The 72,089-nt window shown below is 36.1% G+C and overlaps 4 protein-coding genes across 6 annotated transcripts; all 4 read right to left on the reverse strand.

The window, feature by feature from the left end:
- Positions 1–9,406: 9,406 nt before the first annotated feature.
- Positions 9,407–19,424, reverse strand: LOC113331990 (isoamylase 3, chloroplastic-like). Its single transcript, XM_026578643.1, has 24 exons — positions 19,203–19,424; positions 19,057–19,117; positions 18,907–18,975; positions 18,323–18,480; positions 17,893–17,986; positions 17,358–17,594; positions 17,006–17,110; positions 16,379–16,483; positions 15,313–15,447; positions 15,096–15,182; positions 14,514–14,565; positions 14,189–14,252; positions 13,976–14,075; positions 12,999–13,099; positions 12,778–12,829; positions 12,339–12,401; positions 11,726–11,815; positions 11,548–11,620; positions 11,277–11,356; positions 10,838–10,942; positions 10,662–10,760; positions 10,482–10,543; positions 10,028–10,139; positions 9,407–9,941 (listed from the first exon to the last, which is right to left on the reverse strand). The coding sequence occupies exons 1-24, from the start codon at positions 19,328–19,330 to the stop codon at positions 9,828–9,830; spliced, it is 2,346 nt and encodes a 781-aa protein (XP_026434428.1). The 5' UTR covers positions 19,331–19,424; the 3' UTR covers positions 9,407–9,827.
- A 6,330-nt stretch (positions 19,425–25,754) lies between these two features.
- On the reverse strand, positions 25,755–27,464 carry LOC113332063 (isoamylase 3, chloroplastic-like). The gene is made up of 6 exons (XM_026578739.1): positions 27,437–27,464; positions 26,998–27,102; positions 26,822–26,920; positions 26,642–26,703; positions 26,188–26,299; positions 25,755–26,101 (listed from the first exon to the last, which is right to left on the reverse strand). The coding sequence occupies exons 1-6, from the start codon at positions 27,446–27,448 to the stop codon at positions 25,988–25,990; spliced, it is 504 nt and encodes a 167-aa protein (XP_026434524.1). The 5' UTR covers positions 27,449–27,464; the 3' UTR covers positions 25,755–25,987.
- Positions 27,465–32,482: 5,018 nt separating this feature from the next.
- On the reverse strand, positions 32,483–33,986 carry LOC113332103 (isoamylase 3, chloroplastic-like). The gene is made up of 6 exons (XM_026578776.1): positions 33,959–33,986; positions 33,520–33,624; positions 33,344–33,442; positions 33,164–33,225; positions 32,714–32,825; positions 32,483–32,624 (listed from the first exon to the last, which is right to left on the reverse strand). Exons 1-6 carry the CDS (start codon positions 33,968–33,970, stop codon positions 32,511–32,513), a joined length of 504 nt encoding a protein of 167 aa, XP_026434561.1. The 5' UTR covers positions 33,971–33,986; the 3' UTR covers positions 32,483–32,510.
- Positions 33,987–41,717: 7,731 nt separating this feature from the next.
- Positions 41,718–49,795, reverse strand: LOC113331942. Of its 3 annotated transcripts, XM_026578576.1 has the most exons (13): positions 49,554–49,795; positions 48,540–48,692; positions 47,757–47,874; positions 47,308–47,404; positions 46,782–46,888; positions 46,130–46,252; positions 45,855–46,008; positions 45,395–45,455; positions 44,917–45,293; positions 42,870–44,547; positions 42,319–42,625; positions 42,194–42,240; positions 41,718–41,996 (listed from the first exon to the last, which is right to left on the reverse strand). In XM_026578576.1, the coding sequence occupies exons 2-11, from the start codon at positions 48,665–48,667 to the stop codon at positions 42,364–42,366; spliced, it is 3,105 nt and encodes a 1,034-aa protein (XP_026434361.1). In that variant the 5' UTR covers positions 48,668–48,692; positions 49,554–49,795; the 3' UTR covers positions 41,718–41,996; positions 42,194–42,240; positions 42,319–42,363. The 3 variants fall into 3 exon arrangements, with proteins under 3 accessions (XP_026434361.1, XP_026434359.1, XP_026434360.1); XM_026578574.1 differs by having other exon boundaries at positions 42,194–42,625; positions 49,554–49,794; XM_026578575.1 differs by lacking the exon at positions 49,554–49,795 and adding an exon at positions 48,817–48,892 and having other exon boundaries at positions 42,194–42,625.
- Between the last annotated feature and the right edge of the window lie 22,294 nt (positions 49,796–72,089).

A 72,089-nucleotide genomic window follows, 5' to 3' on the forward strand; every position in this document is an offset into this window, starting at 1 on the left:
AATATCATGCACAGATGGATTGAGTGGAATAGATTCAAGAAGTGCAATGATTATGTCAAACGAATAGGATAAGGAAGCTACAGTATCTGACACAAGTATAGAATAGGGATAAATGTGTTCACGAAATGTAACATGTCTAGAAACAAAAGTCTTACTAGTAGAAGGATTGGGACATATGTAAGCTTTTTGAGATGAACTTATATCCTATAAAACACACTTGGAACTTCTTGGTTTCAATTTGTTAGAAGTATAAGGTCTAAGCCTAGGAAAACATAGACAACCAAATCTAAGAAAAGAATAATCAGGTTCTTGCTTAAAATTTTGTTCAAATGGTGACAAGAAATGAATGGATTTTATAGGAGCCTATTGATAGCAGTGTTTTAAGACCCGGACCGGACGATTGGACGAAAAACCGGTGAACCAGTAACGAAAACGGTCTTGTTCAATACTGACCCAATAACATGTTAAAAAAACCAGTAAAAAGGGTAACCCTGTTTTACCGGTGAACCAGCTGACCCAGCTGGGTTTTTGACGGTTCCATAAAAAAAAATCCTTTTGAAGCATTCACCAAAATTTTTAAAACAGATCTTCATCAATTCCACTGAATGTAAATATCGATTTATTTTACTCGGGATGTTTATAGCAATTGAAAGATGGATTTTTCTTTAAAGAATCAGATTTATAATACATCAAATCCATCCATGGAAATAGAAGAAAAAAAGTCTTCTCATAAAGAAAAGGTGGATCCACGAAATAAAACCCATACTTAAGATAATATAAGTCGTTGGACATATTTATAAAAGGAAAGAAATAAATTTAGAGATGAACTTCTCATGTGTATGTAATAGAAGAAAGAAAGAATCGAGCCAACCAAAATGAAAAAACAGAGAAAAAGAAAGAGGTAGACATCTGGCAGGAGAAGGAAAAGTATATGAGATTATGAGGGGGTAATTTAGATTATGGGTATGTTAATATTTATTTTATTTTATTTTTTTCCGATAGGGATGTTAATATTTATTTCACGTCCTTGATTTTCCATAAGCATGTTAACCGGTCAACGGTGGTTCACTACCACGATACCACCACGTTTTAATGTTTTAATGTTAATATATTTCATAAGATCAGGGTTGTTGTTGAAGTTCTTATGTACCTGATGACCCACTAAACCAGTGGTTGAACCACTGGTTAACCTAGTGAACCTTGACCCAGTAGTTTTACTGGTTTGATGTCCAGTCTGGTTATTAAAACATTGATTGATAGTATAATTGGTTGTACTGAGAGCTTCAAACCAGAAAGTAATGGGAAGAGAGTATTGAATTAAGTAGGTTCCGATGACATCCAAAAGGCGTCTGTGTTTAGACTCAACAACACCATTTTGTTCAGGTGTGTGACGACATGTTACTTCATGTGTAATGCTAAAAATAGAGAGAAAAGTGTTACGTTCATGATTTACAAACTCACCACCTCCATCAGTTCTAATAGTTTTGATAATAGTGGATAGTAAATTCTCAGCATAAACTTTGAAATGAATAAAAATAGACTTGAAATTAGATTTAGATGTTAAAGGATAAAACCCGAAATTTTTTGGAATAGTCATCAATAACATTGACATAAAATTTGACATTAGTGACAGACACAGCAGGAACAGAACCCCATACATCCACATGTAACAATTGAAGTGGACATGTAGATGAAGAAGTAGATATACTAAAATGAAGTTTATGAATCTTGTCATTTGACAAACACTACACAGTAAGGGATTTGACAAGACACTGTCAAGTTTTATTGACTTAAAAACTCTTCTAAAAGACTCAAAAGATGGATGAGCTGACCTCCCATGCTATACTTCGGATGAAGATTTAACACATGACAGGGCAGTGGTAGGTGTTGATGTTGATTGGATTGTGAAAGGATATAGACCATTTTCACTGGGTCCCTGGAAAATAATCTTCCCTGAGTAGAGATCCTTGATACAGAAATGGGTGGAAGTGAAAGTTAGAGAGCAATGATTATCTTTAGCAAATTTATGGACGTAAATCAAATTATGAGAAGCTTTAGGAACATAAAGTATATTATGCGGACATAGTTAGTGTTAGCTAAAGAAACTGTAGTTGGACCATGATTAAAAATAGGCATACCTTCACCACTAGCAGAAGTTATTGAAAAAACGGGGATCTAACAACCTCACCCAATATTTCGTTTAACAATCTGTATGGACAAACTCCAATATAATTCCAAGAGAATCAACTAGACAGTCAGACTCAATCAATGGAAATATATCCAAGAGTTGTATCTCTGTTTCACAATGTAATCAGCAAATCAAACAGATAGAAATCTGTGATCCTGATTATTATGTGAAATAACTTGAACGGTACCAAAGACCAATGTTCAAGTGTCGATCAATTTATATCAACAACCAAAGGTTTGATTATCTAATTGATTGAAATACGCACAACCTGTGATATTTCAATTATATAAACAAATATAATGTGGAAAAGAAATAACACAGACACCAGAAGTTTTGTTAACGAGGAAACCGAAAATGCATAAAAACCCCAGGACCTCGTCCATATTTGAACATCACACTGTATTAAGCCGCTACAGACACTAGCCTACTCCAAGTTAACTTCGGACTGGAATGTAGTTGAACCCTAACCAATCTCACACTGATCAAGGTACAGTCGCGTTCCTTACGCCTCAAGAACCACGCCGGATTCTGCGCACTTGATTCCCTTAGCTGATTTCACCCACAACTAAGAGTTGCTATGACCCAAAGTCGAAGACTTGATAACACAGAAAAGTCTATTGAATAGATAAATCTGTCTCCCATAGATATACCTATTAGTTTTGTTCCGTATTTTGATAAATCAAGGTGCACAGGAACCAATTGATATACCGGACTTATATTCCCGAAGAACATCCTAGAAATATCAATCACCTCACAATAATCTTAATCGTATGGTAGCGAAACAAGATATTGTGGAATCACAAACGATGAGACGAAGATGTTTGTGACTACTTTTTATCTTTCCTATCGGAGATTATATCTCGAGAAAATCTTAGAGAAGATAGTACTCAATACGATAGAAAACAACAAGATTGGAACACTCAACTATAGAGAAATAGTTGGGTATGGCTTCACAATCCCAATGAAGTCTTCAAGTCGTTAACCTACAGGGTTTTGGAAAAGCCTAAGGTTAAAGGAGAATCGACTCTAGTCGCAACTAATATCACACAAGAGGTGTGGGGATTAGGTTTCCCAGTTGCTAGAGTTCTCCCTTATATAGTCTTCAAATCAGGGTTTACAATCAATGTTACCTTGGTAACAAAGCATTCAATATTCACCGTTAGATGAAAACATGATTAGACTCAATATAATATCTTTCAACCATTAGATCGAACTTAGCTTGTTACACACAAATGAAAAGTGACTTCACTTAGATATGAGTAACCGTACCTAAACGTGTACACCTTGTTGGCTCAACAATAGTTAACCGAAGTTAGCCATATGAACACTTTCATATCAACCTTATTCATCTTAACCATAACTAGTTCAAATGACTCAAATGAAACTAGCTCTAGAGTTGTTCAATTGTTTATGTTCTCATAGAAGTATACAAGACAAAATTGAAGCAAAATCGATTTTGATTCACTCGAATCAATTCATGAAAATTATAGCCACGGTTTGCAAAAGATTGCATTCCTTAATTTATAATGTATTAGTTCATGAACAAACCGATTTTAGAACATAACCTACTCAAGTATGAAAAGGGGTACGCATACCTAAGTGGTCGGACTAAGTTTGGGTTCGCTGGTATGCTAACGGGTACGCATACCCTCCAAACTCAGTTGAATTTTCCGGACATGAACTTTACGCCAGTAAGCATACAGGTATGCATACTAAGTTCCCGGATTTTCATTAGCCAACCAATACGCATACGGGTATGCATACTATGGTTCCCGGACTTAGAATAACTTGCAACAGTTAGCATACAAGTACGCATACTGTGCTATATCTAATCATGGTTATTTGTTGTAAACTCCCATTTCAATCATTGAAACATTCTTAGAAGACGAGAATAGCTGTCTCACACAAACTATTAGCTTCGAAGCAATTTTCAAGTGATCGAATGATCAATACGAAACATTCTGAGTCCACATTAAATGACTGCCTCACACAAATCATGTAAGATGTTACCAGGAGATTTTCACATGATCATCTTTTGACTTTCGTCAAGAATATAAGATGAACTTGGTTAAAGCGAAAGCTTACCGACAAGTTAAACTCATCTCGAAATATCAAATGTGTATAATCGAAGTCTATATAGCTATACGACTTTTGTATCAAATAGGAGATAGAGTAGATAAACTTTTGAGTGATAGATGAGTTCAATTCTCCACATACCTTTTGTTGATGAAGTTCCACAATCTCCTCGTAGTAGTTCTTCGTCTTCAATCGATGAACGACGTGAAGTCTAATGCTCAACTACACTTTCTATCCTAATCCGAGACTTAGATATAAGTACACTAGAAATCAATACTTATAGTTTTGGAAACTAAACTTGACAAACAAGCTTGAGATAGCAACGCTTGCGAGTTCGACCGAGCAGTTGTCTAAAAGTTATGTTCTCAGAACCAACATAAGGACTAGAAGTAGACTCATCAAAATTAGTACCATCTGTAGTAAGATGTTGATTTGCACCAGATTCCATGAACCAAGGATTTTCACCAAAAATATTAGCTTAGTTGAGGCTAGCATTGCTTGAAGATTTCTTGGAGGCTTTCTACCTTGTTATGAGAAGTTCATCATATTCCAACATTCATCAGCAACATGACCAAATTTGTGACATACATGGTGGTAGGGGTGTAAATAATACCCGAAAATACTCGGCCTGCCTGTATCCGCCCGAGCCCGCCTGTACCCGAAGTAGCCCGAAGCCTGTTATGGCCCGTCATGGACCATCCGGCCTGGCATGGATTAATTTATTAGGCGGTCTCGGGCTTTGCGATTAATTATGATGCCCGTCCTGATACCCGGCCTGGTGCCCGGCCTGAAAGCCTTCTATGTGCCATTAATCATTTAATATCCTCTTAAAAAGACTTAAAAGTTACAATTTTATAATTGTCAATTTTGTGTCAAGAAAAATAAAATATATAATTGTTTTTTTACTTATAATTAACATTTTCAAAACATTAATGGTAATATATTTTCTTATTAGAAAGTTTATTGTACTCTAATTAATTATTTATTATAGGCTAAAATTTAAAATTTGTCAGTGTAATTTAAATATAAAATAATACTATCACTTACGATATGTGATGTTGGAAAGGAAAGGATATTGTATTTAATACCGTTCATTTGAAAATTTAAACTTAAAAAAAAAAAAATTCAAAATAGTGGCCTGTCCGGCCCGATCTGGCCTGCCCGTATAAAAAGCGGGCTTTGGGCGGTCTTTGGGTAGCAAATTATCTACTTGTGCCCGGCCTGTCCGGCCTGAATTTTTTTACGGGCTCACAAATATTAAGCCTGGCCTGCCCGGCCTGTCTTAGTTTTTGGGTCGGGCGGCCCGGCCTGCCCGAATTTACACCCCTACATGGTGGTCTGTCATTTGAAAAAAAAATGTTGTAGAGGTCTTGTTGAAGTAGGAGATGGTAAGATTAGGGCTGCACATGTGACGGGACGGTACGGGTTTTTGCCTAGCTCAGTACCTGTACCTCCCTATGGCCGGTACCTGTGCAGTACGGGACGGGACGGGACCTGTACCTGTGTAACTCGGTACGGGACGGGACGGTACCAGTTCTTTACCCGTTGCGTATGTAAAATTATAAAAAAGAAAATAAAGCAAAAAATCTTGTAAGTTCTAAGTTCAAATGAAGTTGTGAACCACACCAAAAATTCCAAAACCCTAAAATCAAAAACCAAAAAATTACAATGAGTTTCAAAGATCTAAATAAATCCACAAAAACTAAATAGAAATGAACAAAAACTAATTAGTTTTCAAAAACCCTAACTACTATTAAACGTTATTACTTGTTGCTCGGTACTACGGGACGGGAATAGCCTAGAACCGTTACTTGTACCTACTCTAGGAAAGGTACCAGTTTTTGGTACTTGTACCTGTCCCGTCTGGCCGCGGTTCCGGGACGGTACCGGTACGGTTACGGTACGGTTCCACAGGACGGAACGGTTCCTGTGCAGCCCTAGGTAAGATGCCTGAACCTCTACTAGTCTGAGTGTTGGTGTTGAAACCTTTACCATTTGAATGAAAAACACCTCTACCAGCTGAAGTAATACCAGATCCTCTACTAGAAAAACCAGAACACCAAATCGTCTACCACCTCTAGAAAAATTAGGATTAATATATCTGACATGATGGTCATCCATTTGAAAAAATATGTTGTGGAGGTCTTGTTGAAGTAGGAGATAGTAAGATGCCCGAACCTCTACTAGTATGAGTGTTGGTGTTGAAACCTCTACCATTTGAATGAAAAACACCTCTACCAGCTGAAGTAAAACCAGATACCCTACTAGAATAACCAGAAACACCAAATCACCCACCACCTCTAGAAAAATTAGGATTATATCCTCTTCCTCCTCCTCTACCAAGGTCTATATTATGCAATTCAATACTAGATACTGGTGGATTTCTTATTCTTATAGCAGTTGCAAAAGGTGTATAATCCGAGTTCAAAGCAGATAGAGTAATTGATCAGAAACAAGTTCATTATCAGAAAAAACTTCACCGTTTGCGGCTTATTGATCAGTAAGATTCTTAATCTCAGTAATCAAAGAAGGAATAGATTTGTCACCTTGTTTACTTTTTTTTGCTAAACAATTTTAATATTAATCACAAAAATTTACAGAAAGTTATTTAGTTCAGATGAACTATCACAAAGACACTAAATAGAAAAACAAATACATCTTCAAAGAAAGCAGGGATCTAACGGAATCTAAAATAGTGTTGATCTGGACTTTCTAGAGTTCCTAAGAAACTTGGCCTTGTTCATTGATAATTTTCTCTCCTCTGCAAAGGCTAGCTCCCTTCTTTGCTAGTTTATCAGCAGAGTGATTCACTTTCTGTAGCTATGGGTGAATTCTCAAGTAAGAATACTGGAGCAAATCTTCTGCCATCTAGGTTGTGCAAATCATGGGATTTTCTTGGTCTGGAAATCTTATATTACTGAATTTGAATCAGTTCTAAAACAAAAATGAGGGAATCCTTGACTAACTGCCCATTCACCTGCATTTATCACTGCAAAGACTTCTGCATAATAATTAGTTGACACCCCCAAGCCACCTGAGACTACTACTATGAATTCACCTGTATTTCTTCTTCCAATGAAACCATAACCTGAATTCCCAGGATTACCTCTAGATGCTCCATCACAGCACAACAGGACTTGATTTGGTTTAGGGAGAGTAAAGAATACTTCCTTGATTCTGACATTTCTAACTAGTCTACTTTTGAGTCCAAAGATTTCAGCACCTGCAAGTCAAATGAAGTATTCCACATTGGAGATTTCATCCTTACTTGACTTTCTTCAGTAAGCTTTAAAACTTTTTTCTTAATACTTTCTGCACAGCAGGAGGCATCTTCAAATACACATCTGTTTCTCATGTGCCACAACTCTCTCAATGTTATGAAAGAAGCTACTTTCCAAATCTCTTTGACTGCAGGACTCTTATTTTTTTCCAAGTCTAGGAGATCTTCAAAAGATTTTAGGTTGATAAAATTGAAAACTCCTCCCAACCAACTCCATATAATTTCACTGAAATTGCAGTACCACAGCAAGTGTTCTTTATTCTTTTCCTCCTTCTTACACAGTATACATCTTGATGCTAATTGGATTTTTCTTTTCTTCAAGTTTTCATCAGTAGCACAAATGTTTCTTGCAAGTTTCCATACATTAGCTGATATATTTGGATGTACAGATGGGTGTCATACCTTTTTTGCGCATTGCATAGTAGGAAATCTTTCTCTGATTTTGTACATTGCAGATGCCACTGTGAATTCACCTGTGTTTGTTCCTTTCCATATCCTTTTATCAGCACCTCCACTTATTACTGGCAAATTATTTATATCTATCATTCTCAGAATCTCATTTGGGAAAACCCATTCACCATCAAGAATTAGATCAGCAACTTTCATTTGTGGAAATTGTATAAGAAAAGTATTATCTGGGTATAGTTCTTTTAAATACTTATCCAAGAACCATTTATCATTCCACACTGATATGTCAGCTCCATTGCCCACTAGCCATTTTGTATTTTCTTGCATATCTTCTTTACCCATTTCATACCAGGTCAAATGAAACATTTCTTGTAATAAGAGATCCATTCACCATCTTTATTTGAAATTTGGCTTGAAAGAATTTGCCCATTCATCTGTACAGTTGTGCATTTTCCAAAATAGCTTCATTAGAAGACCTTTATTAATAATTTCCAATCTCCTCACTCCCAGACCTCCTTCAGCAATTGGAGAGCATACTTTATTCCATTTCAATGTAACACTTTTCCTAGTAGCAGGATCTCCTGACCATAGGAAATTCCTGATTATTCTTTCACATTCATTCAATACTCTTTTACTTGACATAAGCTTTGTTCGTAATTGAATCGAGTGAGTAGAAGATGCTCAAGTAAATCTTTCATAGAGATGATAGGAAGTAGTTGAGTTTGCGAAGTAAGAAATCACTGATTCAGAAATTGTTGATTGAATCTACATGATACTCTTTTACTTGACATAAGCTTTGTTCGTAATTGAATCGAGTGAGTAGAAGATGCTCAAGTAAATCTTTCATAGAGATGATAGGAAGTAGTTGAGTTTGCGAAGTAAGAAATCACTGATTCAGAAATTGTTGATTGAATCTACATGATAATTGTTGAGTCTTCATCGATCCAGTCAAGATACAGAGGACTTTCAATTTCATTTGTTTGACTCTTAATACTTTTGTATTGAGCGGGACAAGGATAAGATCCATCCAGAAACTTCATCAATTTGTACTTACGAATCACGGGAAGCATGAGAGATTTCCATATAAAGAAATTATCTCCATTCCATTTTAGATTAACAAAGCTGGTTAGATGATGAATATGAATCTTCCAAATTGAATTTGAAGTAGGATTTTCCGTTAAAACGATTAAAGAATTAGGTTCTTGAATTGTTAGAAGAGAAAAAGAAAATTATGGTTTATTTGGATCAGAAAAACTCTGATACCATAGTGGAAATCATTCTCATTAACCAACAAGAGAATTAAAGAGGAGGCAACAGAAAAGTAACAGGAGGTAAAAAATTCTGTTACAAATAACAGATATAAACAAACCGTTATACTAGACAGTTACACTAGACAGTAAGAGAAAAAGGCACAGATATTAACTGTCATTAAAGAAAACGTAAAACCTAGACAGTAAGAGAAAAAGGCACAGATATTAACTGTCATTAGGGAAAACCTCTTGACAACAAGAATCAACCACAACCTGGATTTTTTTTTTTAAACATAATAAATCATAACCAATTACTAACATGAACCAAGCGAAAGTAAATCTCTGAAACAAACGGGGAGGGGAATATAGAGGCAGATGCATGCAGAAACTGGTAACAGTAGGACCATAGCATCTTTGCTTTCTCAGATGACAGAAAAAGGAAAATCCGAGTTTAATGATAAAAATAACATGTTAGTAAAGCTTATCTATTGAAATTTTCATATTCAACTAAACATGTTAATAAATTAACTAGTCGATCTAGTAGTACTACGTTAAAATTCTGATCTTACTGAAGCACTGATATTGGAGCGAATCTCAAACAGACATCCACCTGGTAACTTGGGATTCACGGCTTGGCTTCAAAAAGAATTGATGAATAGGGTGCAACATTATAGGTATCTCCAGTAAATGGAATTCCTTCAGGAACGAAGTCATCTGGAGATTCAAGATTGGTGTCCACCTGTCATTTAGGACCAGGATATAACTCGTCAGTTCAGTACCAAACATATCAAAAACGACATAAAAATATGGATGCAGAAAGAATACCACTCTGAGCCATCGCCTATTAGGAGGAGGTGAAGGTATAAGAGCTTTAACAAAATAATCATGTGCATTAAATGCTACGTAAATATCAGCCCCATGATCCCTTTCATGGATCCTGCAAAATCCATGTTTCAATAATTAGAAACATGCCTGAGTGATGGGACTACATTGTTCCCAAATCAGATTTGGACAAGAAAAAGACCAATAATAATGTTAGCCAAAGAGGTCACAAATTATTAAAAGCTAAGGTCCAGGAACTAGCAAAGGACACAAACAATAACCAAACAGAGAAATAAATTTTGCATAGTGCAAGGACATTTTTGTTTAGAGATGTAATTCAAGTTTGGACAGAACTTTTAGTTTCAAAATAACAAATCAAAGTTTTTATTTATCTCTTCTTTCAGTGGTCTTTTACCGAGTCAACATAAAAATAAAGCAGAAGGCTACTACTTCTTACGTAAATGCGAGGAACTTGCTCTCATGGTTGTCCCAGTTATCCTCATGCCAGGTAACATCATTCTGCGCGAATTGGATATTAAATTTAGTAACACATGGAAAATACTTCAACAAATAAAAGAAACGAAGAAGCTGTAAGAGGTTAGAATCGAATAAAAACGAGAGTCAATGAATCTTTTACCTTTTCAAGAAATTGGTCGCGTCCCAATACAGAATGTTTTCGGCGAAACTTTATCGACTCTGCAAAGAACCTAAAGTGATTCTTTTTCCTGGCATCAAGCTGTTCACAAATAATCTACCATTTCTTAGGCATTTCTCAAAGTAGACAACAAAAAAGAATTAAATATCCTTACTAACCTGGTGCCACTGAAAATTATTCATTGCATTATCATGTCCATAACTGTTGTTATTGCCCTCCCGTGTGTGGCCGTATTCATCTCCCATCAGCATCATTGGAGTCCCCTGCATACATGGAATTTTGCACATAAATCAAGTCGACCTTTGGTAGTTACGGAACTGATTACATAAACTTGTGAATGTGTAACTAAACTCATCTCACTCCAAGAATAAAAGAACTGGGATGGAATAGCAAGAATCTTATGATCAAGGTAGACAACCATTGTTGAGTTCTATGAATCTTGACATCTTGAGATGCATGCAAGAACTTGTACCAGTGCAAGCGAATTTAAAATCAACGACATAGAAAACATGACTTAATTGAGCTTTAACCCAGAAAACAAGAATCCAACTTTACATGCTAAAGACTAAAGGTAAAAATGATTATCGAACAGTCTACCTGTGAGATCATTAGAGCCAAATGGAAGTTTTTCATTTGTCGGGACCGCAGAGCTTTAATGTTCACATCAGCAGTTTCTCCTGTACAATTTGCAAATAAATTAACAACCTCTTAGCAAAAAAGCAAGTAGGTGAAAGATGCATATATGTAAGAAAAGAAGGGGAATCAGTGGATGGTGGTGCAGCGCCACTATTACATAATGTTATATTCTTTTACCAGAATTAGTCAACTATTCAACTCTCTTTCAAGAAGTTTGAGCTACATATATTACCTTCATATCCACAATTCCAACTAACATTATCATTGCATCCATCATTCCCACCTTCTCCATTAGCATCATTGTGCTACCAAAATAAAGAAAAGAAGAGAAATATCTTAATAACAAAGAGCATAAGAAAATAATAAAAGAACATATGAAGTTATGAACTTGTTCGGAACTAGAAAAATACCTTGTTATTGTAGGATACAAGATCATACAGAGTGAAACCATCATGTGCAATGATGAAATTAATACCATGGTAAGGTTTGCGCTTGTTTACCTGCGCTATCAGATTGTACTAATCAAACAACATATCAAGGAACTGATGTAACAAACAAGTTAAACTCTAACAACGTTACCTTAATACGGAGTAAAACAAACGCGTGCATCAAAGTAAAGAACAAAATATTTACTAATAGTAATTGTATATGGCGCAATATTCTTTGAGACATGTCCCCTTCCAGCTCAGTTTTTTATGGCAACAAGAGAGAGCTCGACTAGAAAATCATAATAAACACCAAGAAGAAGTTTCAAAAGGAATGAGTAACCACAGAGTTTCAAGAGATGCACATAACCTCATGGAAGGATGAGATTTGTCATGTTTAGCAAGAAATTAGATTGATGGAAATTTGTTTGGAAGTGATCCATTTGCTTGTTTAGAATCGCTCTTCATCCTTTTCAAGTTTCGAAGTTAAATGGTTACTAAAAGTAGTAACTGTGTAATAGTAAATGTTCAACTACAGACAGTTAATAAGAGCAAAGTTAAATAGTTACCAAAAGTATTGTCATTATATAACGCTTACTCTGTATAAATCAGCAGATCCAGACACTCGAGTAGCAAAACTCCCCTTCATTCCGGAGTCACCCTAAAGACAGATAAATCACTTGATCATCACAAAAATGTTGTTCGAATAAACACGATAACTTGATACAACTTAATCAAATTATCATACTCTGAGGTATAGTCCCGTGGTTTTAAAATAAAATAAATTGCTTCAAAACTACACAGCGGTCAAGGTTCTCAGTCATTGCAAATGGATTTAAGATACGACCATATATTATGTTGCGTTTATAAGACTGAAATCACTGTATCCATGAATATAATTGACTTCATTATTGTTCTACATGCATGTTATGCTGAAACGCCAAGATGATATATTTTTCCCAGGCTTGGAACTCAAGAACAAGAATCTACAATTAAACCTATTAATCATTAGGAAGGTTTCCCCTGGGAGTTGCTACCTTTATAAATCTTCGAAGATCATCTCGATATTTTCCGTTCCATTCAGCCCACCTAGAAGGTCAACACAAGATATTAACTTCATAGGAAGCACAATTTCTGTGACAAGAAATGAGAACCATCATTTACTATAACTGAACTCCTTGTAGCTCTGATGAACAGCATGAAAGATGCTTTACAACAAAAAAGATGGAACCATAAAAACCAAGAGAAATATGAATACCTATCCCAGTTGGGGAAGCTGCCAACAAGATACAGACCGCCACAATCCCAGGGCTCTGCAATAATTTTGCTCCTAGATAAAATAGCATCTTTGGCAATAGCCTGCTTAGAAAAAGAAATATTTGAGAAACCTGGAAACTACTTGAGAAAAGTTCTTATAAAATCTGTCAATACGTGCATGTTCGGCACCCAATATGGAATACCATATAAAGTCCATATCAGTACATAAAGAATATAATATTGTGCATAAAAACACTGTTGAAACTTTGATTTTTTACAATTCAGTTAGGGTAGCACTAATCTATGGACTGACCAGTACTACACCTGCATAGGTAACCCACTTTTAAAATGTTCTCGGAGTGGATCAATTTTTCATTAACCAAGATATCAGCTCAGAATGAAAATTTAAACCCTCCATACAAACACAAGTACACAGATATGGACTATTGTAGCACATAAACTTTGCAGGTTAGCATATAAACCCGTGTTCATATTGCTCGGCTAGGTATTTTTCTTAGCATAAGAGAGAAGGGAATATTTTGGCAGTGTCTACAAAGACCTATTTTTTAAAGGGATGAGTACAGATGTTGCACAAGGAGGCAATGGCCAGAGAAACCAGAGTGGATTGCAACCAATCATGAATTGAGCATACCATTGTTCCTTGCTAAGTAACAGAGGCGCAACTTTTATTCAAAAATAAGTAAAACTCTGTTCAGCACTAATAATGTCTGTTTCACAATTTTGGGAAGGAAAACTTCAGCATACTTTTGAAATGACATATCATAGATTTATTTGCAATGGTGCTTCCATTATCTAGACTCAATCTTTACCATAAATGATTTTTTTTCTATCCATTAAAGTCGGAAATAACTGCTTTTGCAAGATATTACTACATCATGCTTCCAGTGCAATAAATTTCAAGAAACTAAATATTTGATAATTATAGCTAGAAGATAAACCGTAAGGTAATGTCGTTACCCTAATAAGAGGAGGAGCGTTAAGTGGAGAACCATCAGTATCTCGGCAAAGCACACTTGCAAGGTCAAAGCGAAATCCATCAATGTGATACTCGGTGACCCTTTTGTTTACATACAGGGAAAAAAAAAGAGAGATATGAAACTGGTGTGCCATTCATGAATCTACATCAACACAACAGGAGATAATGAAATTAAAAAACAAAAGTTTCCATACCAGTGCCTCAGACTATCAAGTACAAGATCCATAACCACAGGATGGTTGCAGTTTAAGGTATTTCCTGGTGCCAAAAATTAAATAAAGCATGACATCATTATAGTGACCGTATCATATATGAGTTGAATTGTAAACTAAAGATCGGACATATCTTTACTTGGATAGCACAAGGAAGAAATTCTAAATATCTGTAAGCAAAAGCCATTTTATGTATAAAAATGAAGAAGGTGGTGATGTAGGATAGTAGGTAATGACTAATGAGTAAGACTTGTAAGGGTAAAAAAAAATTGAACGAAGATAACCAGCTTAAGAAAGATGAAGTTACCACATCCAGAGAAATTGAGCAGCTGACCGTTGCCATCTAACATGTAATATACCTGTAATAATTAATTAGTACAAACATCTATTAGTAAAGCCACAAACTTGTACATCATATATGTAGGAATTTCGACCAGAGCAATAAAATTGGAATAACAGATTCCAGATGTCCTGGTTTGATCTTTTTTCTGCTTGCAAGATGTGGAAAACAAACAAAGGTTACATTTTCCATCATGCAACACATGCAAAACAATAAATATACAGAAATTATCTGCACCTCAAAGCAATTGGAACTCATACCCTCGCGAACTGCGAGAGAGGTTTCTGAAGAGGTTTTTTACCCACAAAGACCGGATAGATAGGTGCACATAGGATCGAGGCCCAGACCTCAATGTACAACTACCAAATGCCTGACCAACTCAACACTTGCATATTTGGGGAGTAACTAATGAAATGGTATGTCGAAATCATTACCAATCATATCATGAGAAATTTGAGAAAAACACAGGAGAACTGTTTCAATCATCACACATGGTGTTCAACTTATCAATTAGCAAGAACTTTGAATCAGTGAACACGGATAATACACCTTATTGTCTATGCCGCGAAAAGATGTAGTGTAAGGGTAGGTATCATCAGCTTCGTTAGTATGGTTATAGACAACATCCAATATAACCTGTAACAGGGATATACCAGTAAATCAGTCTAGAGAGAGATATTAGGGAGTTTTCTACAGTATATAAATGCAGTTTTCTTAGAATTCACTTAAAAGCCAAAACAATGAAAGATAGGAAAATATAATCTACCTCAATTCCTGCATCATGCAAGGCTTTCACCATTTGTTTGAACTCCTGAGAAGCAGCAGTAGGTCCCCCACCAGCACTGGCATAGCGGCTCATGGGAGCAAAAAAGTTTATAGTAGAGTAACCCCACGTGTTGATCTAGAATATCAAGAAAATTTGCACAAGTTTCACTAGTAAGGTCTACAATAACTTCACGAAATGAAAGGCTCGACCCAATAAAACCACAATTCTCACGAGTAACAAACAATGAAACATGTCAAGCTCTTGTTGACCACAAGCATATGAATAAATGACCACAATGCTTATACACTGTAGGACAAAGCGTACCCCGGACCATATATCGAGCAAGTAAAAACAACTTATGCAGACAAATCATTTTTCTGGCAGTGGTGAACAGCTAATTCCGTAGTTAATTTCTTATGGTTATGATTCATCAGCATTAAAAATCACATTTTGATGATATTCTAGTTTATTTCACATGTGATGTTGGTCTATGCTTTTCAGATAATACTGACCCCAGAACACTTTCTTTCCTTTGCCTAGTGAGAAGGAACATGTCTGAGTTGAATGACACACTACATTTACAATTATGGAACTTTATTCAGAGGCATACCTTCTTACTAGGGAAAGAAAGTGTTCTGGCGTCAGTATTATCAGGAAAGCTTAGTCCAACAACATATGTGGAATAAAATAGTATATCATCAGAATGTAATTTTTATGAGGAGCCAACATTTCAGGAATACAAAATAAACTCCAACCTAACTTTAGTCACGTACTACTTGATTCTGAATTCTACCCAACTTCTTTAACAGAAACATATAAGAATCCTCAAAAGAACTGTGCCAACATTTCAGGAATAAATAATAAACTCCAGCCTGAACTTTAGTCACGCACTACTTGATTCTGAATTCTACCCAACTTCTTTAACAGAAACATATAGGAATCCTCAAAAGAACTGAAGATAATGCCCAAAAAAAGTGACATTACTTTGCACGTCGTTCGTGATTTGCAATCTTAAGAGTATAATTTCATTAAGCAAAACGTGTAACATTAAAAGGTGAACAGTTACCATATGATCTCGTGGGTTCGAACGCCTCTGAAGCTCAAACTCATCAAACTCAAATACAGGCAACAATTCCACAGCGTTGACTCCAAGATCCAGAAGATGTGGAATCTAAAAAAGTAAATATGTCAGAGGCTTGAATAAATTAACAGCCATCTCAGTATTAGGTCACCCTAACAATGAGTTACAAGCTTCCTTCCAAGTGACAAGACAATGCAGACGCAATGTTATAGAAAAATTAATGCAAGCTTATAAGAAATATTAAAATTCAAAGAAAAATGTTTACTAGTAATGGAGTTAGCATCTGTAATAATGATAAGGCGAATTAGTTGTAGCAATCATCTCTTGAATGAAACCATGAAAACTGGCCAACATTGTAAGAGGGAAATATTTCTTCTTGTGCCCAACACTTGAAGCCACATTTATGCCAACTTCTTAATTACTATTACTAGTTACCAGTCCATTTTATCACTTTCCTTCAAGGGAATTCTCTTGCTTTGTAGAAGTAGTATTACTTTAAAGCAATCTTCTAGTATTAGCTTAACATTTTACTGAAAACAGTCTTCAACACAATTGAGAACTATCATTCAGTTTCATTAAAGAAGTCGCTAGTTTCATTAAAGAAGTCGCTACCTTCTTGATCAAACCAAGGTAACTACCACGGATGTTTGGCTCAAGACCACTTGATTCATCAGCAGTAAATGCACGGACATTCATTACGTATATAACAAGATCTTTCTGCAGTTGAGAGAGAGAGAGAGATGAATTTAGCAAGAAGCCACGAACATTGATCTATTAATGGGTGATTATAACTAACTGAAGCGGGAATAAAATAAAGAACGATATACATATTGAATCTTATTACTAGTCATTCTAAATTCAAGTCTAGTCTTTTTCCTAGTTATCCTTGGTCTTCTTTATTGCCCATTTTGAAACAAGTCTCGCATGAAAAACATTACTAAGAGGAAAAACTTATTAGATTTACCTCTAGTGTATTTGGCAGCTGGTAGTTGTTTCCCCAGTCAAAAGGTAAGCTTGTAAAATCATATGTTCCAAGAAATTTAGATAGCTTATGACTACCATCTCCAAACACCCTCCGACCCTCAACTAGCTTTGTGTAAGGATCTACAAGAACAATACTGTTGTCAAACCGATGCCCCTGCTGCCACTCTCGTGGTCCATCGACGCGATAACCATAAAGAACTCCAGATTGAGGAAGATCCTACAAGAGAATATAAGTTGTAGAAAAATGGACATTAAGTTCAAGAAAAGTAAGTGAAGGGTCGCGAAATCATACATTCTGCATAAAAGAATTAAAGAAACAAAAAGGCATTTGAAAATATAAGCATTTGATAATATGTTGACTGAAGGAGAAATGCTATCAAAGACAGCAAAATGCTAGAGCTAGTGAAATGGTCTGTTGTACCATAAAATTAAAAAGATATGTGTGATGGCATCTTCAAAACTGATAAGTAATCTATATAATTACTCAATTAAAAGTGAATCAAAATCAAAGCTACCTCCACACATATGTGCCATATATCTCCTGTCTTGTTGAGGTGAGGGTCCAATGTTATCTCCACCAGACCAGTATCTAGATCACCAAGCTTACCCCTAAGAGTACAAATACTTGTGTAAATCCCAAAACAGAAAGAAAAATATCGAATGTAATACTGATGTAATTAAAGAAAGAACCGACCACAAAGTTCCTACATGGAGGCCAGAGATATAGAAACAAAAGAATCTGTAGACTAAGTCGTCATCAAATTACTCAAAGCAAGTGGAAAATAAGTGAAAGAGACTAGAAAGTGGTTCAATACTCGTGAAAGGTTGAGCTATTTTAGGAGAATCATCTTAACTAGGATAAATGTAGAACAGAGATTTCATTTTTCGTGTAAACTAACAATTTAGAAAGCAAAGAGTGGAAACAAAGAAGATAGATGCAGTTACCTCTCTAAAACCAATAAGCAAAGAGTGACAGCAGATGCATGTTCTGAAAAGAGGGAAAAGTTGATCCCCTTTTCCACTTCTGATGCTCCCAAAGGATATGCCTCGCCTGACGAGACTTTATATGATGGGTTGATATCAGACATTTGAGGAGCTTCTTCCTAAAATTACAAACCACGAAAGTTCGATCTAAGTGATAAGTAACCACTGGAGCACACTATAAAAAAAGCTAATCTTCAAGTAAAAACAAAATGTTACAATAGAAATGTCCTCAGTACAACAACAAAAAATTACTCCCTTCTTAGTTATGATATCCAGGTACCACGGACATATACCAGTAACATGATAAAAGGGACATCCACATAGAAAGGCCTGGTTAAAAAAATCTCTATCGTTTCAAAATCATTAGAAACCTACTCTAAGATGACAAGTTCATCAATGGCTTTAAAATTCTCCTAGAATGATAACAACATGTGTATAGTTGATAACAACCACAAAAATTCATTTGGAAGACAATGGCACGAACACATCCAGGTAGTATGCTTCAAACAAAAAAAAACAAAAAAATCCAGGTAGTAAGAAAATACCTGGATTACGGTTTCTTGAAAACGGCGATCGTAAACGCTTGCAACCTTATGTTTGATCCGGTCAGTAACCTAACCTATGCCAAGAAGATAATTACATTGTCAAACATATACAATTACGAAGAAGTATAATTAAGGGATAACGAACCATGCCTCACTACTACTGTTGAGTTTGTCTCTCTTGATACCAAACAAAGATTTACTTGATCTCAATCTGTATAATAATTTAACAACAAAATCAAGTTCAGAAAATCACATTCTCAAAATATTTCGTACTACACGTAAATTTTAAAACTTACCCCATTGAGAGCAAGCCGAAACTCCCGGCTGATAAAGTAACGGAATGGTGGAATTTGGTGTGTGTAGGTGACTGAACAAGTAGAATCTTACTTCCATGCTGTTGATGTGAGTAAAGCAAAGCATCCATGAAAAATCAAAAATAAAAACCCTTAAAAGGAGACTTTCTTTTTCTTACAATGAAAAGAAATTCAGCTAAAAGGAACTTTTCGAGATCCGTTAAGTTTTACCTTCTTTTTCTTCTTCTTCCGATTCTCATTTTTGATTCTCTGAATTCGAGAGAGAGGGACATTGGAATGCGCCCTTTGTTAGACACGTGAACGGTACGTTTGTTTTCGGCTTCAGGTTGCGACACGTGTCCTGGAGTTTTATCATCAGTACAAGGAAAAAAGGTATCTGTGAAGTGGAGTAGAAAAACCTCGCGTCTTTAGGGGCCACTCAAAAGGATTTAGGGGCCAACAATAAAACAAAAAAGGTCATCCAAAAGGAAAATGTAGCCAGTCCTTATCTCGCGTAATTCGTAATGGCGAAATTACCCTTATATATTCGGAGGATATGATAATATTGTTATCCTCCGATTGTAATCGGAAGCCAAAATATTACCCAGACTCCCGATTGTAGTCGGTGCAGTATTAGAATGCTTTCTGTTTCATTTTTTCCATTTCTTTTTCATTTTTGAGTTGTTAGAGTTATAGAGAAGAATGTGAAGGAAAAAAGGGAAAACCCATTTTATCACTACAAAAATGGATGGATATGAAGAAGAATGTGAGAATCATGGCGAAGAACAAAATGTTGAGGGTTCACGACCGTTTAGAGAAGACGATTTAGGGTATATGTTGAATGATCCAAACTTTTGTGGAGAGGAAAACCTAGACGACGCTTTCATGGAAGAAAATGGAGAATCGCCTGATATTGAAACACAGGTATTGTGTTAAGAAACTCAAATACTCGATTTTCATGCGTTTGTGTGCTTTTGTAAACAAGAAAAACCGATTATTGCATGCATTGAATGCCATGAACTACCCAGATTCGGTAGATAATTTCTCGAATAAACTTACGAATATAACACACTGAGTACCAAATATGTATATACGGTAGTTCCAAGATAGTAGTTTACTGCCGAATATGAGAAAAAACCCCAAACTGGTTTTCCAAAAAAATCTACATTCGGTAGTTATGTAGAGTTATTTACCCCCGAATGGCCCCAAAAACGAATTCCTCAAAAAATTTCAAAACTCAGTATTCTTATCCTTTACAATCGGTAATAGTTTAACATTATTTGACTGCCGAATATAACAGTGGCCTCAAAATAAAATTTTCCGAAAACTTGAAAATCGGATGTTTATCGATTAAAGTTATCTCTCGGTTATTTATATTCGGCTGTGTTACTATATATTTTAGCTTCCGATTATATCATTTTTTGCACTCAGTAAACTGTGTACATTCATTTGCATAAATCGGGTGTTTTGGATAACCGATAGGATTCCGAATATAGTATATTCGGCAGTTTGACTTATTTAATAACCTCTGATTATTGTATAATAATTTGTTGCTTTCATATGCAGGCCATTGAAGAGTTTGTTGATGATTTCTATTTGAGGCCCGACACTTCCCTATACTATGCAAACGATTTGGTATACTCATTACTACCTTTTTTTTTTCAAAATTTATATGTTAAATGGTTATGCTTATTAGATTTGTTTTGTTTTATGCACGTTTAGACATTTGGAAGTAAGAAGGAGGCAAAGGAATGGCTTATGAACAAGGCAAAAGATAACATGTGCGTGGTAGTTCAAAATAATCATGTTGGTGACACTCGATTTGAAATGATTTGCGAGCGAGGTGGGACGCGAAAGAGTCACGAGGGAAAGAATAGTAAGTACGTACGGAAGACGAATAGGAAATACCGAAGCAATACCAAGAAGATAGGATGCCCATTTAAGATTGTCTTCTATAAGCCCGATGGTATTAAAGGTAAAGAGTATAAAATGTATAAAGTTGATAACGGTTGTCACAACCATGATGATCCGTTGGATTTAACTGGACATGTAATGGTTGCCAAGTTAAAACCACATCAAATGCAGACGGTGAGGTCTATGCGGATCCAAAAAGCGAGTGCGATCTTAAGTAAAATAAAGGCGGACGACCCCGACAACTTGTCTTCTTTGTCTACAATTAAGTCGTCCCTAGATATGATGAAAAGGACTGAATGGGATGGTAGAACGGTCATGCAACAATCGGAGTGGTTAGCGGAGTTACACGGCTACACCTTGAGAAGGGAAGAAAAGGAGGGTATAGTGGTTCGTATTTTCCTGGCACATCCCGAAATGATCCAATTGGCTCAATGCTTTCATCAAATTTTGTTGATAGATGCTACTTATAAGACAAACAAGTATAACATGCCGTTGTTGAACATTGCTTGCCATACTTCGGACAAAAACGCGTTTACGATTGCATGGGGTTTAATGGATCATGAGAACAATGTGAGTTTCATTTGGATGTTGGAGACGTTGAGGTCCATTTATAACGATGATAATTTTCCAAGGGTTATTGTAACGGATAACGATCAAGCCTTAATGCATGCAATAGCGGTAGTGTTTCCGGAAGCCCAAAACTTGCAATGTACGTGGCACATTCAATGCAATCTCAAAACCAATTGCCATCATCATTTCCAAGCTAAAAGACCAAGGAAGGGTACCAAGAGGTCAAAGGAAGAGGATGAGCGCATTAGTAAATTAACCGTGGAAGAACGTAAGGAAGAGGATAGGCTATTTGAAGAAAAGTGGAAGGAGTATGGAATTATTTGGAAAATGTTCATGAAAGCATGGGACAAAATCGTTTGGTCGATGACCGAGGAAATTTACGAATGTAACTTGAAGAAATTTGAGGATGAATACGGCACGGACTACCCAAAATCGGTTGAGTATTGTAAAAAACAATGGTTAACGATTAAGGAGAGGTTTGTGTTTGCATGGACATATGAATATCGTAACTTCAAGAACGAGGCGACAAGCATTGCGGAGGGGTCTCATGGTCGACTAAAGAAAATACTAATTGGTAGTCAAAATGGAGTTGTGTCGATCCAAGAAGCAATCCATGAATTCACCAATCGTGATCTCGTAAAGATTAGGAAATGTATGCAATTTAGTGTACACCAATTCCCGATGGAACATATTAAGGAAAAATTGCTTCTAAGGGGAGTTGTTCATAAAGTTTCAAGATGGGCAATAAATCGCATGGTTCATAATTGTGGCGTGGCTTCTTGTACTTACCAACAAAAGGACCCAATGAAACGTTAATCCAAAATATACGATCGTCCTGCTGTTCTTTGGGTAGATCTTTGACAATGTAATAATTTTTTATCCATTCGGTCTCTTCCTCAACTTGTTTTAATCTTTCTCTATGATGGAATTGTTCTTCACCTCGCTTCTTAGCCTTGATTTCCTCTTCCTCCTCCTTCGTTGCCACTAACGATGGTTTTTTTTTTTGGGTTGTTTGTTCCTTTTTTGTATTTCTTCTTCCATTGCTGCAATTGATGTAGTTGTTCGCTTGCATCTTCGAAGTATGTTGTCGATTGATGATGGACTTGCCATTGAAAATGTTTTTCATTCTGATTTTTTACTCAATAATAACTGAGAGGGTTACTCCTTATATAGATTAGAGTTCCAACGGCTCTAATTTTTGAAAAGGTTTCTGAAAATATGGCCGTTGAGGTTTCGTACCAATGATGCACTACAATCGGTTGCTAACGATACACGTATTCCCTCCGAATAAAACATTCGGAGGATAATTTTTTTTGTAAAGTTCCGAATGAACGATGGCCCAAAATCAGAATTTGGGAAAAATTGATACTTTTCAAATTTTGAACTTCAAATAATCGGAAGTTAACTCAGTTACCAGAACTTCCGAATATGCGGTGTCTAACCTTCTATATTGTCCCTTGGAACCACCTAGAGTCATGGCATGGTTTGTTTTGAACTTGTAATATTCAGAGGATAATTTTTTTTGTAAAGTTCCGAATGAATGATGGCCCAAAAATCAGAATTTGGGAAAAACTGATACTTTTCAAGTTTTGAACTTCAAATAATCGGAAGGTAACTCAGTTACCAGAACTTCTGAATATGGGGTGTCTAACCTTCTATATTGGCCCTTGGAACCACCTAGAGCCATGGCATGGTTTGTTTTGAACTTGTAATATCCGGAGGATAATTTTTTTGTAAAGTTCCGAATGAACGATGGCCCAAAAATCAGAATTTGGGAAAAACTGATACTTTTCAAATTTTGAACTTCAAATAATCGGAAGTTAACTCAGTTACCAGAACTTCCGAATATGGGGTGTCTAACCTTCTATATTGGCCCTTGGAACCACCTAGAGTCATGGCATGGTTTGTTTTGAACTTGTAATATTCGGAGGATAATTTTTTTTGTAAAGTTCCGAATAAACGATGGCCCAAAAATCAGAATTTGGGAAAAACTGATACTTTTCAAATTTTGAACTTCAAATAATTGGAAGTTAACTCAGTTACCAAAATTTTCGAATGTACCACACAAATCATTGTCATTTGAACTTGTCTAACTTAGTTACCAAAATTTTTGAATGTACCACACAAATCATTGTCATTTGAACTTGTCTAACTTAGTTACCAAAATTTTCGAATGTACCACACAAATCATTGTTATTTATCTGCTCTTTTTTACTTTACGACCGTGACTACCTCCCAGTCCTGCACGACCACGGGTTTGAGCAACTTCAGTTGGAGCAGCTTTAGTTGGAGCAGCTTCAGCGCTCGATGAAGCTCGAGTTCTTTTACCCGTCTTTGATACTGCCACCTTGGGCTGATGCCTCTTCGTGACTTTCTCCCCAAACTGGGCAGCATAGTCTTCGTTATCCATATTATCAACTAGATCTCTAGCCTCTTTGATATTCTCAGCTGGCATGGGATCTCCGCTCTTCAGGCATGCAGTTAACATTTTGGAAACACGCTTGAACCTATTCACCTGTTTTTTATACGTAATGACATAACATCAAACGGTAATTACCTAAGATTTATAGGAATAATATAAAATGAACAAAAATATAAGAACACGCACCAGTCTATCATAACCAGCTGGTTTGTCTTTGATGATACAATTATAACTTGAACCCGCCGCAGTAGTGTTGGATTTGATTTCACGGATAACCAAAGGATGTGATACCTTGTTATACCAACTCATATAGTCTGGAGAATTTTCATCACCTCGGGTGGTTCGTCTACCAGTGTCGATAATGAAGTCATTCCTCTTATCCCAGTTATCAAGAACAATAGGTGGGCCAATGTGAACAATCGTGAGATTATCACCACTAGAAGAGCACAACTCCAACTCCAGTTTGTAGTAATCTCCATTTTCTCCACAGGTTGCTGTTGTATATACCTGTGTTGTCGCATCACCCTAGAAGGGTTATACATCACATATCCTGTGGGGTGCCATAACGGTCCAAAATAAAGGGACAAGTCCTGTAGGAAATTCCTGATTATTCTTTCACATTCATTCAATACTCTTTTACTTGACATAAGCTTTGTTCGTAATTGAATCGAGTGAGTAGAAGATGCTCAAGTAAATCTTTCATAGAGATGATAGGAAGTAGTTGAGTTTGCGAAGTAAGAAATCACTGATTCAGAAATTGTTGATTGAATCTACATGATACTCTTTTACTTGACATAAGCTTTGTTCGTAATTGAATCGAGTGAGTAGAAGATGATCAAGTAAATCTTTCATAGAGATGATAGGAAGTAGTTGAGTTTGCGAAGTAAGAAATCACTGATTCAGAAATTGTTGATTGAATCTACATGATAATTGTTGAGTCTTCATCGATCCAGTCAAGATACAGAGGACTTTCAATTTCATTTGTTTGACTCTTAATACTTTTGTATTGAGCGGGACAAGGATAAGATCCATCCAGAAACTTCATCAATTTGTACTTACGAATCACGGGAAGCATGAGAGATTTCCATATAAAGAAATTATCTCCATTCCATTTTAGATTAACAAAGCTGGTTAGATGATGAATATGAATCTTCCAAATTGAATTTGAAGTAGGATTTTCCGTTAAAACGATTAAAGAATTAGGTTCTTGAATTGTTAGAAGAGAAAAAGAAAATTATGGTTTATTTGGATCAGAAAAACTCTGATACCATAGTGGAAATCATTCTCATTAACCAACAAGAGAATTACAGAGGAGGCAACAGAAAAGTAACAGGAGGTAAAAAATTCTGTTACAAATAACAGATATAAACAAACCGTTATACTAGACAGTTACACTAGACAGTAAGAGAAAAAGGCACAGATATTAACTGTCATTAAAGAAAACGTAAAACCTAGACAGTAAGAGAAAAAGGCACAGATATTAACTGTCATTAGGGAAAACCTCTTGACAACAAGAATCAACCACAACCTGGATTTTTTTTTTTTTAAACATAATAAATCATAACCAATTACTAACATGAACCAAGCGAAAGTAAATCTCTGAAACAAACGGGGAGGGGAATATAGAGGCAGATGCATGCAGAAACTGGTAACAGTAGGACCATAGCATCTTTGCTTTCTCAGATGACAGAAAAAGGAAAATCCGAGTTTAATGATAAAAATAACATGTTAGTAAAGCTTATCTATTGAAATTTTCATATTCAACTAAACATGTTAATAAATTAACTAGTCGATCTAGTAGTACTACGTTAAAATTCTGATCTTACTGAAGCACTGATATTGGAGCGAATCTCAAACAGACATCCACCTGGTAACTTGGGATTCACGGCTTGGCTTCAAAAAGAATTGATGAATAGGGTGCAACATTATAGGTATCTCCAGTAAATGGAATTCCTTCAGGAACGAAGTCATCTGGAGATTCAAGATTGGTGTCCACCTGTCATTTAGGACCAGGATATAACTCGTCTGTTCAGTACCAAACATATCAAAAACGACATAAAAATATGGATGCAGAAAGAATACCACTCTGAGCCATCGCCTATTAGGAGGAGGTGAAGGTATAAGAGCTTTAACAAAATAATCATGTGCATTAAATGCTACGTAAATATCAGCCCCATGATCCCTTTCATGGATCCTGCAAAATCCATGTTTCAATAATTAGAAACATGCCTGAGTGATGGGACTACATTGTTCCCAAATCAGATTTGGACAAGAAAAAGACCAATAATAATGTCAGCCAAAGAGGTCACAAATTATTAAAAGCTAAGGTCCAGGAACTAGCAAAGGACACAAACAATAACCAAACAGAGAAATAAATTTTGCATAGTGCAAGGACATTTTTGTTTAGAGATGTAATTCAAGTTTGGACAGAACTTTTAGTTTCAAAATAACAAATCAAAGTTTTTATTTATCTCTTCTTTCAGTGGTCTTTTACCGAGTCAACATAAAAATAAAGCAGAAGGCTACTACTTCTTACGTAAATGCGAGGAACTTGCTCTCATGGTTGTCCCAGTTATCCTCATGCCAGGTAACATCATTCTGCGCGAATTGGATATTAAATTTAGTAACACATGGAAAATACTTCAACAAATAAAAGAAACGAAGAAGCTGTAAGAGGTTAGAATCGAATAAAAACGAGAGTCAATGAATCTTTTACCTTTTCAAGAAATTGGTCGCGTCCCAATACAGAATGTTTTCGGCGAAACTTTATCGACTCTGCAAAGAACCTAAAGTGATTCTTTTTCCTGGCATCAAGCTGTTCACAAATAATCTACCATTTCTTAGGCATTTCTCAAAGTAGACAACAAAAAAGAATTAAATATCCTTACTAACCTGGTGCCACTGAAAATTATTCATTGCATTATCATGTCCATAACTGTTGTTATTGCCCTCCCGTGTGTGGCCGTATTCATCTCCCATCAGCATCATTGGAGTCCCCTGCATACATGGAATTTTGCACATAAATCAAGTCGACCTTTGGTAGTTACGGAACTGATTACATAAACTTGTGAATGTGTAACTAAACTCATCTCACTCCAAGAATAAAAGAACTGGGATGGAATAGCAAGAATCTTATGATCAAGGTAGACAACCATTGTTGAGTTCTATGAATCTTGACATCTTGAGATGCATGCAAGAACTTGTACTAGTGCAAGCGAATTTAAAATCAACGACATAGAAAACATGACTTAATTGAGCTTTAACCCAGAAAACAAGAATCCAACTTTACATGCTAAAGACTAAAGGTAAAAATGATTATCGAACAGTCTACCTGTGAGATCATTAGAGCCAAATGGAAGTTTTTCGATTACATGCTAAAGACTAAAGGTAAAAATGGTATACTCATTACTACCTTTTTTTTTTCAAAATTTATATGTTAAATGGTTATGCTTATTAGATTTGTTTTGTTTTATGCACGTTTAGACATTTGGAAGTAAGAAGGAGGCAAAGGAATGGCTTATGAACAAGGCAAAAGATAACATGTGCGTGGTAGTTCAAAATATTCATGTTGGTGACACTCGATTTGAAATGATTTGCGAGCGAGGTGGGACGCGAAAGAGTCACGAGGGAAAGAATAGTAAGTACGTACGGAAGACGAATAGGAAATACCGAAGCAATACCAAGAAGATAGGATGCCCATTTAAGATTGTCTTCTATAAGCCCGATGGTATTAAAGGTAAAGAGTATAAAATGTATAAAGTTGATAACGGTTGTCACAACCATGATGATCCGTTGGATTTAACTGGACATGTAATGGTTGCCAAGTTAAAACCACATCAAATGCAGACGGTGAGGTCTATGCGGATCCAAAAAGCGAGTGCGATCTTAAGTAAAATAAAGGCGGACGACCCCGACAACTTGTCTTCTTTGTCTACAATTAAGTCGTCCCTAGATATGATGAAAAGGACTGAATGGGATGGTAGAACGGTCATGCAACAATCGGAGTGGTTAGCGGAGTTACACGGCTACACCTTGAGAAGGGAAGAAAAGGATGGTATAGTGGTTCGTATTTTCCTGGCACATCCCGAAATGATCCAATTGGCTCAATGCTTTCATCAAATTTTGTTGGTAGATGCTACTTATAAGACAAACAAGTATAACATGCCGTTGTTGAACATTGCTTGCCATACTTCGGACAAAAACGCGTTTACGATTGCATGGGGTTTAATGGATCATGAGAACAATGTGAGTTTCATTTGGATGTTGGAGACGTTGAGGTCCATTTATAACGATGATAATTTTCCAAGGGTTATTGTAACGGATAACGATCAAGCCTTAATGCATGCAATAGCGGTAGTGTTTCCCGAAGCCCAAAACTTGCAATGTACGTGGCACATTCAATGCAATCTCAAAACCAATTGCCATCATCATTTCCAAGCTAAAAGACCAAGGAAGGGTACCAAGAGGTCAAAGGAAGAGGATGAGCGCATTAGTAAATTAACCGTGGAAGAACGTAAGGAAGAGGATAGGCTATTTGAAGAAAAGTGGAAGGAGTATGGAATTATTTGGAAAATGTTCATGAAAGCATGGGACAAAATCACCGAGGAAATTTACGAATGTAACTTGAAGAAATTTGAGGATGAATACGGCACGGACTACCCAAAATCGGTTGAGTATTGTAAAAAACAATGGTTAACGATTAAGGAGAGGTTTGTGTTTGCATGGACATATGAATATCGTAACTTCAAGAACGAGGCGACAAGCATTGCGGAGGGGTCTCATGGTCGACTAAAGAAAATACTAATTGGTAGTCAAAATGGAGTTGTGTCGATCCAAGAAGCAATCCATGAATTCACCAATCGTGATCTCGTAAAGATTAGGAAATGTATGCAATTTAGTGTACACCAATTCCCGATGGAACATATTAAGGAAAAATTGCTTCTAAGGGGAGTTGTTCATAAAGTTTCAAGATGGGCAATAAATCGCATGGTTCATAATTGTGGCGTGGCTTCTTGTACTTACCAACAAAAGGACCCAATGAAACGTTAATCCAAAATATACGATCGTCCTGCTGTTCTTTGGGTAGATCTTTGACAATGTAATAATTTTTTATCCATTCGGTCTCTTCCTCAACTTGTTTTAATCTTTCTCTATGATGGAATTGTTCTTCACCTCGCTTCTTAGCCTTGATTTCCTCTTCCTCCTCCTTCGTTGCCACTAACGATGGTTTTTAATTTTTTGGGTTGTTTGTTCCTTTTTTGTATTTCTTCTTCCATTGCTGCAATTGATGTAGTTGTTCGCTTGCATCTTCGAAGTATGTTGTCGATTGATGATGGACTTGCCATTGAAAATGTTTTTCATTCTGATTTTTTACTCAATAATAACTGAGAGGGGTTACCCTCCTTATATAGATTAGAGTTCCAACGGCTCTAATTTTTGAAAATATGGCCGTTGAGGTTTCTGAAAATATGGCCGTTGAGGTTTCGTACCAATGATGCACTACAATCGGTTGCTAACGATACACGTATTCCCTCCGAATAAAACATTCGGAGGATAATTTTTTTTGTAAAGTTCCGAATGAACGATGGCCCAAAAATCAGAATTTGGGAAAAATTGATACTTTTCAAATTTTGAACTTCAAATAATCGGAAGTTAACTCAGTTACCAGAACTTCCGAATATGTGGTGTCTAACCTTCTATATTGTCCCTTGGAACCACCTAGAGTCATGGCATGGTTTGTTTTGAACTTGTAATATTCAGAGGATAATTTTTTTTGTAAAGTTCCGAATGAATGATGGCCCAAAAATCAGAATTTGGGAAAAACTGATACTTTTCAAGTTTTGAACTTCAAATAATCGGAAGGTAACTCAGTTACCAGAACTTCTGAATATGGGGTGTCTAACCTTCTATATTGGCCCTTGGAACCACCTAGAGCCATGGCATGGTTTGTTTTGAACTTGTAATATCCGGAGGATAATTTTTTTGTAAAGTTCCGAATGAACGATGGCCCAAAAATCAGAATTTGGGAAAAACTGATACTTTTCAAATTTTGAACTTCAAATAATCGGAAGTTAACTCAGTTACCAGAACTTCCGAATATGGGGTGTCTAACCTTCTATATTGGCCCTTGGAACCACCTAGAGTCATGGCATGGTTTGTTTTGAACTTGTAATATTCGGAGGATAATTTTTTTTGTAAAGTTCCGAATAAACGATGGCCCAAAAATCAGAATTTGGGAAAAACTGATACTTTTCAAATTTTGAACTTCAAATAATTGGAAGTTAACTCAGTTACCAAAATTTTCGAATGTACCACACAAATCATTGTCATTTGAACTTGTCTAACTTAGTTACCAAAATTTTTGAATGTACCACACAAATCATTGTCATTTGAACTTGTCTAACTTAGTTACCAAAATTTTCGAATGTACCACACAAATCATTGTTATTTATCTGCTCTTTTTTACTTTACGACCGTGACTACCTCCCAGTCCTGCACGACCACGGGTTTGAGCAACTTCAGTTGGAGCAGCTTTAGTTGGAGCAGCTTCAGCGCTCGATGAAGCTCGAGTTCTTTTACCCGTCTTTGATACTTCCACCTTGGGCTGATGCCTCTTCGTGACTTTCTCCCCAAACTGGGCAGCATAGTCTTCGTTATCCATATTATCAACTAGATCTCTAGCCTCTTTGATATTCTCAGCTGGCATGGGATCTCCGCTCTTCAGGCATGCAGTTAACATTTTGGAAACACGCTTGAACCTATTCACCTGTTTTTTATACGTAATGACATAACATCAAACGGTAATTACCTAAGATTTATAGGAATAATATAAAATGAACAAAAATATAAGAACACGCACCAGTCTATCATAACCAGCTGGTTTGTCTTTGATGATACAATTATAACTTGAACCCGCCGCAGTAGTGTTGGATTTGATTTCACGGATAACCAAAGGATGTGATACCTTGTTATACCAACTCATATAGTCTGGAGAATTTTCATCACCTCGGGTGGTTCGTCTACCAGTGTCGATAATGAAGTCATTCCTCTTATCCCAGTTATCAAGAACAATAGGTGGGCCAATGTGAACAATCGTGAGATTATCACCACTAGAAGAGCACAACTCCAACTCCAGTTTGTAGTAATCTCCATTTTCTCCACAGGTTGCTGTTGTATATACCTGTGTTGTCGCATCACCCTAGAAGGGTTATACATCACATATCCTGTGGGGTGCCACAACGGTCCAAAATAAAGGGACAAGTCCTGTAGGAAATTCCTGATTATTCTTTCACATTCATTCAATACTCTTTTACTTGACATAAGCTTTGTTCGTAATTGAATCGAGTGAGTAGAAGATGCTCAAGTAAATCTTTCATAGAGATGATAGGAAGTAGTTGAGTTTGCGAAGTAAGAAATCACTGATTCAGAAATTGTTGATTGAATCTACATGATAATTGTTGAGTCTTCATCGATCCAGTCAAGATACAGAGGACTTTCAATTTCATTTGTTTGACTCTTAATACTTTTGTATTGAGCGGGACAAGGATAAGATCCATCCAGAAACTTCATCAATTTGTACTTACGAATCACGGGAAGCATGAGAGATTTCCATATAAAGAAATTATCTCCATTCCATTTTAGATTAACAAAGCTGGTTAGATGATGAATATGAATCTTCCAAATTGAATTTGAAGTAGGATTTTCCGTTAAAACGATTAAAGAATTAGGTTCTTGAATTGTTAGAAGAGAAAAAGAAAATTATGGTTTATTTGGATCAGAAAAACTCTGATACCATAGTGGAAATCATTCTCATTAACCAACAAGAGAATTACAGAGGAGGCAACAGAAAAGTAACAGGAGGTAAAAAATTCTGTTACAAATAACAGATATAAACAAACCGTTATACTAGACAGTTACACTAGACAGTAAGAGAAAAAGGCACAGATATTAACTGTCTTTAAAGAAAATGTAAAACCTAGACAGTAAGAGAAAAAGGCACAGATATTAACTGTCATTAGGGAAAACCTCTTGACAACAAGAATCAACCACAACCTGGATTTTTTTTTTTTAAACATAATAAATCATAACCAATTACTAACATGAACCAAGCGAAAGTAAATCTCTGAAACAAACGGGGAGGGGAATATAGAGGCAGATGCATGCAGAAACTGGTAACAGTAGGACCATAGCATCTTTGCTTTCTCAGATGACAGAAAAAGGAAAATCCGAGTTTAATGATAAAAATAACATGTTAGTAAAGCTTATCTATTGAAATTTTCATATTCAACTAAACATGTTAATAAATTAACTAGTCGATCTAGTAGTACTACGTTAAAATTCTGATCTTACTGAAGCACTGATATTGGAGAGAATCTAAAACAGACATCCACCTGGTAACTTGGGATTCACGGCTTGGCTTCAAAAAGAATTGATGAATAGGGTGCAACATTATAGGTATCTCCAGTAAATGGAATTCCTTCAGGAACGAAGTCATCTGGAGATTCAAGATTGGTGTCCACCTGTCATTTAGGACCAGGATATAACTCGTCAGTTCAGTACCAAACATATCAAAAACGACATAAAAATATGGATGGAGCAGAAAGAATACCACTCTGAGCCATCGCCTATTAGGAGGAGGTGAAGGTATAAGAGCTTTAACAAAATAATCATGTGCATTAAATGCTACGTAAATATCAGCCCCATGATCCCTTTCATGGATCCTGCAAAATCCATGTTTCAATAATTAGAAACATGCCTGAGTGATGGGACTACATTGTTCCCAAATCAGATTTGGACAAGAAAAAGACCAATAATGTCAGCCAAAGAGGTCACAAATTATTAAAAGCTAAGGTCCAGGAACTAGCAAAGGACACAAACAATAACCAAACAGAGAAATAAATTTTGCATAGTGCAAGGACATTTTGTTTAGAGATGTAATTCAAGTTTGGACAGAACTTTTAGTTTCAAAATAACAAATCAAAGTTTTTATTTATCTCTTCTTTCAGTGGTCTTTTACCGAGTCAACATAAAAATAAAGCAGAAGGCTACTACTTCTTACGTAAATGCGAGGAACTTGCTCTCATGGTTGTCCCAGTTATCCTCATGCCAGGTAACATCATTCTGCGCGAATTGGATATTAAATTTAGTAACACATGGAAAATACTTCAACAAATAAAAGAAACGAAGAAGCTGTAAGAGGTTAGAATCGAATAAAAACGAGAGTCAATGAATCTTTTACCTTTTCAAGAAATTGGTCGCGTCCCAATACAGAATGTTTTCGGCGAAACTTTATCGACTCTGCAAAGAACCTAAAGTGATTCTTTTTCCTGGCATCAAGCTGTTCACAAATAATCTACCATTTCTTAGGCATTTCTCAAAGTAGACAACAAAAAAGAATTAAATATCCTTACTAACCTGGTGCCACTGAAAATTATTCATTGCATTATCATGTCCATAACTGTTGTTATTGCCCTCCCGTGTGTGGCCGTATTCATCTCCCATCAGCATCATTGGAGTCCCCTGCATACATGGAATTTTGCACATAAATCAAGTCGACCTTTGGTAGTTACGGAACTGATTACATAAACTTGTGAATGTGTAACTAAACTCATCTCACTCCAAGAATAAAAGAACTGGGATGGAATAGCAAGAATCTTATGATCAAGGTAGACAACCATTGTTGAGTTCTATGAATCTTGACATCTTGAGATGCATGCAAGAACTTGTACCAGTGCAAGCGAATTTAAAATCAACGACATAGAAAACATGACTTAATTGAGCTTTAACCCAGAAAACAAGAATCCAACTTTACATGCTAAAGACTAAAGGTAAAAATGATTATCGAACAGTCTACCTGTGAGATCATTAGAGCCAAATGGAAGTTTTTCGCTTACATGCTAAAGACTAAAGGTAAAAATGGTATACTCATTACTACCTTTTTTTTTTCAAAATTTATATGTTAAATGGTTATGCTTATTAGATTTGTTTTGTTTTATGCACGTTTAGACATTTGGAAGTAAGAAGGAGGCAAAGGAATGGCTTATGAACAAGGCAAAAGATAACATGTGCGTGGTAGTTCAAAATAATCATGTTGGTGACACTCGATTTGAAATGATTTGCGAGCGAGGTGGGACGCGAAAGAGTCACGAGGGAAAGAATAGTAAGTACGTACGGAAGACGAATAGGAAATACCGAAGCAATATCAAGAAGATAGGATGCCCATTTAAGATTGTCTTCTATAAGCCCGATGGTATTAAAGGTAAAGAGTATAAAATGTATAAAGTTGATAACGGTTGTCACAACCATGATGATCCGTTGGATTTAACTGGACATGTAATGGTTGCCAAGTTAAAACCACATCAAATGCAGACGGTGAGGTCTATGCGGATCCAAAAAGCGAGTGCGATCTTAAGTAAAATAAAGGCGGACGACCCCGACAACTTGTCTTCTTTGTCTACAATTAAGTCGTCCCTAGATATGATGAAAAGGACTGAATGGGATGGTAGAACGGTCATGCAACAATCAGAGTGGTTAGCGGAGTTACACGGCTACACCTTGAGAAGGGAAGAAAAGGATGGTATAGTGGTTCGTATTTTCCTGGCACATCCCGAAATGATCCAATTGGCTCAATGCTTTCATCAAATTTTGTTGATAGATGCTACTTATAAGACAAACAAGTATAACATGCCGTTGTTGAACATTGCTTGCCATACTTCGGACAAAAACGCGTTTACGATTGCATGGGGTTTAATGGATCATGAGAACAATGTGAGTTTCATTTGGATGTTGGAGACGTTGAGGTCCATTTATAACGATGATAATTTTCCAAGGGTTATTGTAACGGATAACGATCAAGCCTTAATGCATGCAATAGCGGTAGTGTTTCCGGAAGCCCAAAACTTGCAATGTACGTGGCACATTCAATGCAATCTCAAAACCAATTGCCATCATCATTTCCAAGCTAAAAGACCAAGGAAGGGTACCAAGAGGTCAAAGGAAGAGGATGAGCGCATTAGTAAATTAACCGTGGAAGAACGTAAGGAAGAGGATAGGCTATTTGAAGAAAAGTGGAAGGAGTATGGAATTATTTGGAAAATGTTCATGAAAGCATGGGACAAAATCGTTTGGTCGATGACCGAGGAAATTTACGAATGTAACTTGAAGAAATTTGAGGATGAATACGGCACGGACTACCCAAAATCGGTTGAGTATTGTAAAAAACAATGGTTAACGATTAAGGAGAGGTTTGTGTTTGCATGGACATATGAATATCGTAACTTCAAGAACGAGGCGACAAGCATTGCGGAGGGGTCTCATGGTCGACTAAAGAAAATACTAATTGGTAGTCAAAATGGAGTTGTGTCGATCCAAGAAGCAATCCATGAATTCACCAATCGTGATCTCGTAAAGATTAGGAAATGTATGCAATTTAGTGTACACCAATTCCCGATGGAACATATTAAGGAAAAATTGCTTCTAAGGGGAGTTGTTCATAAAGTTTCAAGATGGGCAATAAATCGCATGGTTCATAATTGTGGCGTGGCTTCTTGTACTTACCAACAAAAGGACCCAATGAAACGTTAATCCAAAATATACGATCGTCCTGCTGTTCTTTGGGTAGATCTTTGACAATGTAATAATTTTTTATCCATTCGGTCTCTTCCTCAACTTGTTTTAATCTTTCTCTATGATGGAATTGTTCTTCACCTCGCTTCTTAGCCTTGATTTCCTCTTCCTCCTCCTTCGTTGCCACTAACGATGGTTTTTAATTTTTTGGGTTGTTTGTTCCTTTTTTGTATTTCTTCTTCCATTGCTGCAATTGATGTAGTTGTTCGCTTGCATCTTCGAAGTATGTTGTCGATTGATGATGGACTTGCCATTGAAAATGTTTTTCATTCTGATTTTTTACTCAATAATAACTGAGAGGGGTTACCCTCCTTATATAGATTAGAGTTCCAACGGCTCTAATTTTTGAAAATATGGCCGTTGAGGTTTCTGAAAATATGGCCGTTGAGGTTTCGTACCAATGATGCACTACAATCGGTTGCTAACGATACACGTATTCCCTCCGAATAAAACATTCGGAGGATAATTTTTTTTGTAAAGTTCCGAATGAACGATGGCCCAAAAATCAGAATTTGGGAAAAATTGATACTTTTCAAATTTTGAACTTCAAATAATCGGAAGTTAACTCAGTTACCAGAACTTCCGAATATGTGGTGTCTAACCTTCTATATTGTCCCTTGGAACCACCTAGAGTCATGGCATGGTTTGTTTTGAACTTGTAATATTCAGAGGATAATTTTTTTTGTAAAGTTCCGAATGAATGATGGCCCAAAAATCAGAATTTGGGAAAAACTGATACTTTTCAAGTTTTGAACTTCAAATAATCGGAAGGTAACTCAGTTACCAGAACTTCTGAATATGGGGTGTCTAACCTTCTATATTGGCCCTTGGAACCACCTAGAGCCATGGCATGGTTTGTTTTGAACTTGTAATATCCGGAGGATAATTTTTTTGTAAAGTTCCGAATGAACGATGGCCCAAAAATCAGAATTTGGGAAAAACTGATACTTTTCAAATTTTGAACTTCAAATAATCGGAAGTTAACTCAGTTACCAGAACTTCCGAATATGGGGTGTCTAACCTTCTATATTGGCCCTTGGAACCACCTAGAGTCATGGCATGGTTTGTTTTGAACTTGTAATATTCGGAGGATAATTTTTTTTGTAAAGTTCCGAATAAACGATGGCCCAAAAATCAGAATTTGGGAAAAACTGATACTTTTCAAATTTTGAACTTCAAATAATTGGAAGTTAACTCAGTTACCAAAATTTTCGAATGTACCACACAAATCATTGTCATTTGAACTTGTCTAACTTAGTTACCAAAATTTTTGAATGTACCACACAAATCATTGTCATTTGAACTTGTCTAACTTAGTTACCAAAATTTTCGAATGTACCACACAAATCATTGTTATTTATCTGCTCTTTTTTACTTTACGACCGTGACTACCTCCCAGTCCTGCACGACCACGGGTTTGAGCAGCTTCAGTTGGAGCAGCTTTAGTTGGAGCAGCTTCAGCGCTCGATGAAGCTCGAGTTCTTTTACCCGTCTTTGATACTGCCACCTTGGGCTGATGCCTCTTCGTGACTTTCTCCCCAAACTGGGCAGCATAGTCTTCGTTATCCATATTATCAACTAGATCTCTAGCCTCTTTGATATTCTCAGCTGGCATGGGATCTCCGCTCTTCAGGCATGCAGTTAACATTTTGGAAACACGCTTGAACCTATTCACCTGTTTTTTATACGTAATGACATAACATCAAACGGTAATTACCTAAGATTTATAGGAATAATATAAAATGAACAAAAATATAAGAACACGCACCAGTCTATCATAACCAGCTGGTTTGTCTTTGATGATACAATTATAACTTGAACCCGCCGCAGTAGTGTTGGATTTGATTTCACGGATAACCAAAGGATGTGATACCTTGTTATACCAACTCATATAGTCTGGAGAATTTTCATCACCTCGGGTGGTTCGTCTACCAGTGTCGATAATGAAGTCATTCCTCTTATCCCAGTTATCAAGAACAATAGGTGGGCCAATGTGAACAATCGTGAGATTATCACCACTAGAAGAGCACAACTCCAACTCCAGTTTGTAGTAATCTCCATTTTCTCCACAGGTTGCTGTTGTATATACCTGTGTTGTCGCATCACCCTAGAAGGGTTATACATCACATATCCTGTGGGGTGCCACAACGGTCCAAAATAAAGGGACAAGTCCGACCGAACATTTATATGCCCACTGGATCGATCTTCCTTGTATGGATCAAAGCATACGTCTGGGGCCTTCAATTGGTCCAAAATCTCCCTCATGCGAATCAACTGCTGCTCTTTTGTCCTAGAACGGTTGTCTTCAAATATATACTTTGTTCCTCTAGGAGTACCTTTGCACCACCCCGGGTTCTCTCCGGCCAACTTCAGGATAAGGAAGTGGTCATAGATCCATGCCTATATACATAAGAAACCAAGTTTTAGTAAATAGATTGTGTATATTCGGTAGTAATTTCCAAACTTTATTTCCGATTATATATAATCGGAAATAAAACTGAATACCTATCCGCCGAATACCAAACATTTGGAAATAGAGATGGATCATTTCCTACCGAATATGCGTCATTTGGAGTTCAGTAACCTATAGTTTTCCTGGCCTGTATATTCGGTAGTAATTTCCAAACTTTATTTCCGATTTATATAATCGAAAATAAAACTGAATATATCTCAACCGATACCACCATTCGGAAATAGAGGCGGATCATTTCCTAACGAATATGCGTCATTGGAGTTCAGTAACCTATAGTTTTTTGGCCTGTATATTCGGTTCTAATATCAAAGAATTTTCCGATTGTATATAATCGGAAAACAAAGTAAGTACCTAACCACCGAATACCAACATTCGGAATAGAGATGGATAATTTCCTACCGAATATGCGTCATTTGGAGTTCAGTAACCTATAGCTTTTCTGGCCTGTATATTCGGTTCTAATATCAAAAGAATATTTCCGATTGTATATAATCGGAAAACAAAGTAAGTACCTAACCACCGAATAACCAACATTCGGGAAAAGAGATGGATAATTTCCTACCGAATATGCGTCATTTGGAGTTATGGATATGCATCATATGTATTGTCTAATGAATAATTATAGAGTGAGTTATAGAGTTAAAGAAAAAACCTGCAATAAAGCCACATTCCCGGCAACTTGGCAGGTTCCTAGCCTCGAAGCCTTTCTCAAGTCTTCCATCAAGAATGCTAGGCATGCCGTGCCCCAAGAATAGTCACCGACTTCATGGAGTGGATCCAAAAGTTGTATAAGGTTGGCGTCGATCCGGTTGCCAGAATTATTGGGGAATATGACACATCCAAATACACAAAGGAGATATGCGGTGACAGCGTGGTTCACTTGCTCATTAGTTAACGTTCCATTCTTTTCCTTCTCCAAGGTGCCTCGAAACATATTCATCAAAGTTGTAATGTTGATCTGTCTTGTTCTGTAACTTGCATGCCTCCTAAACTCTGCTGTTGTTGTCTCTTCATCCCAACCTAAGCACTTTTTAGTTAGAGCATAAAGTTGTGCCCAACTTAACTGCTTTGTGTAGTTAAACTTCACAGCTGTGCCTTGGTCGGGAAGGTTAAGAATCTGCACAACATCATCCGGAGTAATCGTCATCTCCCCAAACGGCATATGGAAAGTATCGGTCTCAGGATACATTCTCTCCACGAACGCCGATATGGCCACACGATCATGTTCCAACAATGAATTCTCGGCGGCATTAGCTAACCCCGAGTTGGCAACAATTGACTTGAACCTTTCACATTCACCGGATAAAGGCCACGCAAGCATTTTTGTTGGTGCGGCGGTAGGTTTGAGTAGACGGACCGCATCTTGATGATCCTATTAAAGTACATAAAAAAATCCTTAATACAAATATTACGATATAACACATAGACAATACATTAATAAAAAATAGTAATTTTATTACCTCGGTTTCGTATATTTCTCTGGCCCATGAGTCTTTGTATCCAAATAGCAATTTTCCTCCATCCGCCGGTAGCCCAAGGATTGTGCCTGCTAGAATACCCTTCTTCTTCAAGTGCTGAGGGACAAGATGTGATGCTTTCTTAGCAATATCCTTCTTTACACCATATTTTCCTTTTTTGTCTTTTTGGGTACCGCTTGGTTGTCCTTCTTCTTCTACTCTTGGCACTGGATCAACTGGTTCAATTTCATGGTGGGGTGTAACTTGTGGAGCAGTTGGTTCTGCACTTTGTTGAGCGGCTTGTTCAACACTTGGTTGCACCCCTTGTTCACTGTCTTGTTGTTCTACACTTTGTTAAGCACTTGGTTGCACTCCTTGTTGACTGCTTTGTTCTTGTAAGCTTTGTTGAGCACTTGAATTATCTTTGGCGCTCCTTTCCCTCCTAGCACTAGCTGTCACTTTCTTCCTCCTTTCTCGACTTTGTCTAAACAACAAAGAAAGGAACAATATTTACAAACTATACAATCGGAAGACAAAGTATGGAAATATAACCCGAATGAACACATTCGGAAGTAAAAAGACACATACTGTTCCCGAATACAAAACAATCGAAATATAACTAAACATGTTTACAACTGAATATGCATCAATTGGAGTTCAGAAGCTGTAAATTTTTCATCCTACACAATCGAAAGACAAAGTGCACATCTATAACCCGAATGTACAAATTCGGAAGTAAGAAGACACATATTTTTTCCGAATGAAAAACAATCGGAATATAACTAAACATGTTTACAACCGAATATTCATCAACTGGAGTTCAGAAACTCTAAAATTTTATCCTACACAATCGGAGGTATAAAACATTATATTGTCTTCCGAATAAATACTGGCCCCAAAATGAGATTTTTCCTATATCAGAAATTTTGAGATTTTTTCAATATATACATTCGGTAGTGAGTGTTCTTCCGAATACTCTGTGTCTACTTAAATATATTCGGTAGCCAAAAAATTCATTAAACTACCGATTATTAGCAGTTTGTATCCAGGAAGATATGGCCACCAATATTCGGCAGATAATCATCAAATCTTTCTCCCGAATACTGTCGATGTTCTTGAGAAATGAAGAACACGACTACATTCGGAAGTAAATGAGCATGAATATCGTCCGAATCTGGATAAATAACCGAAAACCCTAGAATTTTTTTTTCTCGATTCGACGTATTAAAGCGAAATAAACACCAAAAATGATAGATTCTTACCTAATTGGGGCCATTTGAAGTTGACGAAGTGTTTGACTATCGGAATCGCCACCACTGACTACATTGTCGGGTACTTGTTCTTCGCGTTCTTCGCGTTCTTCTTCATTTGCAGCAAGAATTTCTTTATTTCTTGCTAAAATCCCAATCTTTGGATCGATACCCCGAGCAACATTTTTGGTTCTAGGTTTGTGGGTTTCATTTCCCTTATCCATTGTTTTATAAACGAATCGACGATGTTTTGATTTTACGATTCGCGGCGATGTTTCGGTTGAACGAGGAAAGTTTTTTTTCTTCCACAATCGGAAGATATGAAACTGGAAGAAGTAGAGTTGAAATGAGTAGAATTTTTTTTGATTTGATTTTTATACGGTTTTACCAGAAAGGCATTTATGTAACTTCAATATCATATAGGGTACCCCTTAACTAGAGTCTTTGGATGGGTATAAATTGATGGCCCCTAAATCCTTTTGAGTGACCCCTAAAAACGCGAGGTAGAAAAAGATGTCGACAAAGGCACCTTTTATTGTTGCTTGGGTACTTCAAGTTAAACCTTTCATTAAACTAGCTAATCCTTGATAACCGCAAATACTCGCATGATAACCGATACCCACCCACACTCCCCACATAGCTTTTCGAACACAAACACAATGTATTCATTTTCTGTTGTCAGCGTAAATTAAAGTTAACAAATAAAACTCCATTCTGAAGATGGAGTTCTTCTTTTCTTGGATACATGAAGTAACCGCAGTGAAGCGCATACACGATAAACAGAGTTAAAGGCGTTACCACAGCTGGATGAAGATTTAAACCTTACAGAAAGACATAATTTTTTGACAAGGAGTGAACAAAAAGATATAAACAGACGTGAAACGCGGTCTAAAGCCATGTTGGATATTCAAAGTGGCAAATCAGCTTTCTATGGATTAGTTTCCGTATTACTAACAAATCACATTCTGGGTATCCCGATGAGTTTCGGCAGGAAATTCTTACTCCAGGTTTTTCATTTTTACATATTATGAATTTATATCCTACGACTACCACAGTTTGACAAAGAATTGAGCCAGCTCCCGCCACCTGCAATAACAGGAAATGAAATATCAGCAATAGATCCAAAGTAAATAAAGCCAGTTTGATTCATAATCTTCGAATCAATTGGGTTTCTGTATCGACCCCATTAAAAGTGAGAACCTCCCCAGCATTATATCGGCAAAGTGATATCCTACAGACAAAAGATTCTACAGCACTGTTACTTGTGGAAAAGTAGGAATTACCTTAAGCTTTAACATCTGCTTCATACAATGAGCGACCTTCCAGGATACTGTGGAAGATCCAAACAAAAATAATATGAGTGGGACTGGCAGAAAGAAGAGTGATATTTGGTTAACCACAAACCGACCTCTTCACATCTAGGTCTAGGTCTAGATAACCCACAGAAATTTGGTCATAGTGCCCTGTTTAGTGGAAGAGTTGCAGAAGCTGATGAAGCCTCTGCTATTAATGAGATAGGTTGACGGGCCTGAAGACAAGCCCCTATCTCAAAGGGAAGTAACTGAGACCCATCAAAAATAAGATTCACGCCTGGAAGGACTACTTCTTTATTATCAGCATCGTCTGGTTCCGCTTTCGTTGCACTTACTGCTGGTTTTGGTGACTCTACGATGGGCCTTGTGGCAGCCTCATAAACAGGAGTAAGAGCATAAGACCTGCAAATGTAATAAGATTATTCAGGTTACATGACAGTTTTCTAAAGGATATTAAAATGTAACTTGAAAAAGATAAGTATGTAAACGTTGAGAATCAAATGCTGGGACTGTTGTCTATCTCCAATTATGTTTACTAAAAAAACCCTCATGTAAATGCATAGAGGTATACATGAGATAATTGTACCCATCATTGTGCACGGGAAATAAGGAGCACAACTACTGTTTAGAAAGACAGTCAAATCACCTGAGAATGCTTCCATCAAAACTTAACACTTCAGTCCGACAACGTTGACGACTCGCAAGTTTTAGCCTCTGATGTTCACTTGAGGCCCCAGAGATTGGAGAAGAAGGATCTAAATATGGATTCCACCTTCCACTAGCGTAGTTTATAAGCTGCGGAGCTGGTTCCTTTGCTTGTTCTCTCTGGTAAAGAAGTTTTGCAGTAGGCCCTGTTGCTTGATATTCTGCACAAATATCACGCAACTTTTTTCTTAAACTTTGCATCGCATCATGATGCTCAGTCAGTGAAACAGCTTGAAGTAATTGTGATGAAACAAGTCTTTTACAAATAGCATTGCATAACTTCGGACTAAAAAGTGGAACACCAAATTCAACACTTAGTGGAACCCATTCATACTTTTCATCATCAAGTGAAAAGTGTTCTTCCCTTTCTTTGTAAAGCTTTATCACACGCATATAACCTACTGCCCATAAATCTATCTTGTTTGTTAGATAAGCTAACAGTGTGTGTAAGCTTGAACTTTCCTCTTCAGATAGTCCCATCTCCTTCCCCATCGGAGCAACAGAACCATCGGCGTTTTTCAAGGGTAAAGGAATATCCAGAGTAATGGTCTTTCCAGTTTTGTCAAGATCATACTTGCTGAAAGGCTGCACTAGCACTGCGGAGCATTTGAGAAGTGAGTTCAAGCAATGTAGAAGTATGTTTCCGTTGACCAAATTCCCTTCAAACTTGCCTCCTAATCCTCCAACCGAAGACCCATCCCAAGACCATATAAGTGCTTTCTCACAACCTGCTAACGGTGCAGGAAGCAAGCGCAAACATTGCCCTTTCATCAAAACAACTGATAGAGGCCCACTTGCTACAGCTGAATAGAATGCAAGCTTCATCCAAGGTGTCATAGATGAATAAGAGGGTGGACCAAAGTGAATGGGCCCTCCTGGTCCCGGTAAAACAGATGAAGGAGGAAGAGGAATCATTGAAACAACAATATTATAGTCACGAAGAAACAACCGGTCTAACGTTGCAGGTGCAAGTGAAGCCAAGCTTTCGCAACGAAGAATATCAACACAATATTTCTTTTTCCTCCTCGAGTTTCCTTTTCCAGAAACTGAACCATCAACTGGTGTAGCATTCACATCAGTAAGGTTACTAATCTCTGGAATCGCATCTTCGCTCAATCCAGTACTATTTTCAACAAAATTACCTTCTGTAACAGATTCGAACGAAATAGAAACATTCTGAGGGGTCTCTGAAACGACTGAATCTAGAACCTCATCATCATCAGCTGCCTTGCCTTCATTTTTGACAGGTTCAACAGGTTCCTCTGCTATATTAAGATCAGCTACAAGAGGTACTGTGTCCTCAAGCTGAGTCTCAAGAGTTGATGATTGAGTCTCAAGAGTTGACGATGGAGTCTCAAGAGTTGACGATGGAGGCTCAAGAGTTGACGATGGAGGCTCAAGCTTATCAATAAGTTCTTCAACATTCTCATTTTTCTCTACCCCGCCGGATAGCAGACACTCCAGAACACATCGAAGGCTATAAGCATGGTTGGCGAATTCCTGCAGTTCTCCCTCGAACTTCGTGCCCTCTAGTGTTGTCAAATCCTTGCAAAGGTCAGCAATGCTAGTATGACCCAGTTTTCCCGCTTCATATAATGTCACAGCATGTGATTTCAAGCCTGATAGTTTGAATGTCACGAGAAGAAGGGCCAAGTTAGAAAGGTGGCGATTAGTATATTGACCACGTGATTTCACTATACGGCCGACTGCTACTAAAATAAATGTTACAGAGAACGGTCAAAAGATAGATTTTGTATTTAGAAGTTGATACAGTTTTGACGCGGTTAGTGGAGTTCGGTTACCCGCATATAAAAACTTCACTACCCAGATCATTCTAAAACTGAACATTTAACTAGTTTGGTTTGGACTTCTACATACCCACTCTTTTGAGCAAAATGCAAGACGAGGAAAAAAAACATAGGGTAAAGCTACAGATAAGCGTATGATAGACTTTAGTGGTCATGAATTTTGAAGGGGAGAAGCAAAACCTGGTGACACAGAACCCATCATGAGATATGATGTTATATTAGCATCAACAACAAAAGCAACACGAGCAGGACCAGAAGCTGCCTTAGAGTTTGCAAGCAAGGCATCTCCGGGCTGCGTAGTACCATCCATGGACATGTTGGCTGAACTCATGCTAGCATGGGATCCATCTTCATCGTCACTGGGGATTGTAGTAGGCGTGCCAGGAATGGTTGAATCCTGAAGAACCGATGCTGGATCAATCACTTTTACTGCCCAACCCAGTCGAGAAGCAAAAGATGCCGCAGCCTGCAGCTGGGAAAGGTCAGCTTGTAAAGTAGCAGCCAATTCAGCAACAGTTGCATTCTCACTTGACACGACAAAAACAGCATACAATAGCCTGGAGATACGGGGAACATAGATATTACGAAGTTGATTCTAAGTAGCTAACAAAAAAGACAGCACAAAGGAAAGAAAATAGGGTCCAAAAATGAAACTTACTCCTCGATTGGGTCTTCATAAGACTGCTCCCTGTTGGAAACAAAACCTTCTAGCCTGGAAACTGAATTGGTATAATTATTAATCATTCAAATCATGTGTGCACGAAACAAGTAAAGAGGAAAAAGATGAAACAATTACCACTAAATAATAGTGTCACATTCAAATTCCAATCCAGGTATTTTTTAAAAACTAAACAAGTGTGCACGAGACAAGTAAAGAGGAAAAAATAAAACAATTACCACTAACTAATAGTGTCATATTTAAATTCCAATCCAGGTATTTATAAACAAAGTAGCTAAAAATTCTTCTGTGCAGTGCTAAAACTAAACGCTCACTGAGTTGTTTGTTACTGAGACGAGGTACTGTAAAAGTAAAACAATAAGAAGTCACTAGTCTATATCTGCTTTAGAACTTTAAACTGGCGAGTGATTGACATAAAGACATAGTGTATGTAGATTACCTTTGAACCTATCATCTGGGTACACGGGAACGTCAAAATAGATCAATCCTCGTCTGAAAAGACCCCTTATGATTTCAGAATCAAAGAGAACAAACGCATTTGCTTCCTCCTTACAAACTTTGTCTATTGTGGCCATTTCTTCTTCGCTGAGTTTCTACAAAGGCAAACATCAACCAAATATTTTACATCCTGATCACTGAACATAAGTAGATGTGAAATGCCAATCTAAGTATTTTGTGTATGTACTTCGAAGAAGCAATAATCACATCTCTCACCTTAAATTCTTCCAAAGTAAAGTTAACCAGGCAGACTCCCCACCAAGGTTCAACTGCAAAATCTACAGGCTGGGTAGGGAGCAGTTCTTTCGCAATTGACTTATTCAGCTTCCACATGATTTTCTGGACAGCTCCAAAAGTATATGATAGTTAAAACAAGGAAAAAATGCACTCGATCTGTAGCTGCAAATTTATGAGCGATGACATTGATGATACATCCACCAAACAAGTGCTGTTGAATGTTTCACCTCATAGGCGAGCATTGTCACGGAAAACCAACCCGTGGATGACATCATTAGATATGGTTAGAACACAGTTTGTTTAGAGGTCAAATAGATTATTCAGGACTGTGAGGAGAGCCTCCTTCTGTCCTTCAATCATTCTATTCTACAACCAGTAAGCTAGCTAGTGTGGTTTAAAATTGAGGAGGGTTCCATTGACATGCTTAATATGAAAATGCGTGTACAAAGATTTGTGGACAGGTAATGATGAACTACAGTTTAATTTTCGATGAGAATGTTGCCCGTCATACGAGTTTCAGTAGGCCTAGAAATAGAGTCAAACCATTGGAAAATAATCAAAATATCACGTCTACCAACCTTACTTGTATAACTTAGACGTACGTTAATATAATTGTGTTGTTAACCGGTACCTTAGACCTGCATTTGTTCATGATATCAATGAACTCGTTTCTTCCCACTCCAGTGAGCCTTAAGGCATCCGCAGCACTAAAATTCGGGATGCTGTCATAAGGTTGCTCTGCATGAAATACGAACATATGAGGATACAGATGGATATTTACAGATGACATTGATCCTATGTCTTGTCTCAAGCCTTGAAGAGCCATATCAATATGAAAAAAAAGGTTGTTAGAGAAGACAAGCTATGAACTAAGGGCGAATGGTAAGAACACTTCAACAAGACCCTACTGGATGAGGGTCAAAGACACGTAAGACCAACTGGAGTACCCAAGGGTGATTAAGTGGTTTGTATAACAAAAACCTTATCAAGAAAAATGTAAGCACAAAATATTACTTAACTAGCTATAAGAATACAGGCACAAAAAGGACAGACTAATGAAGCTAGTCATTAAAACATCAGAAAAACAGATCATCAAACAAAAATGAACGCAAGCTATGATATCATACTTTTGTAAGATCACGGAAAAGTTCAGTTACCATTTCTCATAACCTCAAAGATCATATCGCAATAGTATCTGAAAGGGGACACCCTCATTACACGACAAACATAGTCTGCAAGGTGATAGGGAAACAACTGCAATAGAAACACAGGAAAATTACAAAAGAATCCTGGATGAAATGTTATCAAAAGAAAAGAAAGAAGCGTAACTAAGCATCAGGATGTGCTCAGGATAACATGGACATTTAGTAATGACCTTGTAAGGAAAAGCAAGGCTCTACAAGTGACAGGAATCACCCAGGTCATGAGATCAGTTGTGTCTTTAATGATTCAAGCAGCAATTGCTTAATTACCAGTATATAGAATGCAAATGCAAATGCAAATGCATTTATTTCATTAAAGTCACAAAGGATTAAGAACTACAGTGACATAACATACACAATGTCATGGACCAACAAGGGAAAACATTTTTGGGTTCAGTACGCACAGCTAGATTCTTTCGCAAATAACGCATCATTTCTTCATAATATTCGCCTTCCTTGCACACTTTGCGAGCAAAGCAAGTGTTCCATTGGAGTCGCTTTCTTATGCAATGGTCCATTACTCTGCAGATATTTTGTGAGACTTTGTTAATTAAGATGATAATGTCTTCTTTGATTTTGATAAGAAAACATCAAGGGGACTGCAGGAAATACTGAAGTAAACATGAGAATAAGTAAGAAAGCTAGAAGCCTAGAATCACAAAGCCAGCTTATTTGATGTTGAGAAACTTTGATACATGAAATGACGAAACATTTCTACTCAGCTGAAAGATGTAAACATTCCAAATTAATATTTCCAAAACAGACTCATCCACAGCACAGTGTAATTAAAGGAAAAAGAAAATAAATTACAATATAAAGCTCACATGCAAATCATCCTCGTGTTCATTAGTTTCCCAACAATTGTTTAACACTGGAATGAGAAGCTAAAAATGTGATTTCTAAACTCTATTAAGTCTTTCATTAAGAAGTTACAGGCTTCAAAATAGTTGGATCTTGTAAAGGATATATTCAAACTTCAGCACAAAGCATTTGATACAAGTGTACTACCATTCTGCACATAGCATGTGCATTTAGGCCAGGTTTCTATAAACACTGCATGAGTTCATCCTAGTTGGCTAGTTAAAACAGCTTCACCAAACTCTAACACCTTGAGTATGCGATCTCAGCATGGATACAGATAAGAGAAATGTTTGAAATGACAAATAGAGTGTTTGAAATTAACTAACTTTTTATGCCATTCATCTTTAGAAGACAAGGTTGCTTGAAGCCGTTTTGGTAGACTGTCCCAAGGGCATTCTTCTCTAATTGCTTTTAAAAGAAGCTGTTCCTCGATAGTGGTGGGTAGATGCTGCATAGTATCAAAATGCTTGATTCTCTCCCTGAAATGAAACCCAGCAGAAATAAAAGGTTATTGCCCATTGCTATAACAAACTAACTTCAGCATCTGAAAATGCCTTAGGTGAAACTTTATTAAAAATGTGATTCGAGTCCAAAAGATCACACCTATCAAGCAATGTAGGTGAAACTTTATTTCTAGGTCAAAAGTTCATTTTTCTTATAGGTAATGATAATGAGGTGCATTGATCTTGTACTTATTATTCGATTCCCAAACAACCCAATCCCCGCTCGGCAGTCCACCTTCAGAGCGCTAAAAATGGAAGAGGAAAATGTAGGTGGCATTATAAACAGTCGCTGTAGAGTGAAACCAACAGATTATGAAGCACCACTGTTAAGCTAGTGTCAAAAGAGGGACCACCCTGGGTCCATGGGAATTGACTTTGGAAACACAACGAAATGTTACAGCCAAAATAAAGTGCTTAATACACACTTGCTCTTGAAGTATGAATTTTAGGTATTTACAAATTTGATTGCTGATCGAGTATCTATAGTCAAAATTAAAATCAAAAGTCCCATCCACGATTCCTCACAATTTAACAAATTGGCATGCATTACCGATAGATATATACCTCAAATTCTTTCATTTGCATTCTCCGAGATCTCAAACGGATCTACCTAAATCATACATTGAAAGGCATCTCACTCTTCTCGCCAATACTCAATTTAACGGATGTCTCAATGTATGCTCAATTTTCTCAAATTTTAACAAAATCCACTATTCCTCTTCGTGACAAGTCAAACTCAGACACTCGAAAGAAAATTTCAGTACAGTAAAACAAAAACATTTCTGTCCTGAGATCTAAAAAGCAGACAGGCAGCTCTAAATGAGAGATGCAACGTACCTGGTTTTGTTGAGGATAGTCGAAGAAATCGAGCTGAAGATCGATCTAGGGTTTCAGTTTCGTGTTTTAGATTCAAGACATGGAATGGCTCGAAACTGTTGATTTCTTTTTGGAGTCGGAGACTTGATAGAGGATACGTAGGATAATCCTGTTTTTTTTTATGGGTTCAGTCCAGGCAAAGAAGCCGTTGCCTGGAAAAGTAGTAAAGACGACTGCTGGAATTTTTTTATTTTATTTTATTATTTTTTTCTTTTTTTTTTCTTTTTTTTTATCAGAATTTTATTCTTTCTTACCTCTGATGTTTTTATGCCAAAAAAAAATATATATAATATAATAATAATATAATTGTTTGTGTTCTTTTCTTAAGTACAAGACACAGTTTGGCTAAGTTAGCCTGGATTAGTGGTGGTCCAGATTTGTCTTCAAAAAGATAAATTTACGGTAGTAGTTCTCCTGACCACATCCTCATCTCACACGTGTAAGTGGTGGCCAAAATTTCATCTCCCAAATTGGGGGATATAAATTACTTCCTCCAACCAATAGTGTTTGTTAAGGGGTGTTTTTTGGGAGCGAAAATACGAAACTACCCTTCAAAACAATAAAAGTTAAATCAAACATAAAAATACCCTACTCCCTTTTAAATTCGAAACATTTCTCACTCCCTTTCAAATTCCCTTCTCCTTCTCTGCCGGCTCCTCATTTTGAATTTTTTTTTTTACATTCGGTAGGGATGAAGACCATGCCGGTAGTGATGAAGACCATGCCGGTAGTGAGTGCCGGCATGGTTATTTAGGATAAAGATCATGCCGGTAGTGAGTGACAGCATGGTTATTTAGGATGAATACCATGCCGATACTGGATTCCTCAGTACCGGCATGGTTATTTAGGATGAAGAACATGCCGATACTGAGTTCCGGCATGGATATTCAGGATGAATACCATGCCGATACTTGCTATTTCAGACAAATTTTTTCTGTATGTTTTTGTCCTCAAACCGGCATGGTTCATTTGGGAATCGACCATGCTGGCACCACTACCGGCATGCTCGATAATACTTTTACCATGCCGGCACTGAGTTTTTCAGGCGTAACAATGGCGGATTCAATGAAAAAAATCAAATTTCAATACATTAGTACATATATATGACTAATTGGAGCACTTGTATATTCAGCTTGTTTACTTTCATGGTTGGTTCTTCCCATAAACTTTCATGATCATAAATATCTTGGTTTAATGTTGTTGCATCAACAAATTCAATGATAATGATTTATCCTAATGATTATCAAACTAAACTATTAACTTGTCTAATTATATTTAAATACTAAACATGATTAGTGAGGGATAGATGAGGTATTACGTAAAACACTTAGATAAGGGGTGACCCTGAATTGATATTTGGATCCAGGTTTTGTCCTTTTCCTCTATCTCCCAATTAGTTTTGATATCCCCCAATTATGGGTTCTTGATAATTCTATGGCTATAATTTCTCCTATAAAACTAACATTTAATGACCCATTAATGGAAATCTAATAAATACCTGACTAATTAGTATTTCACACTAATTGATGATAATAAATGATTTATTAATTGCTCATAATAATGTTTGTTCACTAATTGCTCATAATAAATAATCTATTAAACATAATAAATAATGTTTGCCCACCAACAATGTGTAAAATCCCCTTTCTTATAAATAAATATTTCTCTTAATTAAAGTAATAAATTTGTATTTCTATTAATAAATAATTTTGATAGAAACGGAAACAATACCAATAGATATTAGTTGCGATAGTAGGTTGTGGAAGCGGTGGCGGAGGTCGAATGAATCACTAATTTAGTATTATCAGTAGATATTAGTTACGGCATGGGTTGAGCCCTATACACAAATAAATAACCACTAATTTAAGGAGCAATTACAAGAGACATGGATCTTCCGGTAACTCATATAATGGAACAGTTTATGTTTTGTTTATGCAATCCCATTAAGCAAAATCAATACTAATACTTTGTTACTTCACTTTCTTATTATTATCATCAAAAATATAAAGCACAGTTTGGATAGTTTTTTCTATGTAAGTGGTGGTTCAAATTTGTCCTCACAAGAGATAAATCTAGCTAGGGATGTAATCGTTTGTCATAAGTGATAGTTATGATTGGGATTTAAAATGCATCTAACGGATAAAATTTATCATGCATTAAGGTTCCATAATTCTTCATAATATATAAATTATTCTAATAAAATGATAAAATATTTTTTAGGATTAGTTTGGTATTGCTGCGAGCTTTACAAAGTGCTTTTCCGATTACGTTACCAGGGCGACTTGTAAAAAAAACATTGAATGGTTGTCGATGTACAACTGTGCCGAGCTCTGTAGAAAAAAGCAATTGAATGGTCGGACATTACAACTAAAGCTAAATTTATTCTAATGGGAAATATCAGGTTTAGCTATAGTTAGTGAGAAAATGACAAAAGCAGACATATATGTAATATTAAATTTACTGATAGTAGTATATTACTAAAAAAGTATTATTTTTCTTTAACCACTTTTAAAAAATCAATAATTGCTTATATTTATTGTTGATAAATTAAAGTATATTTCAGTCATAAGTATAACATAAATGTAGCTTGAAAAAAAATAACTATCTTTAAAGAATAAAACATAAAGAATAAAAATTGGTGATATATATCAAGGATAATGTTGTCAGTTATAAAAAAAAGATGGGATAGAATCGGAAAATAATATGAAATTAGGTTGAATTAGCATTTGCTTTTGAAGCTTTAAAAGCTACTTCTCCTCCTTTAAAATTATAGATTTTGGAAGTGTTTTGCATAAAAAAACACTTTATGAAATCATTGCTAAACACTAGGATGAAAAAATATTGCTATGAATATGTTTTCAAAGTACTTTTTTTTTGAAAGAAAAAAGCAGTACCAAACTTAGTTAGATTGGCTAACAATTATATAAGTGGGCCATAATGACGGTGGAAAGTATTGGTGCCCAGTGAGTAATTTCGCATCGTCTCACGTATTTCTTGATAAATGATTTCACGTTATTTTTATTCAATGATGATGGATAACAAAGTTTATTGTTAGTAGAGCGTATTGTTATTAGGTTAAGTACTTAACGATTTGACTTACTAACTAATCATGATTTTATTATTTTTATGCAACGAATAGCCTCACATTTGGAAGCGTAATGTAGTGGAATGTAATGGATGACCCCCTACCGGTAATGTCCTCACTTAGCCACTGCGGTCATCTGACAGTATGTGGTTTTCAATGGCCACCATTGCGGTCATCCAGCAGCAGCTTCTCAGGAGGTCACCCATCCCAGGATTACTCAATACCGAGCATGCTTAACTACATAGATTTTTCGCCAAATATGAAGCCAATTATGTTGAAAAGGTCTCGATGTTAGGAAAGGACAAACCATTACCTATATTCTATTTGACGAATCCTACCTGCCGAGTCGGAGTACTATATTACCACCAACTTAATTTGGAGCGTCCTCGGCTCTGGAATATGTTTAATCCTTGACTCTGGCACTCATGAGACCTTTTCCCGACACAATCCGTCAAGCATACTCTTTCACCCTCGACAGGTAACCCGTGGTCGACTATAATTCTATTTGTAAGGACCTGATCCTCCGCGACTATTGTCCCCACTAAGTCACTGCGGTTATCCAACAGTTTGAGATTTTCAACTAACACATATGCGGTCATCCATCAACAGTTTTCTGGGAGGTAGCCATACCTAGATTACTCTCACCCGAGAACGCAAAATACAATGTTTTTTACCAAATCTGGATCCAACTATGTTGAAAATTCCACAATGTTACGAAAAGACAAGTCATTATATATATTCCATTCGGTGAACTCTTCCTGACGAAATGAATTATGTACATAATATCTCTGGAAAATTTGAAAAATTAGAACTACATCATTCGTATATGATTAAAATGGTTGTCATCGGAAATGAATTAACATTTTAAAATATAATAGCTTAAGTGAATGAATTAGCTTCTTATTAGTAATGCTTTGAAAAAGGCGTGATTCATTAATTGAAAGACGCTAACCGAATTGTTAGAGATGCCGCAAGCAAAGATCATATAACCTAATTTAAAATAGTAAGAATATAAAATACGTTATGTATTGTTGATTCAATTTCGAGTTTTACTCTTTTCATCCTATTCTTAAAGGGGAAAAAAAAAACAAGGATCCTAACATTTTCAATATCTACACAATTATTCTTGAGAAGAATGAGTTAAGGCGCTGCATTTTTTTTACAGCTTACATAGTATAATGTTTTGGTTTCGCTCGGTTGTTGGAGTATGTGGCATGATAAACCGCATATATAGCTAGGGATAGTCCCTCATGGAATAAAGAGGAATACATGTGGAGGTTAATAAGCTTGGGCATCTCCATACATAGCACCAAGGAATTTTAGTTAAAAAACCCCACGCCTCTTATCCCAAGGTGGTCAAGTGAGGTTCGGGGTTATGCAATCGGGCCCTGAGTAGTGTATGATGGTCCGTGAAGATCCTAACAATTGGTATTAGGTCAGAGCCCATGGTTGGTCTACTGTCCGAACATAGAAGTGGTTGTGGATGTCACCTGGTTTAGGGTGCAAGTGGAGTCAGACTCAAGGTGAAGCAGACAAGGCCCAAAGTCGAATTGGCGCTCAAGGTGGAGTTAGTGTCTCACCCATTAACTCAGGTGGAGCAGGGTTCTAGATCGACAAGGAGATGCTCAAGGTTGAATTTATGCTTAAGGCGGAATTAATGTCTCACACATTAACTCTCAAGTGGAGCAGGATTCTATGTGGGCAAGAAAATGCTCAAGGTGGAGTTAGTACTTGCCTTCTCATTAACTGAAGGTGAAGTATGATTCCAAGACGCATATTGAGAAAAATCATGATCGATGGGTAGCATATACAGATGGTAATCATATGATGGAGTCTGATTGGACTGGTGAAGTGGTTAAATCTCACCAAGGTGGAGATTGTTGGAGTATGTGGCGCGATAAACCACATATGTATAGCTAGTGATAGTCCCACATGGAAGAAGGAGGAGTACATGTAGAGCTTAATAAGCTTGGGCATCTCCTTACGTGGCACCGAGGCCTTTTAGATTAAAACTGCATACCTCTTATCCCAAAGTGGTCAAGTAGGGATAGCATCAGTGTTATGTGGTTGGGCCCATATATAATAGGTTCATATGGTCCATGAAGATCCTAACATTGTTCACTAAAATAAGAAAGATGCAGAAAGGTAATACCATTTCAAAGGATCAATAAGATATCTTTGTAAACTAAAAAACATATAAAATAATGTTTTTTGGGGGGACAAAATATGTGAGAATTAATTCCGATATAATTTCATGGCTGGCTTGAGGATGCAACTCGAGAAAGAATGGGCATGGTATACCAGAATGTCAAGGCGAAAAATGATGAAAATGATTTGTGGAGTGAAGAGTAAAAATATTTATCGGATTTTTACTCAGTACCGGCATGGTTATTTAGGATAAAGATCATGCCGGTAGTGAGTGACAGCATGGTTATTTAGGATGAATACCATGCCGATATTGGGTTCCTCAGTACCGGCATGGTTATTTAGGATGAAGAACATGCCGATACTGAGTTCCGGCATGGATATTCAGGATGAATACCATGCCGATACTTGCTATTTCAGACAAATTTTTTCTGTATGTTTTTGTCCTCAAACCGGCATGGTTCATTTGGGAATCGACCATGCTGGCACCACTACCGGCATGCTCGATAATACTTTTACCATGCCGGCACTGAGTTTTTCAGGCGTAACAATGGCGGATTCAATGAAAAAAATCAAATTTCAATACATTAGTACATATATATGACTAATTGGAGCACTTGTATATTCAGCTTGTTTACTTTCATGGTTGGTTCTTCCCATAAACTTTCATGATCATAAATATCTTGGTTTAATGTTGTTGCATCAACAAATTCAATGATAATGATTTATCCTAATGATTATCAAACTAAACTATTAACTTGTCTAATTATATTTAACTACTAAACATGATTAGTGAGGGATAGATGAGGTATTACGTAAAACACTTAGATAAGGGGTGACCCTGAATTGATATTTGGATCCAGGTTTTGTCCTTTTCCTCTATCTCCCAATTAGTTTTGATATCCCCCAATTATGGGTTCTTGATAAATCTATGGCTATAATTTCTCCTATAAAACTAACATTTAATGACCCATTAATGGAAATCTAATAAATACCTGATTAATTAATATTTCACACTAATTGATGATAATAAATGATTTATTAATTGCTCATAATAATGTTTGTTCACTAATTGCTCATAATAAATAATCTATTAAACATAATAAATAATGTTTGCCCACCAACAATGTGTAAAATCCCCTTTCTTATAAATAAATATTTCTCTTAATTAAAGTAATAAATTTGTATTTCTATTAATAAATAATTTTGATAGAAACGGAAACAATACCAATAGATATTAGTTGCGATAGTAGGTTGTGGAAGCGGTGGCGGAGGTCGAATGAATCACTAATTTAGTATTATCAGTAGATATTAGTTACGGCATGGGTTGAGCCCTATACACAAATAAATAACCACTAATTTAAGGAGCAATTACAAGAGACATGGATCTTCCGGTAACTCATATAATGGAACAGTTTATGTTTTGTTTATGCAATCCCATTAAGCAAAATCAATACTAATACTTTGTTACTTCACTTTCTTATTATTATCATCAAAAATATAAAGCACAGTTTGGATAGTTTTTTCTATGTAAGTGGTGGTTCAAATTTGTCCTCACAAGAGATAAATCTAGCTAGGGATGTAATCGTTTGTCATAAGTGATAGTTATGATTGGGATTTAAAATGCATCTAACGGATAAAATTTATCATGTCATTAAGGTTCCATAATTCTTCATAATATATAAATTATTCTAATAATGATGATAATAAATATTTTTTATACTCAGGATTAGTTTGGTATTGCTGCGAGCTTTACAAAAGTGCTTTTCCGATGTACGTTACCAGGGCGACTTATGTAAAAAAAAACAATTGAATGGTTGTCGATGTACATTACTGTGCCGAGCTCTGTAGAAAAAAGCAATTGAATGGTCGGACATTACAAACTAAAGCTAAAATTTATTCTAATGGGAAAATATCAGGTTTAGCTATAGTTAGTGAGAAAATGACAAAAGCAGACATATATGTAATATTAAATTTACTGATTAGTATTATATTATTAAAAAGTATTATTTTTCTTTAACCACTTTTAAAAAATCAATAATTGCTTAATATTTATTGTTGATAAATTAAAGTATATTTCAGTCATAAAGTATAACATAAAATGTAGCTTGAAAAAAAAATAACTATCTTTAAAGAATAAAACATAACGAATAAAAATTGGTGATATATATCAAGGATAATTGTTGTCAGTTATAAAAAAAAGATGGGATAGAATCGGAAAATAAAATATGAAATTAGGTTGAATTATAGCATTTGCTTTTGAAGCTTTTAAAAGCTACTTCTCCTCCACTTTTAAAATTATAGATTTTGGAAGTGTTTTGCATAAAAAAAACACTTTATGAAATCATTGCTAAACACTAGGATGAAAAAATATTGCTATGAATATGTTTTCAAAGTACTTTTTTTTTTGAAAGAAAAAAGCAGTACCAAACTTAGTTAGATTGGCTAACAATTATATAAGTGGGCCATAATGACGGTGGAAAGTATTGGTGCCCAGTGAGTAATTTCGCATCGTCTCACGTATTTCTTGATAAATGATTTCACGTTATTTTTATTCAATGATGATGGATAACAAAGTTTATTGTTAGTAGAGCGTATTGTTATTAGGTTAAGTACTTAACGATTTGACTTACTAACTAATCATGATTTTATTATTTTTATGCAACGAATAGCCTCACATTTGGAAGCGTAATGTAATGGAATGTAATGGATGACCCCCTACCGGTAATGTCCTCACTTAGCCACTGCGGTCATCTGACAGTATGTGGTTTTCAATGGCCACCGTTGCGGTCATCCAGCAGCAGCTTCTCAGGAGGTCACCCATCCCAGGATTACTCAATACCGAGCATGCTTAACTACAGAGATTTTTCGCCAAATATGAAGCCAATTATGTTGAAAAGGTCTCGATGTTAGGAAAGGACAAACCATTACCTATATTCTATTTGACGAATCCTACCTGCCGAGTCGGAGTACTATATTACCACCAACTTAATTTGGAGCCGTCCTCGGCTCCGGAATATGTTTAATCCTTGACTCTGCATTTTTTCTCACTCATGAGACCTTTTCCCGACACAATCCGTCAAGCATACTCTTTCACCCTCGACAGGTAACCCGTGGTCGACTATAATTCTATTTGTAAGGACCTGATCCTCCGCGACTATTGTCCCCACTTAGTCACTGCGGTTATCTGACAGTTTGAGATTTTCAACTAACACATATGCGGTCATCCATCAACAGTTTTCTGGGAGGTAGCCATACCTAGATTACTCTCACCCGAGAACGCAAAATACAATGTTTTTTACCAAATCTGGATCCAACTATGTTGAAAATTCCATAATGTTACGAAAAGACAAGTCATTATATATATTCCATTTGGTGAACTCTTCCTGACGAAATGAATTATGTACATAATATCTCTGGAAAATTTGAAAAATTAGAACTACATCATTCGTATATGATTAAAATGGTTGTCATCGGAAATGAATTAACATTTTAAAATATAATAGGTTAAGTGAATGAATTAGCTTCTTATTAGTAATGCTTTGAAAAAGGCGTGATTCATTAATTGAAAGATGCTAACCGAATTGTTAGAGATGCCGCAAGCAAAGATCATATAACCTAATTTAAAATAGTAAGAATATAAAATACGTTATGTATTGTTGATTCAATTTCGAGTTTTACTCTTTTCATCCTATTCTTAAAGGGAAAAAAAAAAACAAGGATCCTAACATTTTTAATATCTACACAATTATTCTTGAGAAGAATGAGTTAAGGCGCTGCATTTTTTTTACAGCTTACATAGTATAATGTTTTGGTTTCGCTCGGTTGTTGGAGTATGTGGCATGATAAACGGCATATATATAGCTAGGGATAGTCCCTCATGGAATAAAGAGGAATACATGTGGAGGTTAATAAGCTTGGGAATCTCCATACATAGCACCAAGGAATTTTAGTTAAAAACCCCCACGCCTCTTATCCCAAGGTGGTCAAGTGAGGTTCGGGGTTATGCGGTCGGGCCCTGAGTAGTGTATGATGATCCGTGAAGATCCTAACAATTGGTATTAGGTCAGAGCCCATGGTTGGTCTACTGTCCGAACATAGAAGTGGTTGTAGATGTCACCCGGTTTAGGGTGCAAGTGGAGTCAGACTCAAGGTGAAGCAGACAAGGCCCAAAGTCGAATTGGCGCTCAAGGTGGAGTTAGTGTCTCACCCATTAACTCAGGTGGAGCAGGGTTCTAGATCGACAAGGAGATGCTCAAGGTTGAATTTATGCTTAAGGTGGAATTAATGTCTCACACATTAACTCTCAAGTGGAGCAGGGTTCTATGTGGGCAAGAAAATGCTCAAGGTGGAGTTAGTACTTGCCTTCTCATTAACTGAAGGTGAAGTATGATTCCAAGACGCATATTGAGAAAAATCATGATCGATGGGTAGCATATACAGATGGTAATCATATGATGGAGTCTGATTGGACTGGTGAAGTGGTTAAATCTCACCAAGGTGGAGATTGTTGGAGTATGTGGCGCGATAAACCACATATGTATAGCTAGTGATAGTCCCACATGTAAGAAGGAGGAGTACATGTAGAGCTTAATAAGCTTGGGCATCTCCTTACGTGGCACCGAGGCCTTTTAGATTAAAACTGCATACCTCTTATCCCAAAGTGGTCAAGTAGGGATAGCATCAGTGTTATGTGGTTTGGACCATATATAATAGGTTCATATGGTCCATGAAGATCCTAACATCGTTCACTAAAATAAGGAAGATGCAGAAAGGTAATACCATTTCAAAGGATCAATAAGATATCTTTGTAAACTAAAAAACATATAAAATAATGTTTTTTGGGGGGACAAAATATGTGAGAATTAATTCCGATATAATTTCATGGCTGGCTTGAGGATGCAACTCGAGAAAGAATGGGCATGGTATACCAGAATGTCAAGGCGAAAAATGATGAAAATGATTTGTGGAGTGAAGAGTAAAAATATTTATCGGATTTTTCTTTACCTTTGTAATGATAAGAAGGGTAAACTTGATATTAATAAATATTATATTTAATATTTATATGTCGAAAAATGCATAACTAAATAAAAATTATGTGCGCGCCGTTATGGCACGGATTAAGCCCTAGTCAAGAATACATAACACAGTTTGGCTAACTTTGCCTATATAAGTGGTGGCCGAGATTTGTCTAGGAAGAAGATAAATCTACGGCCGCGGTTTGTTCAACTAAACTATTACGATTGTTTTATTAATTAGTATCTCATTAATTGCTCATAATGAATGATTAATTAATTTTTTATTTTAAATGTCCCCTTAATTCATCTAATAGATACATATTTTTATAAGTAAATAATAATTTTACATAAAATTATATTAATAAATATTGATGGTGGTAGTGGATGAAGTAGTGGGTGGTAGAAATGTTAAAGACACATAAATATTTATGGTGGGTGTTGGTCTCTCCCTGTTGGTGGAAGAAATAGTGTCGATGGCTGTTTTTTAAGGTGGTGGATGTTGGTAAATAATAGTGAACAATAATATTTTTGTGTCTTTACAAACGCACAACATATATTGTGAAAGATGCAGTTGGCTATTTTTCGCACAATTGGTAAGGACAAAAACCAAATATTTTGTGGATGAAACCAGGTCATATGATCATACCGCTGAATCACCCGAATAGTACCTGATTGCAAAAATCATGGTTTTTAGTGTTGAAACAAAATTGATTACAATATAGAAGAGAATACAACAAAAATAAAATAATATAATTAATTAATTTACGACTTAAGTTTGTTCAATATAAACTTTTCTCATGACGTTTTCGATTAAAAATTAAAAGCACGGCCAGCGGTTGTGAGTGGCAGCAATGGTGCAGTGGGGAAACAAGAGGTGTCAAGTGATATTTTGGAGGTGGTGGGTGTTGGTGAGTAGTAATATATTCTGTTAATAATGTGTCACCACAAATTGGTTAACATTCTAAAGAAGAAAAAATGTGTTTGATCGTCTTAATGATAACATAAACTCGGTTAAAATACATGAAAATTAAAATAATAATTGCAAACACACGGTACGAGTCAAAATCAGTACACAATAAATTAACTTATTGTTAAGTCGCACTGTTATGACACGGGTTATATCATAGCTAGATGATCTTTTTCCCCTATTTGTTTGTTCTGTATTATAAAATAAAGTTTAACTAAGTTAGTCAATATAAAGACCGATCTTGATTTTTCCTCTCGATAAATAAATCCACGGTTGTGGTCGAACCAATGAATACATGTTTTAATATTGAAATAATGTATTATGTATTCTCCTTTTCCCATCTCAAAAATCAAAAGCAAAGTGGAGAAATCTGATAGACTAAAAATAACAAACATTTATTCCCATAAAACTAAAGAATTGATTCTCTCACTCACATCCAGGAGGACGGGTGGACTTAAAAACTTTAGTTCCCTACTTCTGAGCAAACCTAAATCAGAAGTAAATTTGGGAATTAGAGATAGGCTAAAGAAACAAAAGAATATAAATCCAAGAACATGCTTCCACTCAGCCTTATCTCCTTGACAATTTGATATCATCCTCAAATCTTTAGTGCCTTAATTTATCAAATTTTTTTGGTATCATCCTCAAGATTTTTTTTTAGGGGGATAAAACAATAGTCGTTTACGTAAGTGTTTATAAGTGACGTCTATGATTGAAAGTTAGAAATTCATATCCAACGGTCTTAATCTGTGTACATCATTGATGTTTCATTAATTTCTCATAATAAATATTTTATTAAACTCTCTTGATAAATGTCTTATTAATTTTCTAAATGAATAGATACTCTCATTAAATGGATAACAACTATGTTAATAATTAAAGATATTAGGAATAGTCAGGGTGATGTTTGTCGGTGGTGGTGCATGGAGTCGGTGGTGGCAGTGCTGCTGGTGGAGAAGGTAGTTGTAATGGGTGGTTCTGATAGTGGTACTACAATTGGTCAATCTAGTAGTGTGCAATGTTTATTCAATGTCATTATGACACAAATAACATTATATTATGGAAGTTGTGCTTGATTTTTTGATGCTAAAATAAGCCCGGTCAAATACAAAAAAAAATAAAAAAAAAATAAGAATCAAAATATATGAAGAATAATTGTCTCTTTAAATGGTAACAATAAATGAATAATACCGGTCAAAATAAAAAATTTCACTCATTTTCGTGGTCGTACCGTTACGGCACGGGCCAAGTTCTAGTTTTTTTTTCATAAAACAAGAGGAAGATACCCTCTAATATTACATATCATAGTTTGTTCTCAAGGTCAGATTGGGGTTGAACAAAGGTACAATTTCATTAAAGAACTGAAAATTAAAGAAACTTAGCAAGCCTCCTAGATCATCTCCTTTCCATCTGTTCCGGAGATTGTAGATGTTACGATACGTTGTTGTATGTGCTGCCCACAATACATTTAGTCTCCTACAAAAAATAAGTTATGAGATCTTAAAGTTTACAATAGCAGGATAGGATCTTTCAAAATCATTACTAATGGAGTATCTCAATTTTCTTACTTCAATATACATTCCTTTGAGCAGCAACAAAGTAGGCATCGCATCACTTTGGAAAGATACTTCATGGCCACTCCATTCTGTTGCCCACCGGAAAGCAATTTCCGCATCTTTTTTCTCTAAATCTTTTCTGCTGGTGCAATTGCAAGTACTTCCTCTGGTTTCAATTGTGTAACCTGCGAAATCAGTTAAAGTTAAGCCTATACCAGAAGAAGAGATATGTTCCATCGTGGTCAGGGAAATATTTATGGTGTAACACATTTTTGTTTCCACAATCCTGTTCTCTAAAGTGTGTATCTCAAGACAGTCATCATACATTGGATTATAGTATAAAGTTTGAAAAATATTGTAGGTTGGATCATTAATGGTAGCAACACTATTGATGTATTTAACTATAGTGTTAGCTGTAGCTGCACTATTTTGTTTTTCTTTTCCAAAAACCCAATTACATCTGGCTTTCCAGATGTGTCAGGTTATAATACTACATAATTCAGGCCACTGCATTATATAGCCATTTCTGTTAGTGTTAGAGAACCAAGAATTAATCCATTCATGAAAATTAGTATTGTTTTCCACCACATAATCCATACTAAAATTTAAATGCATCCATACCTGTTTTACAAAGTTGCGAGACATGAATAAATGAGTTAGAGATTCCTCACCACTATTACAAAGGGTACATCTAGTATCTATATAAGGTAAGACCGTAGCAACCCTCAAACTATTTGCCAAAATAACATGTGCCGCTTTCCAAATAAAGATTTTAACCGATGGAGGAACTTTCAACTTCCAAATAAGGTTCCAGTCACAATTATCAGTTTCAGAATTATTGATTTTGCTATACATAGTTTTAACAGTGAAATTTCCTTTTGTGTTTAAAGACCATTGTAATGTGTCTTCTACATCACTTATTGGTATGCTTATTTTTAGGATTTGGTTGATCGTATTTTGGTCAAAACAGCTTCTCACTTTCGTAATATTCCATGTTCTACCTTCAGTTATAAGATGACTAACCAAAGTTATGTTCTGCTCCCCTATCCGGTTTTTATATTAGAGGTCTGATTTCTGGAATCCAGCAATCAGTCCATACATTAATCATATTTCCTCTTCCTATTTTCCATACACTATGATTCTGGATTTGTTCAACACCAGCTAGTATACCCTTCCAAACACAACTGTCTCTCTCATTAGGCTTTGGTTTCATATGTAAAATATCTGTGTTTGGGAAATACTTAGCTTTTAAGATTTTAGCACTTAGAGAATCAGGGTTCTCTTTTAATCTCCATCCTATTTTGCCAACATGGCAAGATTGAAATTTTCAATGTTCTGGAAACCTAAACCCCCTTCAGATAAAGGTTTACAAAAGGACTGCCAGGCTTTCAAACAGACCCCCTTTTTCACTTCAGATAATTGTTTGTGTTCAAGAGTTAAGATTATTCACTTATTTCAAGCAAGTGTTACTGGGGAATGTTACTCCATTTCTATCATTTCTTAAAAGTCTTATAGTGGAAGAGTTTCGTCCTCCATCTTGCATTCCAGCTCAATGATTTTTCATTGAAGCTCAAATCTTATGATAAAACCATAGAAACGTTAATCCAAACGCGTTTAACGTTTAAAAGAATAGCATTTGATTTGGTCAATGGTGTTTGACCAAAATATTTGCATATTAGGTTTTCTGCGTTTGACTTACGCTATTTAAAATAGCGAGGTTTTTTTTCTTTTAGCATGTTATTTTGAATAGCTTTTATCGCTAGTCAGATCATTCTTTTGGATTCAACACACCATTCCACAAAACCATGGAACATGGCTTGGAAAAAAGTGTGGATGACACCAACTTGGAACCTATTAGGCTTGACATCTCACACTTTTTCCAAGCTTGAAATAAGTTGGATTCCATCGTAAGACTTGCTCTTAGGATATGTGAAAGGAAAGTTAGGTAGGTATTTTTCTTTTTTTTTCTGAAAAAGAGGCTAACCTCAGTACAATACATTAAATAGAAAAATGATTTAGGAAATCTGAAACCTTACTGATATTTTTCAAGATCACAAAATGTTCATACAAGTTATAGTATCTCCACCAATTTCTTGCCTATCAAGTCTATCCTTTTAGAACCAAAAACAGATTCAGATGACCTTCTCTCTCGCAAAGAAACATCTTGGGCCAAACTGATTTTGAGAACAGAACCAGTATGTGTCAAATCACAAGGAAATGACTGGATAAAATCCAACACAATGTTCATCAGACATGTAAATAACATGAATTTGAGTTTTTAAAATTTATATTACCTAGTGCGCAATCAAGGAAACAGTGATCCAACTGGTAGTAACAATAGCCAAAATATAACCAAAGTGTCTTATGTAGTAAGCAAAGTGTCTCAAGTAACCATGGTAATCTAAATCGATCTTTAAGTGTCTGTAACGGAAATAACCAGGCTGACTAGGCTTTGAAGATGCGGTAACAATTGCAGCTGAAATTGAAGCTGATCTTGATCGAATTGTTGTTGTCTTAACCTTCATTATTTAACCGGAAACAATTAAACGTAAATCAACAAAAACATGAACAAAAGTAGGACTGCTTAGATTCAGCGGATCCGATTGAATAACCAACACTAGTGTTGCAGCTTGGGATTGAATATAGATTGTCGACGTTCTTTGAATAGTTATCCCACTAACCATACCTCCTCATAGTCGAATTGATACTTTCCCGGGCAGAAAACAGTGTGCACTCCGGATAAAACGTCGGAATTCTCGCCGAAGAAGACATCAGAATATTAAAACTTGCTGAAGGATATCAGCCCCACGCTTAGAGAAGAAGAAGAAAGGAGAACGACCCAAACATAACAAACCCATCACTGAGACTATCACAACCCCCACATAAGAAAGTACATAATCCATCCAAATATTAAAACTAACCCTAAAAACCAAGAGAAAAACAAATCTATAAATTAGATTGTTAAAACAACCTAGAAAATCTAGATCACGTAGACTTAAAACAGACCAAAATAAAATTTTGTTACCACCATAAACAACGGAAAAATGTGGTGGAGATGATGTCGAATCAAGATCTGTTGGAGTTGCTTTGTTTTCTTCATAGTTTAGAATTGAAACTGGTCGTATGATTTGTTTTTTTTCTCTGCGAAAGATTACCATCCATACCTGCATGATCACCCATAAACTCATGGAGAGACCATAAAATTGCGTCAAGAATAGGATCGTTGATGCAGACGAATCTGTTACTAAAATTTTTATAAATTAAAAGTAAACGGTAAATCAGGTTGAAATAGAGTTGATTATGGAGCCAATCTGAGCAGAAGGAAATCGGTCGGTGGATTTTTTTCATCGAAAAAGGTTTTGAAGAGAAAAATTCTTGAGAAAGGGAAAGTGAAGAAAAGGTTTTGTTGTTAGTTTTTGTCATTGGGTGTAACAACTGGTGGTTTAGTATTTGATTTGCTTCTCGATAGTTGGGGAGTTGTAGTGTGGTGTGTAGATATGAAGGAGTGTTCTCTTATTGTGTTATTAGGTGGATGAGTGATAGGGAATATATCTCAAACGAGACCTTGGTCCATTGTTGTTGTACAACTACTCTTGCCGCCAGTAGTAAACCTCATATTTCTGCTACAATTATTATAGTAATTCCTAATGGTGCTGCCATATTTATGCGTACATGTTATATATAATTTTTGCATACAATACTCTTTCTTGCCATTTCTGAGTCCTTTTGCCACCATATCTTTGTTAATTTTGATCTAATCGCCTTATGGGGCCATCCATCCTACTAAATTGATAGTTGGTCTAGTTTTTTATGATGTTCTCCTTGGTATTCGCTGCGTTGGGTCAAAATGGAATCACGTGTGTTGATCCCATTGATATTCTTCAAATATTTATCACAATGATATTAACAAGTCAATATGGGGTGTTCACTTGTTGCTTGTAAACCCTCTGATTTCTAGCTAACCATAAGTATCAAATCGTAAAGTTGTATACACTTTGGTTAGCAATAGGAGTCATTATCAATGTTAGTAATATTTTGGCTGATCATGGAAGTTTCAAGAACTGGGTTCTAACTTGGTTTTCTGCAGGAGCCAATTCGAATGCTAATGCAGGAGTTTCTGACCAGAATTTTACTCATCTTCTCATGGATATTGTGTGGACTATTTGGAAGGATAGATGTGCTAAAATCTTCCAAAATACTAAGCCCAATAGTATTGTTTCTAGCTAGTATATTCATAGTCTTGCTAATTCTGATAGGATTGTTAACAATACTAATGATTTTTTGAACTCCAATAATGGTTCGTATGTGCATAAATGGAAACTTCCAGGTATTGACTATCTAAAAATTAATCTTGATGCATCCTTTGTTAAGGAAACGTCTCAATGAAAAATTGGACTAACATTGAAAAACTTTGCAGGCACCTGTCTTGGTGCAAAAGGGATATACTATGATGGTGGGATGAATAAGGACATTGAAGTTGAGGAGCTGGAATACCTAGCATTGAAGAAAACAGTTAGCTGAGATATTTCAAAGAATTTGAGTAAGATAGTTTTTGAATCAGACAGTACAACACTAATAAAGTCCGTTAATGAGCAAACCTTCTATGTTCCTTGGAAAAATCAATCCTTGACATCAGGTTTCTTTTGAGTAAATTAGTCAGTAGATATGTGTATGTGTTAAGAGAAATAGTAATGGCCCGTGGCAGATAAATTAGCAAAAAAAAGCTAGAATGTGAAGTGCAAACTACGAATATCAAGAGGGATTGCCTCCAGATATTCAAGTCCTAGTTAATCATGAAGCTTTTGGTGTAATTATCTCCTCATCATAATAAATATTTCTGTAAATAATAAAAAAGGCAATGATTAAATGCAACCCACTATGATTAAATACAACCCTATCAATATTTTATAAACCTTGTTTACCTAGGTAAGCAAAACTCTCCACCATCTTCCCACTAAACCCTACATGAATCATTAATAAATTCAAGAAAAATCTTGTAACATTAGATTTTTTTCATCGTACATAAAAAACAGAGATTAAGATGTTAATGGACAATTACTGCAATCTCTTCAAATCGCATTGGTTGATAAACCAAATATGATAAAAACGGTTAAAAACAAATCCCTAAATCAAATCGAAGATTTGAAGTTTATCATCTATATAATATCTCGAATGGGTATGAAGTATAAAACTTGGTGATTTTAGACCTTAAATCAATTTTTTAATGGACTGAATGACTGCTGATTTCTATTCAAATTTAAGGAAGAACAAACCCAAAGTTTTTGGCAAAACAGAATCCAAGCTTCAATTGAAGATAAAGCCGTCTAATATTTTATATATTTGGTGATAAAAACAATTGATTTCCTCTTTCATCGGTGATTTCTTCATTGGAGTTTACTCGAAGAACATTTTCATTCCTCTGTTTACATAACATAACTGCCTCTTTTTCTCTTTTTTTTTTTGAGATGATGACTAAGTTTTGTTTACCCACATCAGGAGGACTTACAACATTTTAGAAGGGTTGTATTTAACTATAGTATGAATTGTATTTAGTCACTGCCTAAAAAAGGTTTGCTGAAAGAATGAAATTTGAGGTTCATTGGAAAAAGAAATAATAGTGGGTTTGTTTGTAAAATTCACCGTTTCCAGAAATTTAAAATCCTAGGGAATTACAAATTCCGGGATTCATTTAAATTCTTTTTTTTTGGTTGGTAACTCAATTAGAATTCCTATAATTTATATAGTTTTCTTGTATTAAAGTCTTTGTACCGTTTGACATTACCCTCAAATCTTAAAATTGCATATATATGGGATTTAGAGTTTAAAAAAGTGGGTCCATAAAACCCTTGATAAGTTTCCCAGCAAATCTTAGGGGGTGGGGTCGGACTCCATATGGAGGATTTGCTGGAAAACTAAATCCCATAGGAAACGTGATTCCAAGGATTCGGGCGACCAAACATATAGAGGGAAACATAATTCTATCAAATTCCCTGGACCCATAAATTCCATCTTTAAAATTCTACATCCAAATCCACCATAAATAAAAATATAAAATAAAGAGCTAAACAACGAAACTTAAAAATGGTGAAGATCCGTTCACATGGTGATTCACACAATCTCACAACTTCGACACTAATTTTTCTGTAGAACCCAAATGGCAATGAGTTTGGAGCTAAATTTTTGTTTATATCTTCGTACTACAAAGTCTTGTATTTTTACTAATAACGAGTGCACTCTGAGATACTAAACCTCGTCATCTACCATTTTTAATTTCGGTCGTTAATTTCCAATGACTGATCTTCAAAGAGATGGGTAATAGGATTATACATTTCAAATTGTGCTTATTTTTAGTAGTAATGCAGATTTTTGTAATAAAAATATATCTGTAAGAAATTAGCTCAAAACTCATTGTCATTCGGGTTTTATTAAAAAAAAAATGGTGCAGACACTGTAAGCCAGTGTGAGAATCATTATGAGAAATGGGATCCTTAAAAAAAAAACATGTCTGGAAAGACCATATGGGAAACTAAAAATAGGGAAAGTGGGGAACACAAAAACTCATGTTTGAATTTACCGAAAAGTTAAAAACAAACATCGAATGCTTTCTCTGCGAGAAGTAATACATTCCATTTTGGTTATTCGAGACCCCCGAGTACACCCTAAGACATGCTCCCTCATTCTTTCTTTCCTTCCCTTCTTCAGCTCATATGAGGATCCATGCAAGTACTCGCGAGAGTTTCCTCATTCAGTCCCTTTTCGATATTCTTTTCTCATTTAGTTTCATTTTGTACTAATCTCTATACCCCCAAAAGTATTACATCACTTTTCGACAACGATTGTTCGATCCCAGAATGGTCGTGTTGAATTCGTCGTAAGTGTACCATGTTGTTACTAAGTAAAATTTAACCATATTATAAGATGCAAACATTATGTGTTCTTACTCTCTCTTTGATGCGCTATATTGTCATTTAACTAAATGATGCCCTCAAAATTCCGGGAACAGGATCAAGTTGCAGTAATAACTTTCAAGGTAATGCAGTTTTTATTCCCTGCATAAGCCCAAGAGTTCAAGAGCAAGTTCAACATCGAGAAGTGGATATCGAGAAAGAAAAATATTGTCAAGGTAATGTAGCAACATTCGTTCTACGCCGAAGTCCTAGGTTTATAGGGAAAATTTAACGTCATGATAATGAAAACGCCACAAAGGCGTCCTAAAAGAGAAAGCGAAACTCGGTTGTGACATACTAGGTATGCACTTTATCTAAACGTTATTTGCTTATCTTTCTAGGTTGATACTTGTAGTTGTATGTAGGGGTTTGAATTAAACTGTTTATAATTACGTTTGCATGTTTCTACATATGAGTATGGATTATGAATATATCTCTGAATTCATGATTCTGAATGTGCTTCTTTAAATGCATGGGCTACTATATATTAGTTACTTCAATATACTCATTTCATTTCATTACGTCTTCGGATCAATTGTTTTTTTTTTTCGCTTTTTTTTTTTTAATTTTCTTTGTAATTGATAAATACATTGGCCACATTTTTATTGGTAAACAGAAAACGACGTCGAAAAAACATCAGCTACGTTCCTGACAGAAACACGATGGGGGGAATAGTTATTGGTTACACACTAGAGAGAACAACAACTATGATTCAACAAATTATAGCAGCTCTGATGATGGGAAACACTACGAGATGTATGAGCAAGTTAATGCGGAAGCTGCTGCCAAAATTGTTGTAAGTGAAGGCAGTCATGCCATCCAATTTCAGTTGCGTAGAAGTCCGAGATTCAATCAATAACATCAACCTAGAGTACTAGCAGATACAAAAAATGCGATCGGTATAGTCTTATCTTTCATATATCGAGATATATATATTGGCTTAGTATATATCCATCTATGTTAGTAGATTTTTTGTGATGACCTAATAATTATTTTCACTAACTCAATTCATGCAACAATGGAAGCCCGTCTTGCATTAAACCTTCGTAGAAGCACTAGACTCATGGCGCAGGCTCAATCTCAAGAAATAGGCACACAAGGTGAACTATGTAAGTGATAAGACAAGATAAACATTGGGTTCATTTATATTTGCGTCCAAGTGTTGTCAAATCAAGTTGGCCTCATTGCAATCGAAACAAGATAAAAATTATATCCACAAAGGGTCATGCTCTTCTACTGATTTATTTTTCGGGTTAGGTAGCATTAAAAACACCAGCTCATAACCAGCATTTATAACCAAACCCTCTTAGTCATATGTACATTTATAAGGTTTTTGGTTTACTTTGTATGCTAAATATATATAGATATTGAGCTCTCTCGATTTATTTACAGTAAATCCGCAAGAAAGTCAGATCGGAAGACGGATAGGTTGTCCACGTCGAAGTATTGTGAGAAGATCTTTTTTCCACAATTGTACCAAGTTGGATTTGTAAAGTACCATTTGCCACTGTCAGAAACATGTCCAAAATGTCAAGTGAACCTTTTCCATCGTGAATCATATAATTTTTGTTGTGGTAATGGGAAGATATCTTTACCATTTATTGAGCCACCCGTAGAACTTCTAGAGTTGTATGATGATCAGGGAGAAAAGGGGAAAAAGTTTATGAACATATCAGATCTTATAATCAGTTTGTTTCGTTACTTCGATGGGGGTTTACTTTGATAAGGATATCGCCGATGGTACTGAAGGAGTTTATGCTTTCCGTATTCAATGCCATCTTTACCATAAGATTGGTAGTCTTTTAACTTCAGATAAAGTACCTCGACCGTGATATCTACAAATATATTTTTATGACACAGATCAGGAGATTAAGTGGAGGATGAAGGAAGGTAATGATGTGTTGGATAAAGATGTATTGAAGCTGTTAAGGGAAATGTTGAATAGACCCGATAGTTTTGTCCATGTTTTTCGTCAAGGTGAAGAATGATAAGACCTTTTGTATCTCCAGTTGATTATTAAAGAGCAACCTAAAGATCAGTTATAGCACACTCTTCTAAGTGCTTCCAGGTTGTAGCTATTATGCCAATAGGTGATAAAAGTGACCAACATACTGAACGTGGAATAGTAGTGCAGACAACGGCTGGGAATAATCTCTTATAGGTCTTTGAGACAGGTGGTAATTACGATCTTATGTAATATCCGCTTTTACTCCCTTATGGAAGCTACAAGTGCGACATAGAAAGTGTTGATCGCGGTTCTTAGTTAAAGGCTAAAATCGTAAAACCCTGTGTTTACGTGCCTCTGTTCTGCAAAGAAATAGAGTCGTTTAAACATAATGAGTGCCTATGCCTCTTTGCTTACATATGTATTGAGCAATTCAACATACTTATATATATGAAATTTATTTAGAATAGTGTTGGTTGCAAAATTCCGGATATTCTGTAAATTTTATTAGTCTTCCACCTGCATTATTCACTAATGCATGGCTTGCTGAGTATTATTCATATGTTATGTTCTCAGCTGAACTCTTAGTATTGACATAATATGACGACTAATGTTCGTTCTCGGCTGAACAACATGAGTTTCCCGAAGTGTCAGGATTAAGATGTGCATGAAAGTACTCAATCAGAAGCACACAAGTTGCGCTGTTCTCTGAGAATAAAATTAGTGATTTTGTATCAACGCACAAGATTCACAAAAAAATTGATTAATTTTGTTTCAGATCACAAAATTCAATTTTCTAACCTAATTTTATCAATTTACAAAAATTAGGTTTTT

The sequence above is a fragment of the Papaver somniferum genome, unplaced genomic scaffold, assembly GCF_003573695.1.
Source record: "Papaver somniferum cultivar HN1 unplaced genomic scaffold, ASM357369v1 unplaced-scaffold_128, whole genome shotgun sequence".
NCBI classification, from domain to species: Eukaryota; Viridiplantae; Streptophyta; class Magnoliopsida; order Ranunculales; family Papaveraceae; genus Papaver; species Papaver somniferum.

Coding starts and splice junctions, on each gene's coding strand:
- LOC113331990 (XM_026578643.1), bottom strand. CDS start 19,330: ATGGATGCTTTGCTTTACTCACATCAACAGCATGGAAGTAAGATTCTA. Junction 17,595..17,892: donor TATGGCACATATGTGTGGAG/GTAGCTTTGATT, acceptor ATTCTCTTGTAG/GATCTTCCTCAATCTGGAGT. Junction 14,566..15,095: donor TTCGCGGCATAGACAATAAG/GTGTATTATCCG, acceptor TAATTATTACAG/GTATATTACATGTTAGATGG.
- LOC113331942 (XM_026578576.1), bottom strand. CDS start 48,667: ATGCAGCATCTACCCACCACTATCGAGGAACAGCTTCTTTTAAAAGCA. Junction 46,889..47,307: donor CTTTGAGGTTATGAGAAATG/GTAACTGAACTT, acceptor TATTTCATGCAG/AGCAACCTTATGACAGCATC. Junction 46,253..46,781: donor TGAACAAATGCAGGTCTAAG/GTACCGGTTAAC, acceptor GGAGCTGTCCAG/AAAATCATGTGGAAGCTGAA.
- LOC113332063 (XM_026578739.1), bottom strand. Junction 26,921..26,997: donor ATAATTTTCAGTGGCACCAG/GTTAGTAAGGAT, acceptor ATTTGTGAACAG/CTTGATGCCAGGAAAAAGAA. Junction 26,102..26,187: donor ATAGGCGATGGCTCAGAGTG/GTATTCTTTCTG, acceptor CCTAAATGACAG/GTGGACACCAATCTTGAATC.
- LOC113332103 (XM_026578776.1), bottom strand. Junction 32,826..33,163: donor AGCAAGTTCCTCGCATTTAC/GTAAGAAGTAGT, acceptor TGGATTTTGCAG/GATCCATGAAAGGGATCATG. Junction 32,625..32,713: donor ATAGGCGATGGCTCAGAGTG/GTATTCTTTCTG, acceptor CCTAAATGACAG/GTGGACACCAATCTTGAATC.